The sequence below is a fragment of the Dasypus novemcinctus genome, chromosome 6 (genome assembly GCF_030445035.2).
Source record: "Dasypus novemcinctus isolate mDasNov1 chromosome 6, mDasNov1.1.hap2, whole genome shotgun sequence".
Lineage (NCBI taxonomy): Eukaryota > Metazoa > Chordata > Mammalia > Cingulata > Dasypodidae > Dasypus > Dasypus novemcinctus.
Window position 1 is genome coordinate 14,069,871 of NC_080678.1, and position 70,774 is coordinate 14,140,644.

Below are 70,774 nucleotides of genomic sequence, written 5' to 3' on the forward strand. Positions count from 1 at the left end.
ACCCTCATTTGATAGAGGTAAAAGCTGTAGCCCAAGGCCACAGAGGTGCCCCCTCCCCAGGGCCTCTTAGGCCAAGTTAGGAGTCATATACAAAGTCACACCTGCCTCTCAGTGGGCAGGACAACATTCCTACTTACCACACCATGCCCTTCAGAGGGTCATGGTCCAAGTGCATTCCTTCCTGATCCAACACATGCAAATGACAGAAAGAAGAGAAAGTAGCAAGGTGCCTGCCAGCAGTGGGCATGCTCATCCCATTTGCCTGCCCTTGGGAAGCTTGCAGATGGTAGATGGGGAAGGCAGGGTTCCTGGGGTTAGAATAGCAGAGCCTGGTCTAGTCCTCTGCGTCCCTAGGCCTTTGGACAAGTCTCTCTGAACCCTTCCAGTTCTACAGCCCTGTACTCAAGAATTTAGATAATAACTTGAGTAAATAGCTGTTTCTCAGGGCTGAGAACAGCTTCATACAGATAAAGGTCTGGAAATAGAAGCCACATTTGGAGTTGGTATTGTGCAAAGTACTTTTCAAGTCCCCTTGCTGAACTCTAAGATTGTACTTTGCACTGTTGAAATTCCCAGATGAGAGGGAAAAACTGCAAAGAGGAAGCCAACCTTCTATCCCAAGTAAATGGAACAATGTAGAAGGACACAGTGGTGGAAGCTACTGCTTATCTCATTTAAGGAAGGTAAGTCAGGTTAACTGATCACACAACTAACAAGAGGTAGACCTGGAGTCAGAACTCAGATCTACCTGCTTCCAAAATCCTTTCCCCAGACCCCCAAAATTCTGTCTTCTCCAATGAGCATATTAATAATACTACTGTTTGCCACCATATAGCACTTCAAAATGCTTTTCAAAATGCTTTCACACCTGCTATCTCCAATGAAGCGGACAACACAATCTCCATTTCAGACCCAGACATGAAATAATTCGGGCAAAGTCATCCTGCCCCTAGCGCCAAGGCCAGTAACATTTATCCCTGATCAGGTGATCATGTTGATGGTGGTGGTACGACAAATTCTGGGAGAAGATCCATCTGACCAAAGATTTGTACATTCAATCCCATTGATTCAGGTTCATCAACTCAGGTTTATTTTCTCAATGTAGACAATACCAGGGGACAAGAAATATTTGCAAGACCACTTTTATTTTTCTAATTGTTTCTGTCTGATCATCTATGTTGCTCCATAGGAAACCAAAAGCATGTTAAATCACGTGCTCTAGCTAATCACGATGACATAATAACCTCACAGTTTGATCACCCATCTGTTCCAAACACCACAGTAATGACAGCTAAAATCAAAAAATATTTTAAAAAGACAGAGTTGGGCTCTAAAACAAGATAAATATTTCTGTGGACTTGAATAGCTGATCTTTGAGTATGGAAGTAGGAAGCAGCAGCAGGGAATTTGATTCCTGCTGGGTAAAAACAGGGAGAGGGGGCTTTAAAAAGAGAAAATCAACAACAATAACAAAGGACCAAAATTAAAAAGCTCCACTCAAAATAAGCCTGTAAATTAAAAATTCCGGGGAAGCGGATGTGGCTCAACTGATAGTTAGTCTACCCTATGGAGGGCCCAGGGTTCGGTCCCCAGGGCCTCCTGACCCATGTGGTGAGCTGGCCCATGCACAATGCTGCCATGCACTAGGAGTGCCGTGCCAAGCAGGGGCATCCCCACGAAGGGGAGCCCCACGCACAAGGTGTGAGCCCCGCAAGGAGAGCTGCCCCGTGTGAAAAAAGTGCAGCCTACCTAGGAGTGGCGCCGCACACACGGAGAGCTGACGCAGCAAGATGATGCAATAAAAAAGAAATGGAGATTCCCAGTGCCGCCTGATAATACAAGCGGATGCAGAAGAACACACTTCAAATGGACACAGAGCAGACAATGGGGGGGAAGGGGAGAGAAATACATAAAATAAATCTTCAAAAAAAAAATTCCAAGTCAGCCATTGGAATAAAAATGGAGACATGAATTTACACAAAATGAAACTAATTTCAATAGCTAAGAATATCAAAAACTTTAAATATTTATGTTTAAAATATGCAAGAAGGTAAATGAAGGCATAACTTCATTAAAAACAGTTCAAGAAATTATGTATCGGCTCGGGTTTGAAACAGAAAGCTCCCAAGTCCAGCCAGCCGTCAATAAACCATTTTTCCTTCTCAAAATCAAAAAAAAAAAAGAAATTATGTATCAAAAATAGGCAAATATAAAACAATGAGAGGTAGATATGAAAATCTATGAGAAATCCTAGAAATGAAATATCTTGTTGAAAAGAAAAACTTACTAGATGGAAAAACTTTCTGAAAGAATTAGTAAATTGGAAGAGAGAAACTCATCCGGAATCCAGTGTGAAGAAAAAACAAAATTAAAATACGAAAAGTCAATTAGGGGAAGCGGCTGTGGCTCAATTGATTGGGCTCCTGTCTACCATATGGGAGGCCGTGGGTTTGTGTCCCAGAGCCACCTTGTGAAGGTAAGTTGGCCCACACCCATGGAGAGCTGACAGCCGGCACCCGTGGAGAGCTAACAGGCCATGCCTGCGTAGAGCTGGTGCAGCAAGATGACCCAACAAAGGGAAACAGGCAGACACAGAAGAATGCGCAGCGAATGGACACAGAGAGCAGACAGCAAGCAAGCCACAAGGGGGGGATAAATAAATAATAAATCTTTTTTAAAAATCACTTATGACACACAGAGGAAGAATTATAAAGCTTCAATATTCACTAAGCAGGAATGTGGAAAGAAAATAATGGAGGGACTAGGGAAGCAATATTTGGAAATATAACATTTCTTGAAAATCTTCAAGAATTAGAGATTTGTGTTGTATTTTAAGAATCAAGCAGAGATAAATAATCAGAAATCCATACCTAGACTCATCATAGTGAAATTGCAGAATATAACAAACAAAGCAACAATCATAATAGCATCTGGATCAGAAAAAAAGTTAGATAAACTTCAAAGCAGGAGGTTCTTAACCTTTTCTGTTCCATGGACCCCTCTGCTGGTCAGGTAAAAACCACAGACCGCTTACTAAGTCCATGCTATACTGTGTGCTATTTAATAACACACCAACTTGTCCCCACAAAAATAATGCTGCTTTGAATTTTAATTCAAGCAGATGGACCCCTTGTTCAGAACCCTTGCTTTATAGGGACCACAATGAGACTCATGTACAGATGTTAAAAAAAAAAGTTATAATGAGGGAAAATTAATATTCAACCTATAATTTTCTATGCAGCTAAACTAACTTTCATGAGTGAGGACTAAATAAACACATTATCTGGAACACAAAGACACACTTAGATTCTCATGAAATAAACTAGTGAAGGATATATTATGACAAGAAATGAAGACAAAATGGCAGCATAGAAAGCTTTACAAGTTGCCCTCTCCACTAAAAAAATGAAAGAGCTAGAAAAAAGAGACTAGAACTAACCATGTTGGTAACTCTGGAACCAGAATGGACATTTAAAAGAATTACAGGAGTGCCAGAGGAGGGAAGAAGCTGCCAAGAGTTCAGCTTTTGTAAGTGAAAGCTCAAACCAGGGACCAGCTCCCATTGTTCAGCTCATCAGCAACTGCATAAATAACTGGCTATGGCAACATGGCCTGGATTCCTTACCTGGGGCCAAGGCTGACAGGGAAAACCTCCTCCTCTAAAAGTTGGGGTTGAGGGTCACAGTAAGTCTGGGGGAATACCTGATGGGCCAACATAGAAGCTGACTTCAGTTTCCATCCTCCAGACAACAGCACTTCCACAAACACATAACAAGAGACTTGGAGAGGCAGTGTACTTCATTATTTTTTTCTAGTTTTTTTTTCCCCTTGTTGTGTGTGTGTATGTGTGTGTATGTGTGTGTTCTGTTTTGTCTATTTGTTAGTATTTTTTCTCTCTCTCTTTCTTCCCTTCCTTTTTTCCCCTTTATTCCTTCATTTTTCCTCCTTATTCTTAGTCTGGAAGAACAAAGAGTGGGAGAACTCTGGAAAGACTGACCTCACTTACTACTCAGAATGTGCCATTCTCAACCAAAAAAAAATTACAGAACATACAAGGAAACAGAATGGTATGGCCCAGTTACAGGAACAAAAGAATTACCAAAAAATATTCTAGAGGAAGCCCAGTCTCTGGAACTACTAATCAAAGATCTTAGAGCAACTCGCATAAATAGGATCAATGAAGTAAAGGAAAATATAGACAAGAAACTAAAGGAAATCAGGAAAACAATATTTGAACAAAATAAGAATTTCAATAATGATAGAATTTATTATAGGGAAGAGCAAACTGGAAAATCTGGAACTCAAACATAATTAACAGAAGTGAAAAATTCAATAGAGGGGTTCAAGAGAAGACTGGAGGAGGCAGGCATAAGTAAGGATTAGCAAACTCAAAACAAAACTATTGAAATTGTCCAACTTGAGAAGCAGAAAGAAAAAGGGTTGGAAAAAAATGAAGAGAGCCTGAGGAACCTGTGGGACACCATCAAGTATACCAATATATGCATCACAGGAGTCCCAGAAGGAAAAGAGATAAAGGGCTAGAAAAAATATTTGAGGAAATAATAGCAGAAAACTTCCCAAATCTGATGAAAGATATGAATATACAAATCTAAGATGCTCAATGAATGCCAAGCAAGATGAATCCAAACAGATCAACATTGAGACACATTATTATCGAAATGTCCAATGCCAATGATAGAGATAGAATCTTAAAAACAGCAAGAGCAAAAGGTTTTGGGGATGTACATGATAAGGCTGTCATTTGTGGTGTTAGCTCTATTTGCTGTCACTCAAGCAGAAAAAGGAGCCAGGCTTTTGGCCTCCAAATTACTGCTGATCAGATATGCTGTGGAGGACTGAGACCTGAATTTACAATACAACATCTATAATGCTGGCTCAAGTGCTGCTTTAGATGAGGAATTATCTGATGATTCCTTCCCCCCAGAAGACTTTGGCATCGTCTCTGGAATGCTCAATGTCAAACGGGACAGAATTGCCCCTGCTAGCAGCATCTCCCATACTGTGGTCCTGTACCCTTTCAAGGATGGTTATTTCAACTTTGCCTCAGTAACCTTTACATACCTGGCCCAGGAGGATGGGTCCATTGTGATTGGCTGTACCAGTGCTCCTGGACAAGGAGGAATCTTGTCTCAGTAGGAGTTTGATAGGAGACTCTCACCCCATTTTCTGGATTGAGCCAGCATTTGGGATCATGATCCTTCTCTCCGCCGGCATCCCTCTGTGGTTGTTGTACTCCAGCAAGATGAAATATGACACTCCCAAAACCAACAAGAACTGAGTGGGACTTCTGTGGCCTCCCCTACCAAGAAATATCCAGGTACTTTCCAGACTCCAAAGGGTATCTCAAATGCAACCTCTTCTCCCTTACCCCTTGACCACTTTCTTCTGGATCTTACCCTGCTCTAAACCAGAGTGAAGGAACAGACCAAGGACTCTATGAGAGCCTCCTTGGTTCCATCCTGAAGCCATACAGTGGGCCTTTATAGAAACAGGAATGCCTTTGTCAACAGGCTTGAGCCTAGAGGGGCGTCTGAATCCCCACTGTGCTGCTGGGTATATTGCTGGCAATGTGAACTCTCTCCAGGATCCAGGAGGGGACACTTCAGAGACTGCCTGAAACCACCACTGTCCCACACTTGCCCCTTTAGAAGTGGGTAGAAGATGAAATGAAAGCTGTGAGACTCTTGGAGGCTACCCGGCCCCCCTTTAAGGGAAGCACTTACCAAATGGAATTTTCTAATAAAAACAAATGTCACTCACCCACACATACACAAACAAGAGAGAAGCAATGTGTCATATATAAGGAATCCTTAATAAGATTAACATCTGATTTCTCAATAGAAACCATGGAGGCCAGAAGGTAGTAGAAGGATATATTTAAAGTGCTGAAAGGAAAAAAAACTGTTGCCTAAGAAGTTGTCCTTCAAAACTGAGGGACAAATTACAGTATTTCCAGATAAACAAAAACTGAGGGATTTCATTATTACTAGAACTGCCCTAAAGGAAATGCTAAAGGGAGTACTTGATGTTCAAAACAAAGAAAAAAAAAGGACACTAGATAGTATCTCAGTACTGGATGAAGAAATAAAGATCTCCAGTGTTACATAACAACATGAATAAATATAAAAGCTAGTGTTATTTTATTTTTCATATATAATACTCTCTTTTACTTCTTATAAGGCTTTAACTTCAAATCCATAAGAAAACAAAAGTAAATCTTTGTCATTGAGCACACAATGCATAAAGATGTAATTTGTGAAAAAAATACAAAAGAAAAAAAGATTTAATTTGTGAGAAAAACAACATAAAAAGGAGGGATGGGGGGAAATGGACTTGGCCCAGTGGTTAGGGCGTCCGTCTACCACATGGGAGGTCTGCGGTTCAAACCCCGGGCCTCCTTGACCCGTGTGGAGCTGGCCCATGCGCAGTGCTGATGCGCACAAGGAGTGCCCTGCCACGCAGGGGTGTCCCCCGCGTAGGGGAGCCCCACGCGCAAGGAGTGCGCCCCGTAAGGAGAGCCGCCCAGCGCGAAAGAAAGTGCAGGCTGCCCAGGAATGGCACCACCCATGCTTCCCATGCCGCTGACGACAACAGAAGCGGACAAAGAAACAAGATGCAGCAAAACAGACACAGAGAACAGACAACTGGGGGAGGGGGGGAATTAAATAAATAAATAAATCTTTAAAAAAAAAAAAAAAGGAGGGATGGAGGGATACAGGTACTGTGTATGTGTAGGCTACTAAAGTAAAGTTGGAATCAACATAAACTAAACAGTAATAGATTTAGTATGCTATGTAATCTTCCTGGTACCCATAAAATCTAAACAAAAGGAAAGGATAAGTGATTCAAATTGTTCATTATAAAAGAGCATCTAAACAAAAAAGGAAGGTAGTAATGGAGAAAATGGGGAGAGAAAAAAATATTAGCACAATGGCAGAAGTTAGTCTTGCCTTATCAGTAATTTCCTTAAATATAAATTGATTCAACCCTTCAATCAAAATGCAAAGATTGGCAGAATGGATAAAAAACATGACCCAACTATATGCTATTAACAGGAGACCCATCTTAGATCCACAGATACAAACAAGCTGAAAGTGAAAGGATGAGAAAAAATATTTCATGCCAATAGTAATCAAAAGAGTGTGGGGAGAGGAGCAGGTATAGCTTAGTGGTAGAGCATTAGCTTCCCATGAACAAGGTCTGGGGTTCAATCCCCAGCCCTGGTACCTCCAAAAAAAAAAAAAAAAGAGTGTGGGTGTTACTATATTAATTTACTATCAGACAAAAAAGACTTTAAGTCAAAAATCGTTACGAAAGATAAAGAAACACAATATATATCAATAAAAGGGTTCATTCAACACAGATTTAACAATTATAAACATATATACACCTGAACACCTAACAGCAGAGCACCAAACCATATAAAGCAAACACTGGTAGAAATGAAGAGAGAAATAAACAGTTCTATAATAATAATTAGAGATGTCAATATATCACTTTCAATACTGGATAGGATACTATACAGAAGATTAACAAAGAAATTGAGGATATGAACAATGCTATAAACCGATTAGAACCAACTCACATATATGAACACTCTTCCCAACAGCAGCAAAATACACATTCTTCTCAAGTGCACACAGATCATTCCCTACTATAGACCATATGTTAGGGCACAAGATAAATTTTTTTTAAAATTTTAATATTAAAAAAAAGTAACCTCTCTGAAATGAAGCTGGAAATTCATTTGGTATTCAAAGCCTGGTAAAGACATCATAAGAAAAGAAAATTACAGACCAATTTCCTTTATGAATATAGATGTAAAAGTCCTTAACAAAATACTAGCAAACCACATCTAATGACATACTAAAAAGATGATATACCATGATAAAGAGGGATTCATCCCAGGAATGAAAAGGTAGTTCAACAAACAAAAAACAATCAATGTTAATACACTACATAAACAGAATGAAGGGGGAAAAACAATTATCTCAATAAATCCTGAAAAGTTATTTGACAAAATCCAACATTTTGTCTGTATTAAGAAAAAAGCCAGAAAAGTAGGAAAAGAAGGGAATTTGCTCAATATAATAAAGGCCATTTACTTTTTTTAAAAAACCCACAGCTAACATCATACTCAATAGTGAAAGACTTAAAGCCTTCCCCCTTAAGATTGGGAACAAGAAAAGGATAAAAGCTTTTACCACCACAATTCAATATTGTACTAGAAGTTCTAGCCAAAGCAATTATGTAAGAAAAAGAAATAAAATATATTCAAATTGGAAAGGAAGAAGGAAAACTATCTCTATGTGTAGACAACATGATCCTAAATATAGAAAACCCAAAGGAATCCACAAGAAAACTACTAGACCTAATAAATAAATTCAGCAAAGTGTTAGGTTACAAGAGCAACACAAAAAAAAATAATTGCGTTCCTAAACACCAGCAATGAAGAATCCAAAGAGGAAATTTTTTAAAGTTCAATTTACAATAGCATTTATAAAAATAAAATATCTAGGAATAAATTTAAGGATACAAAAGGCACTGCAAAGCACTGCTGAAATAAATTAAAGAAAACCTAAATAAATGGCAAGACATCCCACATCCATGGATTACAAGAGTTGACATTGTTAATATGACATCACCCAAACCAATATACAAATTCAATGCCATTCCTACTAAAATTCAAGCAGTCTTTTTTGACGACATGAAAAAAACTAATCCTCCAATTTTATGGAACTGCAAGGGGCCCTAAATAGCCAAAACAACTCTGAAAAAGAATAAAAGGGTTAGAGGACTCACACTTCCCAATTTCAAATTATATTACAAAGAAGCAGTAATCAAAACAGTGTAGTACTGGCACAAAGAGACAAGTCAATGGAACAGATTTGAAAATCCAGTAATAGACCCACACCTCTATGGCGAATTGATTTCTGACACACGCAGTGGGGAAAGAATAGTCTCTTCAACAAATGGTACTGGGAAACTGGATATCCACATGCAGAAGAATGAAGCTAGACCTCTACCTCGTATCACATATAAAATTAATCAACTGAGAATGGACCAAGGACCTAAATATAGAGCTAAAACTATAAAATATTTAGAACACAGGGGTAAATCTTCAAGACCTGGAATTTGAAAATGAATTCTTAGATATGATGCCGAAAGCATGAGCAACAAAAGAAGCTACAGATAAATTTGATTTCATAAAAATTTAAAATGTTTGTGCATCAAAAGAAATTATCAAGAAAATAAAAGACAACCTATAGAATGGTAGAAAAAAGTTTCAAATTATATATCAGTAAGGGTCTAATATCTAGTATATATAAAGAACACCCACAACTTAACAATAAAAAGACAAACAACCCAATTAAAAATGGGCAAAGGATTTGAATAGACATTTTTCCAAAGAAGACATACAAATGGCCAATAGACACATAAAAAGAAGACATACAAATGGCCAACGGACACATAAAAAGATGCATTAGCCTTTAGGGAAATGCAAATTAAAACCATCAGATACCACTTCACACCCACAAAAATGACCATTATTTTTAAAACTCAGATAATAACAAGCATTGGAGAGGATGTGGAGGAATTAGAAATCTAGTGCATTGTTGTTGGGAATGTAAAATGGTGCAACCACTGTGGAAAACAATATGGTGGTTCCTCAAAACTTACATAATTACCATTTGACCCTGCAATACCACTTCTAGGTATATACTCAAAGAGAGTGAAAGAGGGGTCACAAATAGATAGGTGTATACCACTGTTTATAGCTGCATTATTCACAAAAGCCAAAAGCTACACAAGCGCCCATCAACAAATGAATAAATAAATGTGGTACACACAGATAATGGAATATTATTCAGCCGTAAGAAAAAAACAAAGTTATGTGATATGCTGCAATATGAAAGAAACTTGAAAACATGCTCAGTGGAATAAGTAAGACACATAAGGACAAAAATTGTATATCACTTAGATTACTAGAAATAGCAAAATCACCAAGACAGAAAACAGATCAGAGGTTACTGGGGGAGGGAAAGAGGGGGGAAAGGACAGTGTTTCTTTTTAAAAATGAAGTCAAAGAAGGACGGGGAGAAGGAAGAAGAGAGGGGGATGGAGGGTAGGGGAGGAGGTGGAGAAGAAACCCAAAGAAAAAAAGGCTCCTGGCAAGAAGATTGATAAAAATATGTTGCTACAAGTAATTAATTGCTAATGTATAAAAAGGAAAATAACAAGCTTTGATTTTTAAAAATTGGACAAAATTTTAAAACTATAAACACAATTACAAGACAGTGGAAGGGAGTATTCATTGAGTAGGGTATATGAGAAACCATTGTTATTGTTGGGAAGAGACATAAATACTGAGTAACCATAGAGTTTAATAGAAAATTGTATAGTTAATTATGAGTGTTAAAATTAGAAAGGTAACTATCAATCTATATTTTTCAAACCAGACATGAGGTAGAAGGAAGGGAGGGAATATAAAAAATATTATCAATCCAACAGAAAGTAGAGGAGAAGGAAAAGAATAGAAAAGCATTGTAAATAACAACACTCAAAGAAAATGGTAGAACCATAGAAATAAACAAATACATCAGTAACCACAAAAATGTAAATTGATTAAATCCACCAATTAAAAGACTGGAATCATTAAATTGCATTTGCATTTTGGTCCATCTATATAATGCTTAAAATTGACATACCTAAACCCACAAGAAAGCTGACACTTATGGAATATAAATATACTTCCCATGCAAATGCTAACCAAAATAAAGCTTACATAGTTACATCACATCAGATAATATTTAAAGCAAAATATATTAATAGGGGATGAAGAGGCATACTTCATAATAATTAAAGAAAAAGGTCCACCTAAAAAATAGAATAAGCATAAACTTGTATATACTCAATAGCATAGCCTCAAAATAGCAGAAACTAACAAATTGATGCATATAGTGGGAGGTCTTAACATATCATAAAATTTAATGTAGATCAAAATTTAATAAAAGCATAACAGATTTGACAAAAAAAAAAAAAAGTAGACAATCTGAAAACAGAAGAATTGAACCCTGCTCCTAACAAACAGAAAATTATTTGCTGATGCACAGGAGTCATCCCTAAAAATAAAGCATGCCACAAAGAAAAACTTAACAATCATAAAAATCTACACACTCTCTCTCGGAGTACACCGCTATTACATTCCAAAGCAACAATAAAAAGGTTGTCCATATGCTTGGAAATCTAAAAACGCACATATTGATAATTAAAGGGTAAAAGAGGGAATTATTAAATATGTGGAAACAAACACCAGTAAGAGTACCTCATATCAAAATTTCTGGGATGTAGTAAAGAAGGTACTTAAAAGCAAATATGGGTATGTACTAAAACTAATGAATATAGTGTTTTCACAGTTCAAAAAAACAAAACACTAATGCCTCCTTCCTCTCAGCCTCAGGCCACTCTGCTGGCTTTTATGCCTATCCCATCCCAGGAAACTATAAGCTTCTTGAAGACAAAGACTGTTTGATTCATCTTTGAATAATAATTAACACTTATTGTACACTGGTGTTTAGTACAACCACTTGATGTCTATTGTATCCTTTAAATGTTACAATAATTCCATGATAGGTGCTATTATTATCTCCACTTAAAGTAGAGGACACGTGGCACAGAAGTTAAATAATGACCCCAAATTTCATAATTAGCAAGTAACGGCACCTGCATTTAAACCTGACAGGTCTGACTACAGAGTCCACCTTCCTGAACCCAGTGCTTATGTTCAAGGTCAGGTCATTCAGAAAGGCTTGATTCAAGAGGTGTTTGAGTGAATGAATGAATGAACCCATCAGGAAAACCAAAAGCGATTAACAGTTCTCTGGTAAGCGGTGAGCTAAACAGCATTAAGGCATCCTGCTGGGTGAGATCAAGGGCATGCATTTGATGGAGTCCTCGTCCAGCTCAAACTTGAACCCCTAGTAAATCCTCACCACTGGTCATAAAAACCCACAAGTCATATGAGAGAGAGAAGGAAAGGGTGAAGGACAGAAACAGACATGGGTTGAAAACGGATTCTTTCACAAATGTGAATTTGTCAGGATTAGTACAAACCCACCTGCACAAATAGTGGAGTCACAAGGAGCATCTCCCTATAAAAAAAAAAACATGTTATGTCCCTAGAGACCAGAGGCCAGAAAGGTTTTAGCACCTTCAGTCACCTCTGAGCACTTGTCCTTAACAACACTAGGAGCGGGAAGCGGACTTGGCCCAGTGGTTAGGGCGTCCGTCTACCACATGGGAGGTCCACGGTTCATACCCCGGGCCTCCTTGACCCATGTGCAGCTGGCCCATGCGCAGTGCTGATGCACGCAAGAAGTGCCCTGCCACGCAAGGGGTGTCCCTGCAGAGGGGAGCCCCACGCGCAAGGAGTGTGCCCCGTAAGGAGAGCCACCCAGCGCGAAAGAAAGTGCAGCCTGCCCAGGAATGGTGCCGCACACACGGAGAGCTGATGCAACAAGATGGCTCAGCAAAAAGAAACACAGATTCCCGGTGCCGCTGATAAGGATAGAAGCGGTCACTGAAGAACACACAGCGAATGGACACAGAGAGCAGGCAACTGGGGGGTGGGGGGGAGAGAAATAAATCTTTAAAAAAAAAAAAAAACAACATTAGGAGCAACAGGCTTTGAAAGATTGAAAGACCTTTTGGGAAAAAAAAAGACTTCCCACTTGATTCTAATTCTCTTACTGTGCCAGTCAAGGCTCCATCAGGAGAGCGGAAACATCATAACGTTACGGAACAAAGGATTTATTATAGGAATCAGAGCTTAGATAGTTGTGGGAGACACTGGGGAGGCGAAGGTTCCAGAAGGAGTACTGGAGGATCAGGGACAGCAGTTGGCCTGAGAAGCCAGCATGTCCCACCACCCACGGGGCCTGCACCGGGAGCTCCAGTAGAGGCGGTGGGGGGCAGCTCCATCCTATGCAGGGCCAGAGGTTCCTGGGATCAGCAGGGTCAGGGGTCGGGAAGAAGGGCTGAAGGCACAGCAGAGAGGGCAAGGGCAGGTGGGACCCATCAGGCAGCTCTTCGACTATGCGTCACCACCAGACAGCGACAAAGCTTCAGGGAATGGCCGCTGCTCTCCTTTGGCCTTCCCAGTCTGGGCCTGCTCCTCTTTTAGCCAATTCTAATCCAGAAGCACACAGGCAAGTGGACTCTGGGAAAGAGAGTTCTCCGCTTCAACAAGCTGACCCAGCACAGTCCACCACTCCTTTAGTTAAATATAGAATATTTAAAGTTATTCACATCTTTGGGGAGATGGTACATTTTAATCATAATTATGTGTTAAATATTTCATGGTATATATCTTTGTCATATAATTAGGAATAAAGAATGTAATCTCAAAAATTGCTAAATAATTCAAATGGCTGAGGATGTGATTAAAGCAATGACTGAAACACAGACAAAAGGTAACTCAGGATCTTCAAACATGGTCTCCCAAGCAACATGTCAAAACCCAGGTGTAAAAAAAAAAAAGTGTTTGTAAGTGGAATTGATCCCAAAGGGAATCTTTTGTATGGCTTTAAATGTGGAAAGAAAACACATACATAGAGAATATATCCAAGTCATGTTACAAGAAAGGCAAGAAATATTTTAGTCCGTTTGTGAACTATAAATCAATATCCACTGTTTTCTGGCCATTGCCAAAGCCAATTCTCATTCATTTTACAAATATCATCTTCCTCTTTTCAAACCCCTTGTGGTTAAGGACTGCATTCTATTACTTCTAAAGGCCCCTACAGCAACCAGTTAAAAGACAATTGGCAAGGGCAAGGTATTTCTTGACAAATTTCAACCTAAAGCCATATTTAGTACATTCCGCTTTTATAAAGCACTATGCTTGGTGCTGGGGGGCAGTGAACCAGGGGGCCCCTGACCTCTCGAGGTTCATAACCCAGTATGAGAGTGCATGGAATTTACTCTAAAATAGAAATAAATGGGACTTTGAGAAGTGCTGAAGTACAAGAAAACACAACTGGGAACTATGGAGAGAGGTGAGATTAACCTGAAGTGGGAAATCTGGAAAGGCTTCTTTCAGAAGGTGAGAGCAAGTCTGGAAGGCTAAGACTTCAAAAGAAGGGCCTTTGTGTGAGAGAGAGAGAGAGAGTGAAAAAGAGAGGAGATAAGCAGGGAGGGGGGAAGAATACAGTTGAAGACAAATTGGGGGACTTGGGATATAAATCAGGCCCGACTTATCAATGGATCAACTTAAATCTTCTCCATTGGCCTCTCCAGTAAAATGACGCCCAAGGCTCCCGTCACTAAATCTTTAAACACAGTAACAATCACGCCTGTCATGCTTTAGAACCTAGGTTTAAAGAACTCACGCCTTTTGACGGAAACTGAAAACTTCTGGATGGGTCAAGCAAATTCTTATACCGTGAACTACATCCACCCTTCCACGCAGTCATTCAAAAATTTCATGTATTCATATATTCAAATGTATATACATATGCTTATTGGGCTAGGCGCTGTAGGGAAAATGAAAATTAAGAGTCTACTGCCTGGGAAGTGGATTTGGCTCAACAGATAGAGCATCTGCCTACCACACGGGAGGTCCAGGGTTCAAACCCAGGGCCTCCTGACCCGTGTGATGAGCTGGCCCATGTGCAGTGCTGATGCACACAAGGAGTGCTGTGCCACGCAGGGGTGTTCCCCGTGTAGGGGAGCCCCAAGTGCAAGGAGTGCACCCCGTAAGGAGAACCACCCAGCACAACAAAAGTGCAGCCTGCCCAGTAATGGAGCCGCACACACGGAGAGATGACGCAACAAAAGAAGACACAGATTCCTGGTGCCGCCGAGAATACAAGCGGACACAGAAGAACACACAGCAAATGGACAGAGAGCGCAGACAATGGGGGGAGGGGGGGAGAAATTTTTTTTTAAAAAGTCTACTGCCTGAATGAACTCGTTACCTGGGAGAGCATCCGAAACTTGGTGTGGATGGATAAATATTTATATAAACACTGGCTGGCTGGACTGATAGGGAGCAGGAAAAGAATACATGCTGCCATCAACCATATTAGCAAAACAAAGTGGTGGAGTGAGTGCTTGGGCTCCAGAGCTACCATGGGAACTGGGTGAATGCTACTGAATCTCTTATGAGTCTGGATCCTCAGCTGTAAAATGGGGTTAATAACAGCACCCTCACTGGTTTGTTGGGAGCAGGTAAACTATGCATGGAAAAAAATGAGCCAGTGTTCTTTTGGATGCATGATAAAGTTTTTAAGAATTCAGCAAGAAGAGGTAAAACGCTTCAATTTTTCTTATTCCCAAACCATCTATTGGCATACTTAAAAAACATAAGTCTATACTTGTAAAAACTGAGAACCTCTGCTTTTGAAAAGCTAAGAACAGCTGGTCAGGCCACATCAGCAAAAGATGGATTCTTAAAAGAGCCATTAAGAGAAAGCTGGGGCCTGGAGTCCCTCACGCACCCCAGGCCACCCAGCTAAGTGGGTCAGGCCTCGGTCTCCTGACACGAAGCCAGTGCAATAACCACAATTCCACATTTTCCCATGAAACCTTTATCAGGGCAGAATTTTGGCTTCAAGAATAAGCTCACCTGTTTTCCCAACATCTTCTCTTAAAAATTACTAGACTTGGAAAATCTATTACACCATCCAAATGGCAACCATCTTACTACATATGTTAATTGTCCAGTGATACCCACCAACATTTATTGTCTTCTGAAACCCCAAGGGTATATTCTGCTAAACCTGAACTGGGCCCAGAAGTGGGGATAACAGCAAGTCCTAAGTGACAGCCTGGCAGAATCCCTCCACAATGCACGTTCTAGTGTTTTCATTTCATTGTGCTCTGAAAAGACCCAATCATTCCCAATCATATGCATGCTAGAGCACAATCAGCAGTTGGGAGTGTGGGCATGAAACAGGTTGATTGAACCATTGCCTGCTGCCCACCACCCCCTAGACCAAGTGGCCCAGTGGAGGAAAGAAAGACTGCTCATTAGCTATAAACGGCCACCAGGTGACCTTCACCAGTGTGCCCTTGTCGCATTCTGCTTGGTGCAGGTGTCTCATCCAAAGGTTAAGAAGCTCTCATGAGGTTTTGGATCACAGAAAGGTCACAACTGTGGCAGGGGAAAACCACTGGTGTGGGGTGTTGGTGATGAGGGGATGTACGGGACAGATGCACCTGGGGCATGCCTCTCAAGCATATGAATATGTTCAAGTGGTCATGGAGCACTGTCTTGGTAGGTGGAGACACACAACTGAAAGAATATTTAATTCCCATCCTGGGGAGTTCTGCTACATTCTCTAATAGAACAGCAAGAATCCCCCAAGTACACGAGTAGTGCCTAGCGAAGGACAGACCATTATGCCAGGCCCTTGATACTGATGATTGTTCTTATGAAATTGAAATTTAGCCTAGTATTATATATTGCCTAAGAGTTACCTCCTGAAAGCCTCCTTGATGCTCAAATGTAGCCTCTCTCTAAGCCAAACTCAGCATATAAACAACTCCCAGGGATATCTCCCCAGGACCAAGGTATTATTACCAAGGACCAACTCAACTGGCAATGCTTTCGGTAAAAGACTGACCCAACTGGAGAAGCATTAAATACAAATGAGTTTTTATGGCTAAGAGATTTCAAAGTGAGTTGGGAGGTCATTCCAGAGGTTACACTTATTGCACATCTCAGCAGGATCTCACTGACAGCCACAGTAAACAGTGCTTCAAACAGCGGGGCTCCTGAGGGCTCTAGAGACATCTAGACACTATAAGCAAGGCAGATGGGCTCAGGAATTTAGCACCCTCTCAGTGGGCCTTAATTTGGAACTTATACTCCTCAGCTCGAGTTGGACTACACATGGCTCTTCTTCCCCTTTCATTTCAAACTTTATTTAGCACTGTACTTGTTAATTAATGTCCCAGAGACTCAAAGCTTTGGTCTGTTCATGTGCCACTTCACCCCGAAATCTAAGGAAAGTTGTTGCAACACCTCCTCTCCAGTTCACTGGCCTCACCCCAGGACAACTAACATGATGATGATGGACAGTGCCCATCCCAAGAAGTGTCTGCAAACTGCAAGTTCTATCCATCTGCCCCATGGGATCTAAGCCTCCTCTCAATCAGAAACAGTGGGCATCACCATCCCCAAAGACTCAAGGTTGGGGAATGAACAATGGACTAAAGACTTATTAATATTCTATTACAGACATTACTACTCTAGCAATGGAACTGATATGAAGGCAGCGGCTGCCAGAGCCTGAAAGGGAAGCGAGAGGGAAGAATAGCTGTAACATAGGGGTACTTTCAGGACATTGGAATTGTCCTGCCTGACACTGCAGTGACAGATACAGGCCATTATACATTTTGTCAAAACCTATAAAACCATGCAGGGCAGGGTATAAACTATATTCCATGGAAGTAGCAATGCTTCAATATGTTCACCAACTTTAACAAATGTACCACGAAGGATGTTGTTAATGTGGGAAAGCGTGGGAGGGGGTAGGGGTGAGGCATACGGGAATCCCGTTTTATATGTAATGGTTCTGTAATCCAGAGGTTCTTAAGGAATCCATGAGCTTGAATTAAAATTCAAAATATTATTTTTGTGGGGACATGTTGGTGCAAGTGTGATGAATTTATTAAATAATATATAGTGTGGACTTAGTAAGGAGTCCATGATTTTCACCTGACTGGCAAAGGGTATGTGGAAAAAGGTGACGAACCCCTGACGTAATCTAAGGCTTCTTTAAAAATAAAAAATAAACATTAAAAAAAAAAAAGAAAGCTCTCATGAGAGACACACATTATTTCTTCCAGCTAGCAGTCAGCAGTGATGGATGAGTCCGTTAGGATGGCCAGGAGGCCATGTTTTCTATAAGGCTGTCAACATTCAATAGGAGGATATGCCTTCAGAAGCTTGTTAGGTCTCAATCTTCTATGTCCAAGGAGCTGGGAAATACCCCTTTCAGCACATTCTGACGCAGGTCTGGGGAGGCTTGTTTCAAATTGATAATTCTTCTGTTTCCTATTCCTGACCTTTACCTATATTCCTAAAGAGCTTTCAATAAAAGCAAGATAACTCTCCCTCTCATAAAAGTAATAATTCCACGCATGAGCATTAAAGGCACAGACTGGCACAGAAGTCACCCTGTCCAACCAGTACATTTCCCTTTTGTCAGGTTCTTCTCGAGTTGCCAAACACAAATAGAAGTACATCTCCCCTTTACTTCCAAATCTAGTCAGGCATTCAAGGCAGCAAGGTTTGTTTTGGTTTTTTTTTGTTTTTTAGGAGGCACTGAGAATTGAACCCAGGACTTCATGAACACAAAGCAGGTGCTCAGGCAGAGCTACACCTGCTCCCCTAGCAAGTTATTAAAAATAACCTCCCCTAATCTTTTTACTTCTCACCCACTCCACTAAGCAGCTCTGATCTGGAGAAACCAGCTTAGATTAAAATGATTGGAATAGATTAGGATGTTGGCAAAACAGCCCTAACCAAGGTCCAAAAGAGGAAACAGAATTCTCTCTTCTGGCTCCTATTTATTTTGGCACCAATATAGGAAAACCTTTTCTGAAATTTTGCCTGGTAATTTTGCAGTGACAACCCAATTTAAATTCAAATTTCAATTTCAATTAGTCCTATCATTTCCCAATGAATCCAAATATTCCAGAACTTTATCCCAAATCACCAGCATGGAATTCTTCGGTAATTCAAACTGTTTCATTGTTTTCGGTTTAAAATTTTCTCATTAGATATGTGCCCCACATATCTCACGTGCCACGTCCGTAACGTGGACGGTACTCAAATGTTTCTAAGCAGAGGTCCTCCTGTTCAATGGACAGATAAAATCGTTTATTAAAAACGTGTTAATATCCATAAAAATTCATTCTTTGAGTGAACTGAATACACCCTCCAGTCTCATTTGCTTTGCTTCTTTTTCTAGGACAAGTCAATTTATCATATATTCTGTTAGTGGAGTCCTAATGAAAGACTTTCTCTTACTCTGATAGCTTTAAATGTGAGTGAAAAGCAAAGCCCTGAGTAATGGTTAACAGCAGAAGCACAGGATTATTTTGAAATGGCATGTCTTACTGTAAAGATAAACAAAGGTCAAGTTCAACATGTATCAGGTTACATGCTTTTAACATAAATAAAGTAGGCAGAAAGCCAAGCTCCCAAGTACCAAACTCTCAATGAACAGTGCCATTCTAGGCTTCTGCTAGTAACTGAGGCCAATGCTCCCGTGATGAACAGCAAATAAGGTCAACGTGTAAGAGACTGTTAATTTACTTGTCCTCCATGGTCTTACTTTAAACCAGGGAGTCACACATGGACAGCTGAGCTTCTCCAGAGTATCACCAGCAATCCAGATGAACAAATAGCCCAGGCAAGAGAGCTGCTTCTATACCCAAATCTTGATGAAGGCCTACACTGCCAGTGTTCCAAGCAACAGTGTTCCTTTAAGCGGTGAATGCTAATCACTGAATGCCAGGTTAAATTGTGAAGTAATGAAAGGATTGATGGATTTTTGTCAGGTAATTCAATAAGGACATATGGGTAAAATAACACCAAAGACAAATCATCTGAACTCTTCAAGAATATGTGGCTGACACTAAGAAAACCCTCAAGAGCCAGTATTTTGAGAAGTATAAAGTGATGCTGTAACAAGGTCAGGAGCCTCGGTACACAGGTTTTAAATTACTGCAAGTCTATAACAGAGTCCTATAAAGGATATGAAAAGTACTTCATTACAACATTGGAAAAGCAAACTTAGATGCTGCTGAGACCAGCAGGTAGAGTTTGTATGGCTTCTTCAGGTTATATTAACTGTGTAAAGTTGGCTAGCGTGGTCAGAGGTTAAAGAATATTTCTAAGGAAATTAGTTAATGAAATAAAACCATTAACAATGAACCCACAATTACTTGTCTGATTCCACACTGCATTGAAACTCTGTAAAGCTAGATTTTTCCCCCCATTTCTCTATTTAAGCCAGGTGATTTGGTAAGTCATACCTCCAATGCTATATTTCAGGAAAGCAAAACAACAAACCAAAACAATTGTTTCATTTGAAGTTCTGAAAGCCAGCTGCCAAATCACACGTTCTATTAAACAGGCAGGCCAACTCACGTCATGTTCTCCCAATTACAGCTCTCTATATAAATCACAATACAGTCTGGTTTTTACCTTCAGGTTTTTTTCCCCATCAGGACACAAAAAGCTTCCTAAGAAAGAAGCCAGTGCCCTCCAACCACCCCAGGACAAGTTCTATGGGTATCCTCTGAAAATGAAAGCACAGTTCCAGCACGCCACTGATCAAGGGAAAAGTGCCTTTGTACTCAATGGTCCAATTGGTATTTTGTGGTCACCGGCCTTGGCAGCTTTCATTTCTCTTCTCGCTAGTTCCAAAGCAACATAGCCAGGTGCCATTTTTTAAAGCAAACTGCTGTAACTAGTCCTAATAGCTTAAATCAGTACTTTCCCAAGTGAGAGATGGGCTACCCAGAGACATTTCAAAGACTGAGGTGGGGAAGTCAAAGGAGAGAAAAACCACAAAACGAGAGCTATTGGTTTGCTTCCCGGATGACAACACAGGTGTTAATATACCTAATCTTATTGGGTACTATTAACACATATTTCTTAGGGGAAAAAGCTTGTTAGATTATGCAGTTTTCATCCTTGAGAGTCCCAGCAAATCAGAGACAACTGCCTTTATTTTGGTAATGGTGGCTGATCTCATAAGAATGGGGAAGTCACACTCAGCTCAACCATGCAGCTATACAGCCTTACTACTTAGTTTTCTTGTTTAGTTTTCTTCTTTATAAACAGTATTGTTCGTAGCTTTGTCCTTTTCCTTCTACCACACTTATAAACCACATGTGATGCTGAATAGGGGGTAACACTCACTGCAGGACAGAAAGGATATACCACTTCTACACAATGTTTCATATTTAACACATATTGCATACAGATACTACATGAACATAAAAGCATAAATAGGTACAACACCTAAACAGGAAATCATAAGGGGATGAGGGAAGGGTACAAATGAGACTTCAACTGTACTGCAAAATTTTATTTCAAAAGTTAGAGAAATAGGGCCAAATATTAACATTTTAAAATTTGAATGGTAGATTTATGGATGTGATCCACTGAACTTTTAAAATAGTTCATAACTTTAAAATAAAACATACTGGCAAATTTAAGAACTAGGAACCCCATAGACATCTGAGAACATTAATTTATGAAAAAGGGAAAAAATCTTAAATAAATCAGCTGGCTAATAATTACAATTTAAAGAAATGGATTGGATATTTTTTGTCCCAGAAGAGCAGGGATTGCTATTTATCAGGGCACACTGAATGTGCCCTGATAAATGTGCCCTGATAAACATTTTATATACCATCCCATGGATCTTAATTCCATAACTTATCTTCATCTTACAAATGAGGAAACAAACAGGATCAGAAATTAAGTTACCTGGCCAGTGATACAATAAATTAAGCATTAGAGCCAGAATTCAAAGCCAAGGTCAAAGTCTGGACTCCCAAGATTCATCCTGTTACATTACACTCTTCAATCTAATAACCTAGCAGATCATGGATGGGGTGGGCGGACTCAAAAAAGATTTCATAGATCCTTTCCTCTTTTACGTACTAACTCGAAGCCTCTTTAATAAGGGTTTTCTGTCCACACTGCTTTTCCTGGTATCCAGATTACCAGAGCTCCTACACTAACCAGTTGCATGACCTTAGACAAGAATGATCACCAAACTTACCTGCCCTTTTCACTAATGAGTGTTGTGAGAACCAACGGTTGGCCAAGTGCTTAAAAATGAAGCCTCGTCATACTGATACAAGCATTTGTTCCTCTGCTATAATTATCTATATACTTCTCTGCTACCAGCTACTTCCTAGTTCCGACTAGAAACCCAGTGAGGGCAGGAACCTCATTTATCCTACTCACCGCTGGAGTCCCAGGTATTGGATATTTGTTCAAATAATCAAATACTAGGTGGCCAATAAACATATTCCAAGACAGCTGGAAAATTTTTCATACTATATATTAAGTGCCTGGAGCAAGACATTTAGTGTAAATCAAGTTTTCTAAGATTATATATACTAACTCGCCCCACACCAGTGTTGCTCATGAGCACTTGAGTCCTAAGTAAGTGCCTGAGACTCTGACTCTGAAACCATCTAATAGAGCCTACATGAGAAGCAGCTCTCCTACAAACTGTCTCTAGCCACTCTGAGCACCAGCCCGTATGCTTAGAGGTACAAATCGGAAGTCGCTCTTCCCTGTGCACAGCATGAACTCCCATGACCAGATTCCTCTTATCCACAGCCATAAGGACTTACATCGAGCTTTAAATGCTTTAGGGGTGACCTGCCACCTGTTACTTCAAAATATACCTAGGATGCCACCTCCCCTCCTCCCCAAAGCAAATGCCATGCAGGACATGTAGCCTGTACTGTAAGTCATGCCAACCCAAATAAAATCTCCAAGTCTTTCCTCCCAGGTATTTTCATATGATATGGTTAACATAAGCTTTTATTTACAGAAAATAAGCAGAGAAAACTGAGGGATGGATACATACCAAAACATTAAGCAGTATCTCCTATTGTAGGATTATGATAATGGAATTAAACTTTTACATGATATTATCTATTTCTACAATGAACATACACTACTCCTAGAATAAATTTATTAAAAGTATACTGAATGAATTAACGAAGCCAAAGCTCACGTCTAGTGCACTGGACACTGAGTGACTATAATCCAAAACACTACAAATTATTCCGAAAAAGGGACCATCTGTATACCTTTGTCATTCAGCAATATCAAAAGGGCCCAATAGGGTCTACACTTGATCAGCATAGTAGGGAAGGTTAAAATGCCAGGCAGTATGAGGAATGGGTAAGTACATGTAAGCAGGTGCTTCAAACAAGATTTGAGAAAGGGCAGACTCATTTATGAGCAGGAACAAGAATGGACAGATATATGGGAAAGGAATTTAGAGTCGGACTTGCACAAGGATTTAAGTTAAAACTTGAAAGACCAATTCAGAAAGAGGTAAAGTCTCAGTAGACTATGAGATTTGAGAAGCAGCATGTGAGTATGAGAGCAACAGTGAAGCAAACGGCCTGACTCAGCGTAAAAGGTACAATGTTGAGGGTGAGGGTGTGACAGAATAAAGGTTCAGAGTCAAAGAAATTTGGGAAAAACTAGATTACATAAAGTTTCAAGGACTTCTTCACTGCCGGAGTTCTCCAAGCTTTTAGGAGGCTACCGTCCATCTTTTTTGACCACAGAATTCCCAGCGAAGGGCAGCCCCACCCCATTCTTCAGAGAGCACCTTTCCAGTCAGTCAGCCCCTTCCTGGCGATCTGAAAGCTTTAGAAGAAGTGTATCTTCTTAGAAAGTACTGAAAGGCTATTATGAGCAATGGGAAGATTCCAAATACAGCATGATAAAAAAAGTTAAGTTTAAAACAATAATAGTTTTGCATGGTATTGAGCAGTTTTTTTACATTACAGGTGGCAATGTATTTGTTGTGAAATCAGGTCAACAGGCCACAACCAGCATCTCTTTGAAAAAAAAAAAAAAAAGATAAAACATCAAAACATCAGGTGTATCACATGAAAGAAGGGCAAGCTGTGTTTCTAAAACTTCTTAGTTATATGTACTATGTATTCTGGACTGTGATTCAAAATGTATTTCATATTATGGGTCGTAGTCAAAAGGTTTCAAAGTCACTGCTCCAGAAGATGGAGGGCTTGGGGCAGCGACTGGAGGCTGCTGCACTCACCCAGCAAGGCAGAGGCGACCCTTCAAGGTCATGGGATGGTAGGAGAAGAAAGAAAAGGAAAGAAAGATAAATAGAAGAAACAGTGAAAAATAAAAGGAAATTTGGATAAGTAAGACCAATGAAATACCAAGGTAACTACAGATATAACCTGGGGACCAGAAGCTACAATCACAAACCGGTAAGTGGTTGAAGGAGAGTTGATTAAGTGGCACTTGGGGAGAGGGGAGACCAAGTTTAAGTTGAGACACATTTGGATTCAAGAGACAACAGGACAACCAAATGGAACTACAAAAAAAGTACTCCTACACCTCAACCTTGAAACAAAGTTCACAATGGTGCTTTAAAACTTGATGACCTTTTATACTACATTAATTCTTAGTTACACCATGTTTTAAATGGATGCTTTGTCCTCAACCAAGTGGTTATGAATTTTAAAAGCATATAACCACACTAAAGAACCAATAAATCTATTAGTCCCCTGGTATTACATTATTTACCATCCCAAGGGTTTTGCTTTCATTTGGCATTTGATGGGTAAGTACAAAAGGGCCCTTCATCTGACTGTGAGTACAGGATGATTTCATGAGCACAGAGTTGTGGGAACTACATGTGCTCTACTACACTGGCACTAGCAGAGCATCATGCCAAAGGACACCTGCCAGGTGCCACGGTCTACATTCATCCTGAGTGAAGTTGCACAGTTGGCTCAAGAGTCCTGCTGGTCCAGCAAGGGAGTATGAGGGAAATGGCAGAACTCCAACAGATCACTTTACCCAGGACAAAATCCCCAATGCACATCAGAGTGGCCATAATTAAACAAAGCAGTGTGGATCTAAAGGTAAAATTTCATCCCCAACATGCCTTTGGTAAAGGAAATTTTGCTTTACAGAAGTGTTTTTAAGTAGTAAATTACATTAATTGCCATCATTTAAAAACATCCAAAATTTAAGGGTTCTGAATCTCTGATTTATTAGACAGCACAGAAAAAATGGGTTTAGAATATGTTACAAAAAGAGCTCAAGCTGCTCATAAACAGCAACTAGGCTTGCTGGGGGTGGCGGGGACACACAATTCTTCAGACTACTGCACAAGAACAGACTCCTGATCCTAAACAAAAAAAGGATTAAATGGTACACTGACCAGTGTCTTGTAAGACAGAAAACAGAGAAAACCACATCCTAAAGAACGTGTCCACAATGACTGTGACGCATCCCTTAGGGGCTAAGCATGTAGGAAGTAAACAAAGCTTTCCATAGAGAACCAATTTCACGAGATGATTAGGTGGACCTGCAAGGAAGAAAATACATTTAAAAGATGGGTACAAACTTATACTAAGTTTTCACTGAAATACTTAAAAAAATAAAAATAAGACATTCTGTGTATCAAAATAATTTTTTAAAAATACATCATGGAAAAAATCAATTTCAGTTAAGGTCCAAGTCCTTTTTAGAAACATGAAATTACAAAATAATATAAATTAAGAAGTGTTTAACAACAAAAATGCTATTCAAAACTATCCAGAATAGGCCAAGCTAAGTTTGTACTCTGCTTCAGGGCATTAAGTTGAAATGAATCTCATTCTCACTATAATTTTTTTCTTTTTAACCTTAATCACCAACGGCTGGGACAACTGAAATGGACATAAGAACTATATAAATGTCAGAGAAATATGTAAACCTCATTAATGTTTCCAAAAATTCATTTAGAGATAGAAACAGGTCCAAATAGATGCCTGTCTAAATGTCCTGCAATTACGTTACAATTATTTTCCAAATACACAGATAGGCTCTGTCTTTTCTCAGCTCATTACTGACTCAAACAATCTGCCCTTCTGGGATCAATTGTTTGCTAATAAATAATTGTTTACAGTCACAAAATGATGTTAGGAGGTTTTCTTATTAGTTTTCCTTCTGCACCCTAATAAGATTGAAAACTAGCTGATTCCCAAGAGTCTAACCTTAACCTCGCTTTGTTTAACAGCCCAGGAAATGATGAACCATCTGCTTCAGAAAATAATGGACAGCCAAGAGGAAATATTGTTTAATTGTAGATTAACCTCCTCGTGAGGCAGTCTAAAGCAGCTTTAGAATTAGCAACTAAAACCGGCAAAAAAATAAAAGGTTCAAGAACCTTTTCCTCTATCATTTAAGATCCAAAAAGAAAAAAGGGATTTTTATTACCTATATTTATTTCAAAACATTTATTTTCACAATGGAAGCAAAACCACCAAGGTCAAACCAATTCTCAAAAGTGCAGTCACTGCCCTCCAATTTTGTTTGCCCAAATACCTTTAAAGCAGCACATCATTAAACCATCTCATGCACTTAAGAATGGTCATTTAAAAAAAAAAAATTAGTAAAAACCTCTTTTCCATTATTTTCAGGTTCTTATAAGATTAAAGTTAGTATTTTTCCCTGGTTTCTTTGTTAATAGTAATAAATCCACCAGTGGGGAGTACGAATTGTTTTATTATCATCAACATGGCACTTAAGTAAATCAAATCTTGTCAAGTACATGATGACCTACAAGTTCAAAAGAAAAAAAGAACAGTATGAGATAAAAATGGCTGGCCAGGACAAGAGATACAAAAATGATTGATTAAATGCAAACAGAGTCCTTTATCCAACAGGCTTTACATGCTAAGTCTCTTCTAAAGTCAAACCTCTAAAGTATCTAATACCGAATATTTAATAATCTGCCACCTCTCAGGTACAATCTGCACTCTCAGGGGCAAAACAAATTTTCCAAGGGTACCATACCAATTTTAATTCAAAAAAGTATTGGAATCCTCAAAATATGCTGTTATTCCATAAATATTTCCTCCAATGGCTGGGAAGAAAAGGACAGAGAGTAGGACAAAGCACTGGAGGCAGGTATTTTACAGTTAAACATGCCCAAGTATTGGCTTTCCAAGAAGCCTGGTGGAGGTAATTAAGTCAAAAGCTTTGCCCTGATGGTACCAAAAAATGTAAATGGTTCCTCTCAGTCAACAGTGGGAGCCACAGACATCTGGAAACATTTCAAAACTAAGGAAATTTGCTATTCCAGACAAGGCCATATTACTCTAGTTTTCCAATAAAACCTGAAGGTCATTCACTTTGTGTAAATATTAAAGAAATAACCTCTGTGGAAAGATTTTTGGCAGTTCAAATTCTTAAATATCTTAAATAGATTTTACTAAAATAAATTATTCTTGAATTCCTCAACTTAATTTTGAAGCAATGAGCTAGTAATAACTCCAGAGATTCAAATAATAGTGCCTATTCAAGAAGAATGAGAGTTTGACATTCTTCTCTACAAAACAACTAGGCACAATTTTATCCATCAGACGTCTATCAACCTACGGATATTGAAAGCTTGGGAGAACAAGATAAAATCAACTCCAACCCTACAGTCAGCTGTAATATCGAGCAGGCATCAACACTGCTATTCATGAATTTAGAAAAATTAATAAATCCTGGGTTGAATGCAAGAAAAGGCTCAAATACAGGTGAAGCATACTCACTTGGGTTTTGTTTCTGCATCTGTCACTTGGCGAATGAAGATACCATCTTCAGGATGTTCAGTGTCATCCATTTCATACATATATGATGATGCTATTGCAAGTGTAGTCCCATCATTGCTAAAGGCAAGTGAGGCAATGCTAGTGGGATACCGATGGAACTGGCACAGCCGCTTTTTGTTAAATGGATCCCAAATATTTACAAACCCATCAGAACCACCTACAAAAAGTAATTTCAAACTAGTTAAAACTATTGTTAATACCAGACACAGAAATAACCATTATCTTAACAGTTAATTTTTAAGGCCACAGGAGTTACATTTCCCAAGGAGCACTGTACCAGATATTTTTTTCCAAAATACAACAAAAAGCAAGCACAAATGTTTTTTTAAAATCTAAGTATAGTCACCCATAAGTAAATATCCTTGTTCTTAGAAAATACACAAGGAAGTATTCAAAGAGCATGATATACACTACCTACTCTCAAATGTTCAGAAGAAAGAAAAATAGGAATTATTTTTGCAACTGTCCTGGAGGTCTGAAGTTATTTCAAAATAAAGTTTTAAAAAGAATTCTGCCTGAGTTTAAATGTTTAGTGTTCTAGTTAAAGCAAAATGATGCTATCTTAATAATTAGATATGGGCTAACATGCCATACTTTACCTGTGGCAAATGTATTGTGGATGTTGTGAAAGGAAATAGCATTGACTGGGTAAATCTGCTCAATGTTATTTTCCTTTAGTCTGTGACACTTGAAAGCATACTTCTTCTTCTGTACCTCAGGGCTCGGGTCCAAGTATTCAACTGCCACCCTGCCTTCAATAGAGCTTAATACGTAACCCTAGCAAGAGGGAACCAGAAAGACAAAAACAATAAATTCAGCTTCTACAAACAAGACACTAATTCCCAAATTCAACCCACACTAAAGAGGAGGATTATTTCAGAAATGAAAATATATAGCCAAGTTTTAACAAAGTGTTAAGCTGTTCTAATGTAGTCATGACCATTCCAAGAGCTTAAGCATATGACTGATACCTGTTTCCAAAAAAAACAACTAAGCCTATCACCATTGTTTTCTTCACTGTACCAATGCCTTGTACAATGCAACCAATAATTTCTAGTTATTTTGTCAAACTTAAACAAGAATTTTAAAGGGTCTCAGTATCATGTTTGTTGTCCTGTCCAAAGGGAACTCAAATCTGCTGTTTTCTAAGTTAAAATATTTTCTTCTTCGCTCTGTGCCTCTTCACCTCTAACAACTCTTAAGAATTATATTTCCTTTATTAGGGCTGTCAATAATTCAAATCTACTGGGAAGCAAACCTTACAATCTCGGTCATACTGCCTCTTGCATTTAACTACAGGGAGTTGATTTTATAATAAATGATAGACTTGAATATTAAATACCATCGTATTATGTTTTTAAATTTTGTTCAATGTTAAAGTTTTCCAAATTATGAAAAAATAAATAAACGCTTGAGATTTTCTGGAATGTTCAAATGTGGCTTACAATTTCCAACCTTTCCCTACCTTTTCTTGAAAGAAAAATACATTAAAGAAAGTATAAGATAAGGTAAATGTGGTATCTATTTTTTGTATCTTTTTTTTAATCTTTCAAGGCATGGAAGATGTATTGCTGAAAACCTGCTTAAGGAGGGAAAAAAAATCAGTAAAACACCACTTTTAGTTAAGTTTCTGTCCTAAATTGAAAACTTAATACTACAGAAAAATCTCAGGAGGCATAAAGACATATAAGAATACTATTTATGAATGCAAACTTATTTTAATCATGTATTCAAATATCTTACGTCTCACAAAGCCGCAATACCTTATCTTAAAGGGAAACATACAATTTCCTGAAAAAAAGAACTGTTGATCGTCATTTGAGGTACTGGCCTTTCAAGATAGAAGGACCAGGAGAATAAATGACACAAATTATGTCCAATTATCTCATTGCTTCAAGCTCCACAACCACTAAAGGACAGAGAAAGGATTCCCATGGCATCTACTGTTTTCAATAACTTATTCTCTTACAAAATTCCTATTGCAGCTGACCACATCAACTTCCCTTAGATGGTCAAGGATTGGGGAAGGGGAGAGCTGAGGGGCTCACTAATAGCAGCCTAATCCATTTAGCAATGGTGTTGGAAGGTAGCCCATGCTTTTTATCAAGAGTTGCAGTCATTATACGAGGGACATTACCTCCCTAACCTCAATGGCATTCTTTCTGGGGGAAAGACTTCTATTATTATTAGATCTACAAAGAGGGAGGAAAAAGAGAGAACAGCAAAATCCACAAGTCCAAATTTCCATATTTAAATCAGAATTCACTGTTTTGTAAATGGAAACATCTGCAAAATTCTCTTCCATTCTCACATACATCCCCGACCAGGAATCAACAAGGAATCAGAAAACCCCTATTCAAGTCACTGGACAATAATGAGCAAATTACCTAACTTAATCTGAACATCAAGTCACCTTCAAAATGGAGCTAACACACTGCCTCTTAACACAAGACTGTCAAAATATTAAATGAAAATACATCTAACTCATTACTCAAAAATTAAATGAAGCTTTAAAAGGCAGTGACCAAATCATTAGTACATACGACCATACTGTTTTCAAATTCCAGAAAGGGAAAAGAATGGGTCAGCACCTGCTTGTTCGGGAAGGCTCGTATGCAGCGGGTCTGGTACTTGAGGCTGGACTCCCGGCGCTGCTGCACATAGCCCATGTTCCGTAAGTCCCAGACCAACACTCTGCGGCCCGCCGTCCCCACGATCAGCCGGTCTCCAGACACCGAGAGAGTGTACACCTTTCCAGAGAGAACAACACTTGCTAAAAAACCATTTACTTGCCTGAAAATGACATTCTGCCCCACTCATAAAATCATAAAACAATAAAAAAGTTAGGTGACTAGGTTCCTAAAGGCAGGTACAAATTTTAGGTATTCAAACAAAGTAATTAGCAAAACCCAGCAAACCCTAGGTGCTCTTAATACTTCACCAAGTATCATGTGATATAATTATAATTCACCCTACACAGGCATTTTTGAAGACTAAATCTCTTCATTACTAAAAAAAATTTTCCAGCCTTCCTGTATCATTTAGAGACAATATAAGGATGACAAAAGTACTGCAAAAGGAGACAATTCTTAAAAAGTTTTCACAAAAACCTTTCAAGGGGCTTCAGGCTTTTCATAAAACAATTATTTTCCGTTTTTTTTTTTTTTTCGGAGGTCCTGGGGCTGGGCACTGAACCTAGAACCTCGTATGTTAGAAGCCAGCACTCAAGTTTTTTAATGACCACCTTTTGGAAGGAGATTTCATTTTGGAATTCCTTAAATATTTTGACTTTTCCCAGCCATCACAACAAATAAATAGGTATTTCCAGGCTAAGTGAAGGAACCATCATTAATTAGCTGCTTATTTGCTTTTGGTGGCATTACAAACCCAAAATTAAAAGACAAGGCAGTGGCCTGGCATATCACAAGGCAAATTCTTGTACCCTGACTTCATACTAACCACTAAAGACAGAAATTTATATTTAAGAAAAATTTTATAAGTCTTTCCTCTCCTTCGAAAGCATATATTTTTCTTTTCCCTTCTATTCCCATTTCCTCAATATTAAAACCAATTTCCACAAAAACAACGACTCACGGAATTTCCTGACAGCAAACACTTAGTTTATTTTTGAATATGTTATTTGGAGACTACAGAGTTAGCAAATTCATGAAAATGGTGATAAAAAAAATATTTTCCTGATCATATTATATCTTTTTCTTCAGTGTAGACTTCAGATATATAACTGTACTGATAATAACTTTCAAATAATAAGTAGCTCAAATTTAATCTGATCTAATATTTTTTAAACATGAAGCACTGCTGTAAAAAACGTAAACAGGCTCACGATTTGGTAAAAACTTCTCTTTAATATTCAGTAATTAAACCATATGGTAAGAAACCACGAGTACAGCAACTATGTACCACAAGTGGAGGGAACCAAGTTAGATATAACAATGCAAAGACCCAACAGTCTCTACAATCTAGCCTTAAAATTCAACAACTAATTTGACCAAGTAAAAAACAAGGAATTAAACGTTCAAAACAGTAATTAAGTAGCAGATTTAAATATAGGAGAAATTTAAGATTTGCGATAGTTTATTCAGAAAACAAAATGTTTGCAGAAAAATGGAAATTAATCTCCGAGGTGTGAAGTATCAAACTTACAAAACATAGGATCCAGAAACGGATGGATTTATAATGGTACAATCATATCAGGATTTTATCTTAAATCTTTACTACACAGGTGACACACAAGCTTCTAAGACTGCTTTCTATCACCACTGATCATAAATCAAGCGAAACCACTATCATGTTACTGACTAGGTATATACATTTATCAAAGAAAGTATTAAAAAAAAGTGACATAATGAACCTTGCTGAACCAATAAGCAGCTTGATTCAGTGTAGCTGTCCATTATATGATATTCTGTCAGCAATTTATCACAGCTCTTAACATGTTACATACAACCATAAATCAAAACTAGAAACAATGCAATTATTTTATTCTGAACAAAGGTCTTGCCAAGAGTAGATTCGACTGTGATGTGACAAAAATAATAGCTCTTTGGATGTGCTACAGTGTATAATGATGGCCAAGAGGAACTGAGTAGTATATTTACACTGAGGAAATAGACTCAAGTGAAGGATTCCTTTGAACTGCTAAAACAATCCATCTTTAAAATTAACTACCACCTGATAAAGGCTGGTGAGGCTACATCAAGAATGTTCAATTACACTTTCATGGTAAAGATCAAAAGGTTAGAGAAATATACAAAGTTTCAGCTTTAAGAACCTTCATTCATTAGAGCCTTCAAACTACATCTGTCAGGATTAACAAAATAAAAAAGTAAAAGCCATGAACATGGAACACCTTTCTCACTAAACCTGAGAAGATAAAACATTTCACTCTACTAACAGTCATCTCTAATGAAACCTCAGGTCATAAATGAAAATGAGTGAATGCTCTATCCCATTTTCTGGTTTGGTAATATCAAACCCAATTTAGGTCAAATGAAAATCTTTGCTCAATGATACTCTGAAAAAGCAGCAAGCTGCTTCTCAGTCCCTAGATGTACCACAGTAACAGCATGTAAAAACAGGTTATTTAAGTCTAGCACTCTCCACTAAAAGTTAACAACTGCCAGAAAAAATTGACGAAAACCCCAAAGTTAATTTTCCTTTACGTTAAAATATTTCTATATGGTTATAAAAAGACTCATCGACTCTTAACCTCTAAATTCAACACCAAATTCATCAAACATGCATCAAATCAAATCATCCCAAGGACCTTAATTTTTGTTATTAACATAAAGTGCCTACCTTTTCCGGCTGAGAGAAGGTTCCAGCATTACAAGGAGTTCTGGGATCCCACAATTTAACTGTCTGATCCCAGCTTCCAGTAACCATCACATTCACTTCTGGACAGTATTCAACGCATCTGATAGGGGCATCATGGGTTCCAACAAGATTTTCTATAGGAATATAAGCAAAAAAAGGCAACACCTAGCTTTACTACCTCTACTAAACAAAGATCCCTCAAATAAACGAGAAAAGGAAGCAGTCATTCAACAGTGATGAATCAGCTGCAACAAACTCCACAGAAATATCCACATATGGAAAATTTCTGCAGGACTGCAAGAAATCCATCCATACCTGTCTCTTTACCTTATGGCACAGTTTGATACACTGTCATGACACCTACCAAAGGTTGCCTTGAATTTCAGACTACAGTGAAATGGTGATAAGTCTGTTACTTTCCCCACTTGATTCCAAATACCTTAAAATCAGGAACCATGTTTAACTCTATATGAGATTGTATGTAGCGCAGTCTGGTACACAGCAGGTACTCAAGGAATACGTGTTGAATGAACAAATGAATGAGGAATATTGGGCTTCTGGATCTTAACGAAGACCTGTCTTAAGCATTAAAAGCCAATGCTTATAAGAAATGTTACAGAATTATCTGAAAGCATGGAATAAGGAAAGCAGGAAGGTTTATGATGACAATTATTTCACTTGATTTTTATGGTGGGTCAAACTTCCAATACATAATTCTTTCCTTTCAATTTCAACTCTTCAAATTATCTCATTCATTCGCTCAACATTACTGTCTACCATGTGCCACAATCTGTGCCATACGTACATGGTTGAAGGCTTCAAGCAAGAAAGTTATCTGCTTAAAAGACACAATTTAAATAAGAAAACTGGATAGCAAGACTTGACAAAGATCTTCTGAGACTAACCAGCCATTCCTTAAATTATGGTCTCTAATATCTAAAATATGCATTTGTTTTTCAGTGGTTTTTCCCCCCAAGTTTCCAAATAAAGAGGACTTAAACCTATAAATGCTACCATGTAGAGTAAGCTGCTAGCAAACAAAACTCAAACATCTACAGGTATAAATTATAAGATAAAATGACTTCCTCCAAAAGCTTCTTTTTTAACCAATTTTATTGATACATATTAATAAAGCATACAGTTCACCCAAAGTGTACAATCTGTAGTATTTGGTATAATCACAGAGTTGTGCACACCAAAAGCTTCTTGAGTCAATACCCTTTTTGACAAAATATTGTACCCCTTCCTCCATCCATCCTCTCATTGTCCAACTCATCCTCTATCTAGTCTTATCCCTGTGCTCTGCAATCTCCTTTAAGAACTTCTTTGTCTAAAATATACACATACCAAAAAAATAAAAATAAAAATAAATGGCTTAGCTAGAGAACTCCGTGCATTTGAGTTCCATTCCAATCTCTGACCCCAAGCCACAAGAAAATCTGGATCACAGTGTTTCTTTCTTATCTCAGACTCTACGAAACTAATTAACTAAAACATGTCATCTTGTTATTCATTCAATAAATGCAATTGAAACACACTTTACTGCTAAATTATTATATGAACAGGATTCATACAGTACTAAGACAGGGGTGGCTAGTTTATAATGTTAAAGAAATTTTTTTTAAATCTGTCTTTCTCTGGTTTAAAATAAATTATCTTTTGAAAAAGAGAACTCTCAAACATCGGCACTGTCCTACAAGAACAGACCACAACGGGATCCAGTTGACTTCTAAGGATAAGATACAGGTCAAATATTTGAGTGTTACTTGATGTAAAACTTGGGACAGAGATCACAAAGAAATTTATTGCAAAATATATAGATATGTATGTGTATATGTGTGTGCATGTCTGTAAGTGTGCGTGAGACCAGTACCTTAAGGTTATTATTTAACAAAAAAGTTCTAAATTCAAGCCACTTCTGTGTCTAAGCAATTTAGAAATGACTCTCCCTAAATAAATACTTAACACTCTAGAAACCACACAAGTTAAAAAATAAACTAGTAAAAATATGGCCATATTACCTTGATCAGTGTTCAAATCATGCATTTTCAACTGATGATCTAATCCCCCACTCCAGGCATGTGTCGGATCCTACAAAATAAAGTTACAGATAATTACTATTCATTGTAAACAAGCAAAAGAAAGCCACATGAAAAGTAAGGTGTTCCTCACAAAACTACATCAGCAAATTGAGGGCCAGTACACTTTGTTCACTACACTGGGTAAGAGTTAAAGAGCATTCTTTCTAAATCTTACAAACAAATTTTACTGTTTCTAGGGAAAATTTCAAATAAAACTGCCAGATGTCCAGTAAGTTTGTAAGGTTGCTCCATTAGACTCAACTTGAAAGGGAGTCTCCAATACTTGCGTCTCCCCATCTGGCCCAAGGTAGGTGCTCCGGAAGAGCTAAGCAGCTGTCCCTCTAATTCCACCGACTTAGAAGCCTTAACCCAAAACTGTAAGAGGGAGATTATTAACATGGGACATGATAATGTAGAAAGAGAGCAAGAGGGAAAACTGAGGACACTTACGTAGAATGCGCAGTCCAGAACGGCACCGGTGTGCTGGTACTTGAGCCGCATGGAGTTGGCCGGCACATCGTAGAGGCGCACGGACGTGTCCCAGGAGGACACCAGCAGGAACTGGGAGGTGTTGGGACTGAACTTCACCGAGGAGATGCCATCCTCGGGCGGCTGATTCAGCTTGAACTCGTTAGAGCCAGTCATCTACAGAGCAAGTGGTCAGAGTCTCCGAGGGGCCGGGGCCAGGGCCGGCTGACCGCGGGGGGCGCGGGGGCGGCCCCGCGGCAGGGACCAGAGACCAGCGGCGACGGGGTATCCGCGCCTGCGCACACCCTGCGCGCGCGCCACGGTCGAGACTCGCCTACCCCCACCCGCGCAGTCCCTCTCCCGCGCCCCAGCAGGCCCACCCGCCCCGCCGCGCACCTCCCTCCAGCCCCCATTACCCCTCCCTACTGCGGGCTCCCGCACCCCGGTCCTTCTCCGGGTCCGACGCACGGGCGCTCCTCAAACAATGAGGGAAGAGCGATGGAAACGCAAAGGGATCCTCAGCGGACGGTTCCGCCCACTCAGGACCCGGGAGTCCCCGGAAAGTCCACTCCGGCGCCCTGTCGCCTCGCCCCGCTACCTTGGGCTGCCCTCGGAATCAACGTCTCCGCTGGTTACCGCAGCTCCGCGCCGCCTTCTTGCTTCCTTCCGCGCACTCGCGCGCGGGACGTAGGGGGCGGAGAGGAAACTCCAGCGTATGCTTCCTATTGGCTAATTTCAAACACAAACGTCTCGTTCTAGGCAGCCGATTGGTCTGCTCAGCTGCCAGGCATCGGTCAACCCAGTCATCCTGTTCCGGCTCAAAGGCAAGCGCGGCTTTTCCGATCACATGCCCTATTCACTGTCTGTGGAAACTGCAACTCCCAGCAAGCATCGCGCCAAGGCCGCGCTCACTCCCTTTCCTGCCTTTTTGCGGAACGCTGGGAGATGTAGTTTCGTTGAGGCCTACGCCCTGCTTGTCCTCTCACTAGTGGGTGAGAAAGATACACTTTCCACCGCTACCTGCGGTGTTCTCGTCATTTCAGTTGAGCCTTCAGGCACAAGAATTCCATTTGGTCAATATTCCTTTAGGTTTAATTATCCTTTTCCCAGGAGATGCAAACGCCCATGAAGTTAACCAAAAATTGGAGTGAAGGAAATATTTGTTGCCATCAACTGGATTCTTTTGCCCCGATTTTTCTGGAGTTTCCATCTATGAACCAGTGTCTCACATTTCCCATTAAGTTCGACTGACCTCACAGAAACTCATCCTTATTTATAGTATGCCTAATCTCTCCATTTCACCTTTCCGCACACATTTATTTATTGAGTATTCTCTGCGCCAGGCCTCCTGGCAGAGGCTTTGAGCGAAACGCCTTTAATCAGACCAGTCCTTGCTCTCAAGGAGCTCTCTGTTCAAAAGAGTGGGCAGACTAGAAAATAATTAATATGCAACATGTTAAGGTTCAAACCCCTTCTTTTAAAGATGTGTATAGGTTAAGTCCTAAAATGGTAACTACAAGGCCCTCCTGCCCACTCCACCCATGCCACTCTCCAGAATTACAGGCTTAGTTTGCTCCATTTTCTGTTTCCGGAATCCTCCAGGAATACAAGGATCAAAGACATTGCTTCCATAATGAGAAATGATTTGTTCTCCATGGAAGAGAAGCAATACTTAATTTATTACTAGAATGCCCTGACTCAGTTACTCTTGAATGAAAAAGCTTCACTGAATAGTTTCAATTTAATACATGCTATAACCTCTTCTTCACTGCCTTTTGTTAAGAAAAAAATTTCTATTTTAGTATTTGATTTTGTCTGAAGAGGGAGGAAATTGTTTGGTTTAAAGTGTTTAACTTACAAGGTACACTAATAGGATGAAAGTGCTGTTGATCTTTATGTATTCACACAACTTGAATCAGGTGCACTTCTTTTTATGATTCTGAACACATACAACCTTCTGTCCATTGCTTTGATAATATGACTGCTGAAAAGACAGATTCTTGCCTCCCTCCCCACCAGTCCTAATACTTGGTTCTATCTCTTCTCTTTCACAAGTGAATGTCTAAGTAGGAATAAAAAACTATGATGCCTTGCTTCCATTCTAACTTTGGCTAAGTAATTTCATCTCCTGATTTAGTTGGTTCCCTCTCCCAGTTGTTTATTTAATTCTATTAGTGTTTTGAGATTCTGAACATGAATTACTCACTAATAAAATCTAAGTGTATTTCATTATGCAGCGTGTGTATGCATCATGCCCTCTGGGCATGGAGTTGCAGCCAGACTCCATCTGAGTTTGAAGAAACGTTAATCTTTTAAATCTAGTTTAGAGACCGAAAGAAGGCTGGTGATTTTTGCTGATTATTCAAATGAATTGATAATCTTGAGATAGAAAATCTGGCAACAAGGGAGTCTTGAACATTTTAAATCTAAATGCAAAGTCTATTTTTTGTTGTGCTGATATTGACAATTACCTGTAAGAGAGAGGAATTCCTAGAACCTAATTATACCATTGGGTCATCTTTGACTGCTAATTTCTGGGCTAGTAAAAAAAGGGAATCAGATTTATACTCTATGACAAACTGGGACAGGGTCATTCCCTAAAATCTTAAGGGAAAAACCACTCTGCTGTTAAGTGCCTTGGCTGGCAGTGGCTAGAGGAAACCACTTCTTGTCAAGAGAGGAAGACTAAGGAGGATAGAGTGGCTCAATGCTGTTAAAACCATCATCTCTCATTTAAAAAAAATATAATCTTTTGAAATGCAGACAAAAATGGTATAGGTGGAAAATTCATATACAAGCAGTTCCCTGGGAACAATTCGGTAATTTTGTGTAGACTTCAAATAGCCATGTAGGAGGAAAAGAAGAATTTCTTAGGAGTTTGACTATAAAGTGACTCATCTGGAAAGAACTTCAGTGAAATAAAATGTGTCCCCCAATAAAATCAGAAGAAAACAGATCCAATGTCTTCACTTTCTCTCTCCTACTATATTTAGCATAGTATTCAGCATATACTAGGGCTCAATAAATATTTAATTGAACTAAGCTGAAATGAAATAAATGAAATTGAACTGAACAGTATTGGCAGATATGCTCTTGGGTAACATCCTTCTGACGTCACCTTGGAATAGACTGATTATTATGAAATTTAATGTAAGAAGGAAAAAAAGATCTCAAAAATGAACAAACATCTAATCCCTTTAGCTAGGCATTTTAGACGCAATACTCAGGGTCACATAAAGTTATTTAGACAGACACTTTCACAAAATGCAGAGAAATTCGACGCCTCTGCTCAAAAAGGCAAGTTTATCCAGCAAACGCTTCCCTCCTAGACGCCAAGACGGGGAGTGGGCGTTCTGTACTCCCGGCCCCTCGGCCTCCTCCAAATTCAAGCTGCTTCTTTCAACGTTTCGTAAGGTACAGGTGGCTGCTTTCTAACAGGCGCGAGAGTCGGCGATTTGCATGATACTGTCCCGGCCGCTCGCTCCCAGCCCCCGCGCGGCAGCAGGCGTCGGGACTCGGGAATCCGTGGGGTCGCGGTGGCGCCACACGGTTCCATTCAGCGCAAGCGCCCGCACGCTGGCCGGTAAGCCGGCCACTTAACCGCGCACGAATCAAGTGCAAACGACAACCAAAAAAGAAAGAGGAGGTGCCTTGGCCGCCCGCGCCTTCTTTGCGCGGTCTCAGGCCTGGGATCCCTCTTCCACCGAAGCGCGGTCTTTCAACTCCGTTTCCGCGTAGCGTGCGGCGGGCAGCTGGGCCACTAGCGCGGGGACTGTGCGCGGCAGCAAGGAGGTTGTCGTGCGTGACTCCGGGACGAGCAAGACGGGCACTTTCCCGGGTCCCAGCCGCGCTACCTGACCTGTCTCTGCGCCCTCGGAGAGGAAGCGCGCAGCACAGGTTGAGCCACGTCTTCTCCTGGAGCGGCCAAGCTCAAGGCCATCGCAGTGCTGGGAATCTCAGCGCTGGGATGCTGCTGCTCCGCCCTGGCCGGCTCAATCCAAGGAGGCAGCCGCTTCCCACAGCGAAACCCGCCTCCCCGCCTTGACCCGTCTGGAGGCGGGCGCCAGAGCTGGATTCCGGCCGGGATCCGCCCCAGCCAGCGCCAGGACTATCAACTCCACCAGGGGTAGGTGTGCTCCGCTAGCCACGTGCAGCCTCGGCGGCGCCAGGGTCCTGACCTTTAACCTCTGGCCCTAACCCCACCCTCCACGTGGGAAGATCCCGACCTTCCTAGAGTGAAAAGCCCTGCAAACCCTTCCACGGAAGAGCAAGGAAACCTGCGCGTTCGCACGCCTGTCAATCAATCCCACCAAAATTAGCAACGATGTTTAAAACGTTTTATTTTTTTCCTTCTCCTTAAAAATATTTACAGGTCTGAAATCTCCTCTTTCGTCCCTAGCCATCCTCGGGATGAGGCAAACGAAAAAGACGATTAGATAATTGTTCAAAGCCCCCCCGAGGGCCTGGCCTGGCCAAGCTTGTATATATACAGGTGTATATATGGAGGTGGGGGATCTGGTTCTGTTGGTAGTTGTTTTTTGTTTTGTTTTTTTCTGATTTTTGTCTACCAGCCAGAGCCGATCTGACCAAAACTCCCCTTCCCACCACCACCCGAGAAGAACCGTCCACCATGGTTTTCCATGCGCCTTGGTCTGGTGTAGGTAGAAAACAGGCGACCTGGCTTTGAAAAATGCCGATAAATACCGAAATAACCAAAACAAAAAGTAGGACAGAGGCCATAAATAGGAAATAATGAATACACATGGTGTATTTCTTAATATTTCTGGAACCACGCCGCTCTGCTCCGGAGCCCTGGGCCCGGGCCGGCCCGCGCCAAGCTGCGGGCGGCGCGGGCGGGCGGCTCAGTAGTCGAGCTTGTTGTAGAGGTTGTAGAGAGGTAAGGCCGAGAGGTTGCTGCCGGGGTAGTAGAGCGGCGCGGGGAAGGCGAGCGAGCGCGGCACGGGCACGCGGAGCAGCGAGCTGTCCCGGAACACCAGCGGCATGCCCACCAGAGTCTGCGCCGACGCGTGCGCCATGTTGGCCGCCTCCAGCTCGGCCGAGAGCTGCCGCTTCCACTTGTTGCGGCGGTTCTGGAACCAAGTCTTGACCTGGGTCTCGGTGAGCTGCAGGCTGGAGGCGAGGCAGGCGCGCTCCGAGCTGCTCAGGTAGCGCTTCATGTCGAAGGTGGACTCGAGCTGGTACACCTGGCTGCGCGAGAAGACCGTGCGCGTCTTCTTCTTGGCGGCGCCCGCCTGCCGCTCGGCGCCGCCGTCCCGCGGCCGCTCGGGCCCCGGCGAGGGCGAGCCGGCGGGCAAGAGCCTCTCTTTCTCTTCCTTAAAGTCCGGGTGCGAAGGGGAGAGGAAAGGCGTGCGCTCCGAGCCCGCCGGCCCCGCGCCCCCGCTGCCCTTGGGGGTACCTAGGGGGCGAGAACAGAGAGGATGGCCATGAAGACGGCGGCGCCCCAGAGGACCCCTCCCCCGCCCCCCTGTTTCTCGCCCGGGCCAGGGCGCGGGCAGGCGCTGCAGACTTGGTCCCATCTTACCAACCCCCTCCGGTTCTCCATCTCGCTGGCACCCAGCGCCCAGCACCCCGGGCTTTAAAAAGCTGGAGGAGAGGGACCCAACCGCTCTGGGTCTGGGGTGCGGGGCTATGGATTCCGTGCTCCCCGCTGAGTGAAATGACAGGTGGCAACAGGGGAGGAGGCCGAGGGGGACATTAGCATCATTTAAAAGGATGATTTTTGCCTTGTAATAACTGGGCTGGAAGAGTTCCCCGAGCTTTACAGGGTGGCATCATTTCACAGGCCGTTTGTTCGGAAATCACGCTAAGGACTAAACGCGGGGCTCTCCTTGGTCAACTGTTGTAAAGAGGAACCATCTCGGAAACGCACCATTGTCAATCATCCTGGAGTGCTTATCATTCTGAGGAGAGAGAGACCCAGACAGCGGGCGAGCGAGCCACAGCGAGAGCGCGAGGCAGAAGCAGAGAGAGAGAACCCGGGCGAAAGAAGCAATAAAAAGGGTGCAGAAAGATACTGCGGTAGAGACCGACGGATTCAGAGAAGGAAAAACGCTGCTCGGACCCGACTCGTATCTAATGTGCAAAGCGGATCCCGAGGGCAGAGCGGTGTGTGCGGCCCGCAGGGTGCCCAGCCCGCCGTGGTCCACTCTCCCTCCATCCTTCCAAGGTGTCCCCCCACTTTCCGTCCCCCCGCCCCGCCCCCCCCCCGCGCCAGCCGGCCAAGACGGCCGCGCAGGGTGCGTGTTCCTCGTCTCCTCCTCAGCCACGGGTGAGTGGGCACAGCAGAGGAGGCACAGGGCGCCGGCTCCCCTCCCTCGGCCCCGGACCCCCGGCAAGGCGCACAGCCGCCCTCGCCTCCGCTCGCTGGCCGCGGGGCGGGCGATCCTTACCCAGGCAAGGAAAGGGGATGGGGGGGTGGTGCTTGGGGCCCGGCTCCTTGGGGCCGTGCGGGTCCGGGCAGAAGCAGGCGGGCGCCTTCCAGCCGTCGTCCGGCTCCTCCTCCTCCGAGGACACGGACAGGCTGCGCTTCCTGGCCGGCCAGCCGGCGGGCTCCCGCGGCGCCTCCGAGGGGCCCCCGCCCAGGATGGACTGGATGGTGAAGCTGGAGACGCCGCCGGCCGCCGGACACCCCTTGCCCGCATCTTCCTTGCTGCCCATCCTGGGTTCATAAGAAATCGGAGGAAACCAAGAACTCCCTTTAGAGACGATCGGGGTGGAAGGTGGTGCAGGCAGGCAGGCAGGCGGGGGGGAGGGGCGGGGGAGGGGAAGGGACGGGGAGGGGGGCGGCGAGGCTGGCGAGCCGTCGCCTCCGCGCGGCGACACGCGGGCGCGGGAAGGCTGCGCGGGGAAGCCTGCCCTCCCGGCTCTGGGTGCGCCCGCCCAGCCCCAGCGCGAGTGCGGGGTCCCAGCCCGCGGGCTGGCCGGGCGTCGGGCGGCGCGCAGGCGGCGCGGCCTCATTTGCATAGAGGTTACCCCGACGCGGCCAATCGCAGCGCGGTCGAGGAGCCCCCGGAAATTTTCAAAAAGCCCGGGCCGGGCACGCTGTGCCTATGCGCCCCGGAGCGAGCCGAGGGCCCGGCAGCCATCGGCTGGATCCACCCCAGGGACAGCCGGAGGCCGAAGGCAGCGTGGATTCCGGTCCGGTGACTCCGACCCCTCGGATCTCCTCTCGAGGGACAGGGCCAGCTAGGGGCTCCGCGCCGCAGCGGCCGGACGCCTCCCGTAGGCTCGGGCTCCTCGCGTCCTCTGGGGGCTCAGACAGGCTGCTTCACCATCCTGTCCCAGACACCCCTCTACCCTGATCCAGATCGACAGAGGTTGCCCCCGGCCCCCTGCGCTCCGCCTCGAGGGTTAGGAGCATGCTCCTGGATGCTGACCCTAGGGTCCCAAGCGCAGCCGCGGGCCCTGGGAGCAGATGACCCCTGTCATTGGCCTCCTGTCGCCCCCATCCTCCTCACAGGCCCGACGGGGCTGGATAGTCCTTGAGGCTGGGGCGGGGGGAAGCCACCACCATTTACATGCTGCGTGATCTTGGAAAAGTCCAGTTCAGACCAGAGCCCTCATGTGTTAAATGAACTTATCATTTAGCTTCTCTTCCCCTCTCCCGTTTTTTAGGACCACCTTAGATAAGGATGCAAAAACTCCTAAAAGCCCTAGGAGTACATAGTAGGCACTCCAGAAACCATGGTCGAAGAGCCCACAGCCTGCTCTCCCCTCCCCTCCCCTCCCCTCCCCTCCCCTCCCCTCCCCTCCCCTCCCCTCCCCTCCCCTCCCCTCCCCTCCCCAGGTGAATTTCGTTTTTTCAGTAACTTTTGGAGGTTTCAGAATTGTTGCAGAACCTGGACAATTTTGTTCCCGGGAACGGCAAGAGAAGGAGACGGGAAGCAGGACATGGTGTTAGAAGTGGACAGTGTCAGCTGGAATACTGGCTGGCTCATTCTTGAGCAAGATATGTCAACTTTCTGAGCGGCAGGTTCCTGGTTCCTAAAATTGGTGAAAGTGCCCAGCGTGGACCAGCCATTGGGAGAAGCTCACACAGGGGTCCATCCCGCACCCGCACTTCCCCACTCACAGCCCTGGCTCTCACCGCTTGGGGTCCCAGCTCAGCTGTTACAGGGTCTACAGTCAGTCGATCAACCGTGGGCAAATGGTTTGGGGCCAGAGTAGCCCAAGTGTGGTGGAATCCGAGGGCGGCCAGGCCCCAGAGCGCCCAGGCAACTCCTCTCTGGGTCTGCGGCCCCTGGACGGCATGGTAAAGCGATCCTGGGAACCCTGTCCCTAAGGTGGCCCCCAAGTGCAGCCAAGGATAAGGAGGAACGCTCAGATCAGTCCCCACAAATGTTCGGACGCGGCACCATGACGGTGCAGTTCCTTCCTCGCCCGCGCTGCGCCGGGGTTATTGAGGAAAGCGCTTATAATATCCCTCGCCGCGGTGCTTTACCGACGGCGGCCCTACGCGTGGCAGAGCCTCTCCCTACTTAACTCCTCCAAGGGCTCGTTAATGGGCTAATTGACTAGGAGAGGACGGCGCAGCCGGGGCAGGGGCCGGCGCGGGGCGGGGGCCACGGGGCGGGCGCCGCGGCCCGGGCGGCCGGCTAGCGGCAGGTGCCGGCCTCCATCACCGCATTAACCTCTTCAGGGCTCGGCGGCGGGGTCGAGACACATTACAAATGGTCAGCTTTAATCATGGTGTCAGCTCATTAACCCGGAAGGACCCGGCGCGGAAATACAATTTGCGCGTCCTGCTCGCATCGGCCGCAAAGCAGGCTCGCGGGCCCAGCCTCCGCGGGTCCCGCGCGCTCTCGCGCCGTTGGGGAGTGCCTGGGAGGGTCCAGGAAAGAAAGGTCGCGCATCCTCCTGGGCCTATCCCAGGTCCCCCGAGCTGAGGCCACCTCCGGCGGCGGAAAGCGGGACAGGGAGTTGGCTGAACCTTCCTGAGCTAAATACTTGAGGCATCCATCGTTCTTCCCTTTACTCCTCGCGGCAAGCCTGTGCCGCAGACCTTTCCGTCCCGAGGGACCGGCGGGGAAACTGAAGTTCAGGAAAAATACCTATTGAGTGGCCCAGAGAGAGGAAGCGGCATAGACGCTGGAGGCTGGTCGATGGCTAACGCCACGCCCCTTGGGGAGAGAGGTCGCGACAGGCGTTGGCGGCAAGTTTGGAGAATGTCTGGGAGACAGAGGCAACCCCGCTGGCTCCGACAGCGGGGGCGGGTGCTTGGGTGGGGTCAAGGGCTCACTGGGTGGGCCTCCGCCAGGGCTTGGAACCGTCTAAGGCGGCGGCTGGGCTCTGGGGTGAGCTTCGGGGAGCCGCGGCGAGGGACTGGGGGCGGGCCCGCGGGGCCTGGCTTGGGGACTCTAAACTGGAAGCCGTGCAGCCTAGAGACCCCTTTTCCACCTCCCGCCATCCCTCCAACAAGGCTAGTTTGGAAAATCCAAAGGAACCATCTGGCCTTGAACTCCGCGGGTTCGCACCGCCCCCTCCAGAATCGTGGGTCTACACCGCGGTGCGCGCAGCAGTCGAGTCGCGCGCAGCCTTCACCGCCACCACACCCCGCTCACCTGCAGACGCACACACATCAACCCACAGGCACACTTGCGTAAACGCTCAGGCAGTGACACACATTCACTCAGCAAACGTTCACGGAGCTTCGACGAGTGTGCGCGTCACACACACTCCACACTGAGCCAGGGGCGCGATGGGGCTGGGCTCAGGCAGAGGCAGGGAGACCGCGGCGCGGTCCCCGCACACTCCTGGCTCTGCAGCCCGGCACACGCCCCTCAGCTCCTCTTGGTTGCCTTCGGCTTTTCTCGGCTGGTCCCGCGGGACCAGGCACCGACACCAGTCACATTACAGGACCCCCGGGAGGGCCGAAACACGACCCTCCCCGCCACCTCGCAAGAAGAAGGAGAGACCCCTTTCGGGGATGCTCCGTGCTTCACGCAGAGCAGAGGCCCAGACGCCCTCTCCTGGGCCCAGCGCTGCTGCAGCTCACACTCCCAGAAACCCTCAGCTCTGGGGACACCCCACCCGGGGACACCCCACCCCACTCGTGGTCTACCTGCCATCAAGTGTGGCAGCCCTTAAATTCAATGACCCCCCCAATGATCCCCCCCCAATCCTTGGCTAGCACCGCCCCGCTCAGTTTACTCGCCCCTTCCCTGGAGGATTGCCCCTCCGCTCCTTTGGGAACCCCTCTTTTCTTCCCTCCTAGAATTTAGACACAATCGGGTCCCAAGGAATGATAAACTTCCCAAGACTGAAAGAACGCTTAAAGTTTAGGTCCCGAGATTATCCCGCTGCTCAATATTAAAGCGGCCCAGAGCAAACTTGCCGAGGAGCCTAATAAAAATTGATCCTCTCTGCTCTGCGGCAGTTGCGAAATAGGCTGGCTGAGCGGGGTAATAGTGGAAGAAGGCTCTCTCCGAAATGACAGATGAAGTCATAAACAAGTTTGATCTTGGAATCAAGCTTCGATAAATATTAAACACAGTCTCCCCTCACCCCGCCTTTACGCAAGTGGATTATGATATATGGCGCGTCCAAACTTTAAAATAAGGAAATACCAGAGAAAATGATCTCAATAAATTTTCTAAGTATAAACGTTGATTATGTTTCGATTTTCATTCAAGGGCCTCTGCTGTTCGTTCTTTGGTGCAAATGACATCTTGCAATAGGCTTTTGGGGAAAAGGGCTCCCTATTTGAAAAAGGGAGCCCCAGAGGTGTACAATTTATGTAATCTGCGGCTGGAAAATGAATTGTGTAATTTATTGGAAAACAGAAAGTCATGAAGATTGGATCAGCATAGCAGAGTCCCGACACCGCCCCCCGCCCCCACATCCATCAAGTTCCAATTAACAGCCTAAGCAGAGAGCTTTAATGGGTTTCCAATCTAGTGGCCTGATAGACTCATCAATTCCTCTGGGAGAAATTAAGAAAATCGACCGCCCCTTGGCGACGCAGTGTCATTCCTTTCTGCAACTATATGTCAAATTAAAAACACAATTAAAATTTAAACTGTTTCAATCAAAGGGTGCCCTGCAACCTATGTTTCACTTAATAGAACTTTGATGAAAATCTGATGCGTGCACTCCATCACCAAGGGGGGTGAGGGCAGCAAAGGAGCTCATGAGAGAGAAGGGGGATTCTTTATATTTCTTTAAGACATTAGCTCTCCGTTGAGGCACACCAGGTGACTCGCTGCTCCCGCTGAAGTGATGGGTGCAACGTGCTCTACTCTCTCCCCAGCCCTTCCCCAGCTCCTTTTCCTCTCCATCCACTGGTCAGTCTTGCCCTGGAGACACATCTGCCTGTCGCCATAGCCAAGGAAGGGACCCAGGCCAGTACTACCAGTGTGGCCACTGGGGAAATCTCTGAGGAGACACACCGCAGCCCTCAGCTTGCCTCGCGGCTCGGACACTTCAACTCTCGAATGAGATTCTACAGGGTCGTGGAGGCAGAAAAGTGGTGAGAAATCCCTGGAGGCTAAAAGGGCCCCAGTGAGAACCAGTGCAGCGGTTGCACCACTCTTTGGGACCCAGTTCTACCTCAGTCGCCGCTCCCCACCCTGCCCGCTTCCAGTCACTTGCCCAGATGCTGCTTGCCTAGGCAGTGCAGCCCCGATTCCAGCCTCTGTCCCAGACACCCGGCAGAACTCCAAAGTACAGCCGGCTTAGTTATCTCCACCGCCCTTTTCTTTCTTGGTTCAACTACCCTCCCGCCCCCCAACCCCCACCCCGCAGCAGTACTGTGTGCAGGTCAAAAGGTCAACACCACTCCGCACTGTACACCCAGGCAGGCACATGTACACACATACACAGGCGTGCACATTTCCAGACGCGTTTGCTGATGCTAAGACGCAGGAGATCACTGGCACCCGAAAAGCATGGAGGGCCTGCAGGCGGGGCAGGAGGCAAGCAGCTAGTGGGTCGGAAGCGGAGAGGAGGAGCTGCGCCGAGTGCCCCGGCGCCGGCACGTGTTCTTGCCAAGGCCGCGATGTCCCTCGGACCTGCGGAGTTGCGCTTTGTGGGGCGTGGGGGAAGGGATTTCTATGGGTTCCTGCACCCTGATCCTGCCGGGAGTGGCGCAGTAGCGGATCTCGTCCGTGCTTTGCCGGATCTAAGTTTGGACCGCTAACTCTGAGCGATGTCCCCTCCTCCATCGCGGCCGGGTCACTGAGCCGCGGGGCGTGGCGGGGACTGGCGGGGCAAGGTGGTGCCTCTGAGGCAGCAGGGACGCGCCCCAGGAAGGCTTCCGGTCCCTCAGGGAATCGCAAAGGAAGTGCGGGAACCGGCGCCGACGTGCGCCAGCGAGAGCGCAGAGCCGTGGTTCTGGCGGCCCAGCAAGGCGAGCGCGCGCCAAAGCGCCGGAAGGCCGCAGGCCGTGTAGCCCTTCGGAACCCCGCTGCTCCACCTCCCACCCCTGCTGCCCAGGCCTTGGCTAGCCCTGCTTGCGCCCGCCACCGACCTTCTCGCCTCCTCCTTCTCCTTCCAGCTCTACCTTCAGCCTCTCCGGCAAGGAGCGAGGCGCCCTCTGGGTTCTCCCGCCTGGCCTGCGGTTCCGGCACGCCTGGAGCCTGCCGAGGGCGCGTCCCGGGTCAGAATGAGCGCCCAGTGGCGGGGGGCAGTTTATGTCTGAATGCCCACTGTTTGCTGTACACACACCCGCTCTATTTACTACCAAATAAAAGAAATACATCTGTGTTGCCAACAGAAACAGCTCGTCGGTCGGCTCTGCGGTCTCATAGGGCCCAGAAGCGCTGGGAGCCGCAGAGCTTGGCAACTTGGGGCCATCTCCAGTGAGGTGTTGGCCTGTAGGAGTATAGGGGTCATGGTGGGGTGGCGGCAGGCTCAGCTAGTTCGTCCCAGGTGGCTTGTGAAGTGGAAGTGTGAGTGTGGAAGAGGTGGGAGCACGTTCCCTGCTCAACCCTTTCCACAAGATTCTTCCCAGCCTGCTCTGGCCTGAGGCAGGGGGTGGCAGAGAGAAAGGGCTGCCTGGGGTGACCTCGCAGGAGGCATGCGACAGATGTGGGGGGGCTGCTAGGAGCTCATGGAGGCAGTGTCTGTAAGGGGGTCTAACCACAATGTGGGTGTGTGTGCATGTGTGGTGTTTATTTCAAGCGTGAGCGTGTTGCATTTTGTTTGCATGGGTGTCTTGGTGATGCAGAAAGCTTTTAGCCAGGAAGCCGATTAAATTGACATTTATTTGAAGATTAACTGGGCTGGGAATCTGCAAAGGATCTGAAGTTAGAGTGGGAGGAGAGGAGGCTAGGTTCCCGGATCTGAAGGCAAATGTGCAAGAATAAAATCGGGGGTGTTGGTGAAGTGTGCCATAGTGCATACCGGTTGTCCCGGGGTCCCACGAAGGAGGATCTGGGAAGAAGTGCGGGAAGGCACCCTCAACTCCCCCCAAAATAGTCTCTTTCTGGCGAATGGTTCCTGCAGCTCCCGGCAATCCTTGCGGAGGCAGCGGGGAGTGCGGGGGTTCTGGTGCTTTGAGAGGGTGACCCCAGCCAGCTCTCCGGGGTATGGCAGTCTCTTCAAGCTCTCCATTGGCCTCTTCTGCCACAAAGGCCTTGGAAGGACCTGAAGTCTAGCCTAGGCTGCTTCGTGCAGGGCGGCATTCTGGCTCCACCAAGCCGCACCCCGGCTCAACTACTTCTCTTGCTCTGAGAGAAAGAGCTGGATTCCCACCCGACAGGAGAGAAGCAGACGTTTCCGCAGAGCTGGCTTCTTGGCTCACACAGCTGCGGGTCTTCTGGACCTGTTCGTGCAATCTCTGCTCCCTCCACCCCCACCCCTCGGCCAATGGCGATGCTCTGGGAAGGCCAGGGCAGCTGGGCTCCCCAGGAGGAGTGACAGGGAGGCCGCAGGGAGCCGTGCAAAGGAGAAACGTGCTTGTGGAGAACCAGTTATTTCTCGACTTTGTAAAGACCGGGTCGGTCAAGAACCGTTTTCTAGAATCCAAACACAAATAAAGAAGTCTTTTCTTGGCGTTTGATAACATCGTGTTCTGGCTGTAAAATCTAAGGATGTGTTTGCGATTGCAACATTATTTTTAATGAGCTGTTATTGGCCTGTCCCATAGTTAGTATTGCCAACAGTAAAAGGCATCGGTATGTTTGCAGGTAACACAAGGAACAACATATTTTGACCCTGAATTTCTATTTATTTTTCATTTATGACACATGTCCACGTTTTTATTCCAAACCAGGGGGAAATAAAGGGAGTTCTATCTATCTTCACTGGAGGCCAGGCTAAAATTTTGCCATAAATACTTAGGCCGGTTTATTTGGAGGGCAGTTTCTCATCAACAGAAAACGATACTCGAAGTTTCAGGCAGAAGAGAATCAGTTGTGTCGTTTGAGTTTGAGAAACCTAGCAAAGTGCTGGGAGAGGGGCAGGGAGAGTTTGCAGGCACTGCCCAGCCCACCCGCCATGCGCGCGGACCAGCCCGGATCTTCTCTGCCTCCGAGGTCTCCATCTCGCCCTTGCGCTCCCCAGCTTCAAATATTCCCTGCCCGGTGCTGGGCGAGCAGAGCCCCCAGCTCCAAGGTCGGCGACCATGCCGGGTTTGCGAGGGGTGCCCAAGAACCTGCTTCTGCCGCGGGCACACGCTTCTAGGTGCTCCCGGCGCGCCGCGCCCCGCAGACAGCCCAGCAGGAGCGCGATCGCCCGGCGCCCGGCAGCGTGTGGGACCCTGGCTGGATCCGGGGCGCAGAGAGTCCATCCTCGGTCCTGGAAGTGTTGGGCGCTTCTGGACATAGAAGGGGCGCCTGGCATGGCTGCAGCAAGGACCTCTCAGTTGCCTCTGCTGCGATCGGGTCCCCTGTTTCCTGGCACTTGGCACTTCAGGTTCGAGTCCGGAAACCTCAGTGGCCTAAGGTCTGCGGAGGCCTCCCCAAGGTTGCCTTCCCGCTTCCCGACGTCTAGCAGCCAGTCTTTGCGATCGGCCTCCTAACTCAGCTTAACTCAAAGCTCACCCCTCCCTGCCCCCACCCTGGAGGCAATCGGAGACCACCACGCAGCTAGCCCGCTGACAAGTGCCTAGAGATGCCCTACCCAGAAGCTCTGGGCTCTTGAGGGACATGTGGCCTGGGAACGCAACGCAAGGTTGCAGCCCCGCGCTGGGAAATAAAATACCAGCCCGCCTCTCTCTCCCGGCTGGCGGCGGTCGCTTCGCTCAATTTCGCAAACGAGATAAGCCTAGGTCCTCGCCCCTTCCGACCCGCATTCCTCCCGGCTCGCTGGGCGTTTCAAACCCGGGAAGATCCTGGGGAGAAAGCGCCCTCGGTCGCGAACAAAAGCCGCCTCTGTCTCCGCCTCCGCCTGGTTTACCGGAGCTCGCGTTCTGGACGGCCGCGGCGAGCGCGGAGGCGGCCGAGAGCCAGACGCAGAGATGAGTTTCCGAGCCATCTGCTCTGGAAAAAATCGTCCCAAGTTATACACTCTGACAACAAAAAGGCTTCGCTTTTCTTTTCTTTTTTTTAATTAATTCAATTTCACGACAACATTCAATGTAACAATATTTTGTGGTTTTTTTCTTTTTCTTAAAAAGGGGCCGAACTGGGGCAGAGGTCGGGGAGGGGAGGGGAAACAAACTATCGCAGAACAACAGGTGTAGCCGACAGAAAGAAACCAGACTGGGAGGCAGAGCGAGAAGCCCTGCTGAGTGGAGGGTGAACTTTACAAGAAATCTGTACATTTATCAAATAAGTTAAAATTCTCCTAAATTGATTGTCCTTCACTTAAAGCGCTCCAGTATGCCTAACTTCCTCCTTCGAGCATTGCTACCTATCCTTGTTTCCTTCCTTCCCCCTTGCCCCCTGCTTAACTTTCTCTTCCTACACGAATGACTGCGGTTATACAGTGAAAACGTCTACTTCCCTCGGTGGAGGAAGAAGCTGGACGCTCGGGAAATTTTGTACAGTATTGCACAAGTCAAAAGTACAACATTTACTGCAGGAAAAAAAAAGGTAGGGGGAGAGGCTAACAGATACCTTTTCTTTTTTTAATATTGAAGTCGCTCTCTAAAGAGGGAACAAAATAATAATAGTAATACTAATAATAATTTACAGACCAGGGAAACTCCCAAAATAAAATACTAATAAAAAGATACTAATAAAAAACTGGGCCAAATGTGGAGCTATTTCAATAATCAGAATTCTGATTTGGGGCTGTCTTGTCTTTTCCCTTTTAAACACTGAATTAGAGAAATCATCGGTCACAAAGAGGGGAAGCTAAAGAAGTCAATCACAAGAGACCTCTCCCAGTACGAAAAGCCGCTTGAGTCAGGGTTCTTAAAGGAGGCCTGTTCAGATTCTGAAAATTAGGGAAGCAAATTGTTTGGGAGCGGGAACCACACCCAGAAGTCCAGAAATTAAAAAACACTACAATATGAATTCTTTCTCTCTCTCGGGACTTCTGAAAAGAGTACAATAGAAAAATGAATAAAATAGAGAGATTCAGGGTTTTTTGCACTTTTTTTTTCTCCTATAAAAATAAAACCAAAAAGCCACAGCTCAGTGCAAATTGGGGGAGAGGGAAAGGAACTGAACATTTTACAAAAGCTTGCAGCCGAAATATTTGACTAGGGAATTGTGTTTTCTTCCTCCTTTCTCTTAATATAAACCAAAGCCAAAAGTAAGAGGGAAAGCGCCTCAAATCCATTAAGGGGTGAATTGCACAGAAATGCATTGCAAATACTTACAAAATGCTACTGATTGGGGGAGGGGAGGCCGGGGCCGCGCGCCGAAGCCCGGGGTTCCAGGAGACTGCTGACCCTCGGCGCCCTCCGCCAGCCCGGCCCGGCCCAGTCTCCTCCTGGGTCCGGAAAGGGGGTCGGTTGCTCCCTCCCCTCCCCTCTCGGGCCTCAGACTGGCCGCAGCAGGGGCACGGATGAGACCACCGGGTGCGAGTAGTAGACGGGGTGAGGGAAGGTGAGCAGCGGCTGGCTGACCGGCACCGGCGCCCCCGCGGCCGCGGCCGCCGCGCCCTCGGCCGCCGAGTTCTCGTGGTAGAGGATGGGCACCCGCACGATGCGCTGCGCCGCGGCGTGGCTCAGGTTGGCGGCCTCCAGCTCCGCCGCCAGCTGCCTCTTCCACTTGTTGCGGCGGTTCTGGAACCAGATCTTGACCTGCGTCTCGGTGAGGTGCAGCGACGCGGCCAGCCCCGCGCGCTCCGAGCTGCTCAGGTAGCGCTTCATGTCGAAGGTGGACTCGAGTTGGAAGACCTGGCTGCGCGAGAAGACCGTGCGCGTCTTCTTCTTGCGGCACGCCGGCTTCTTCTCGGGGCTCTCGGCGCCCTTCTTCCAGTCCTCGGCGCCCGGCGTCGCCGTGGCCGCCGGTCCCACCGCCGCCCCGGCCGCGCCCGGCCCCGCCTCGCCCTCCTTCTTGCTCTCCTCCGAGTCGCTCTCCTCCAAAATGATCTCGTCCGGGCTCTTGGAGTCCAGCTCCTTGTGGTCGCGGTCGGCCTTGAGCAGCGGCTCTGGGGAGTCGCGGTCGGTGCCCGAGGCGGGGGAGGAGTCTCGCAGGAGCGCCTTCTCGGCTGCTGGGAGAGACAGACAGACGGATGCACACACACGCACAAGAACATAGTCTTCAGCGAGGCCCGGCGCCTGGGGACCGCAGGCTCAACCTGTGCGGGCCTGCGGGAACTGGGCCTCGGGCCTCCGCCTTCCCCACCGAGCCGGAGCGGGAGCGCCGCGTCCTGGGACCACCCCCTTCCTCCCGAGGATAAGGGAGAGAGACCCGATCGTGACAGCGCGGCCGCTTCTTCCTTTCTCTCGGCCCTTCTGCCAGGGGCCCGCGGAGAGACCTGCCCCTGGGCCCGGCCCACGCGGGTCACCCCTCCTTGCAGGCCTGTACCATCCCCGGCTGCCTGCGGTCTCCCCACTCGAGTCCGAGGCCACTTTTCCCAGGAAGCGCTGTGCGCCCCGGCCTCCAGCCCCACTTTTTTTCTCCCCAAGTGGGATTGGGTCCCCAGGCAGCGCAACCGAGAAGGCGGCCAGGGGCCGGAGGAAGTTGGTCAACCAGCGGGTAGGAGGGCGCGGGGGTCCCAGGGCTGCTGAAGGAGGCGGCGCGGGGCGGGGGCGGGGCGGGCGCGTCGGGAGGGGTACAACGAAAGTTCAAAGAGAGGTCGGTACCTTCGGGTCGCGGGAGGTGGCCGCTGGCGGGGGTCAGGGTGTAGGGGTACCACCAGGCCGGGGAGCGCTCCAGGTAGTGCGCGGGCAGGGCAAACCTCTGCGCCGGGATCTCAAAGCGGGGGAAAGCCAGGTCGCCCACCTGCGAGAGCGCGAAGCCCGCGGCGCCCTCCAGGGCCCCCTTGGCCGCGGCTGCAGCGGCCGCGGCGGCGGCGGCGGCGGCGGCAGAGGCCGGCGCGAAGAGCGTCCGTGGGGGCGGCTGCGGCTTGGGGAGCGGCCGGTGGTGGTCTCCGTTGAGCAGGTTCTTGATGGAGAACGGGGACTCCTTGGGCGCGGGAGGTGGGGGCGGCGGCGGCGGCGGCGGCGGCTGCACGCTGGCCGTGCCGGGGGCGTCCGGCCCGGGCTCCGGCATGGTCCCCTCTCCTCCGAGGGAGCGGGACGGGCGGGCAGCGGGCGAGCGGGCGGCCGGCCGGAAATCAGACCATACACGGAACTCAACTACGGGGCGCAAAGTCGGGGGCCGCCCCGGGCGCAAATCCAGCGGCGGGAGGGCGGGGTGAGGACCCGGCCGGGGAGGGCTGGCATGGGGGAGGGGTCCGGAGGGGCGGGGAGCGGCCCGGCAGCCGCTCCGGGAGCGCGAGGCGGCTCGGCGGCGGCTGCAGCTCCCGGGGAGGAGGCGGCAGGAGCAGTCCCCGGCTTGGGGCTGCGTCAATCCGGCGCCGGATGCTAATGATGAAATCAAAATGTCATCCAAGTTAAATGCGGGGAGTATACGGCGATTGGGCGCGTACAATGGCAAATGGGATTAGGCAGGCGAAGGCGCAGCCGAGCCCCGGCCCCGCAGCCGCCTCCACCACCGCCCCCTCCTCGCCTTCCTCGGATTTTGGCGCTTTGGCTTCGGGCTATAAAAGCCTGCCTGTTATTGGCTTTATATAGTCCAATTAGGCAGCAAATGAGGACAAGCCTATTAGCACAAAAGGATATCGGCTCCCGTAAGAGGTACTCGGAGCGCTCCGGCGAGCGCAGGAGGCGAGCGAGACGCGGAGCCGGCGGCGCCCCCCGGCCGGAGCGCACTGACAGCCGCGGCGCCCGGAGCCCGCGCCTCTCTCTCCCCCCTGCCGCTCGGGGACCCGCTTCCCGCCGCCGGGCCTGCGGGAGAGGGGGAGGGGCGGCCCCGGGTCACTTCGGGGTTATCCGCGCTCTCAGCTGCCGCTCCCCCGCCCCCAGGGGCCTGGCAGGGGCCCGTGGTCCCCGCGCGGCTGGAGAGTCACGCAGCGCAGGCGCCCGCGGCAGGGCGCGACCTCCGGTCCGCGGCGAACTCGGGACGGTCCTACTCTCTGGGGTCTGGCGGTCTCAGCATTTCCCCCCAAAGCCTGCTACGCAGGGCGCGGCCACGAAGAGGGGGATTTAGGTCCCCCACCCACCGTCTAGCGGGTAGGCAGGGAATCCTTGCGCTGCGTCCGCGGGCTCAGGAGTCGGCGCGGTTTGCCTTTGGCCGGGGAAAACGGAAGAGTGAGCCTTTCCGCCAGGATCAGGAGTGGGTGTGCGTCTCCGCGCCCCCTCGTGTGCGCGCGGAACGGGCCAACGCCCGCGCGTCACTCAGAAGGGCCTCTGGGGCGGCCACCTTCGCGCACCGACGGCCGCGACCGCAGTGCTACCCTAGACTCGGGCAGCAAGTGCCCACAGCTTGGGAGCCAGCTCCGCGCCCGCGGCCCCGAAGGGAAGCGCTTTTTCCCGGGAAGTCTTTCCGACCGGCTTCTGGAGCTGCTTCACGATTTCAGAGGGGCCCAGCGAACCGAAAGGCTCAGCGGCGCACCCTCCAACGCCGTGGCCGGGGCGGCGGCTCCCGCAGCACTTCCTGACCGCCGCCAAGTCCTGAGAGAACCCAAGCTGGGGCTCTGGGAGAGAGCGGGGCCGAGGGTCACTCGCCTCCATGAGCTTTCAAAGCAGCTCCCGGGTCGCACGAGAAGCAGGCCATTTAGCACGCCACATTTCAGCATGAAATAAACCAGAATTGCTTGGGGGGGGTCCCTTCCCGAAAGAGACAGCTCCCGGGTCAGAAAAAAGGTGACCTCCTGGCCACCAGCCCTCTCTCCGCCTCTGGTGAAGGCCCGGCCCACCCCAGGTCTTTGTGTGGCCCCTGCACGTCCCCATCGCCTGCTTTTTCGTGGGGTCCAGCCCTCGCCTCTTTCGAGGCCTCCCCGCACTAGCAGACGCGACCGCTTTGGGTGCCCAATGGACAAGCGAGTATTCGTTTTCTGTTCGCGTCCAGAGACTTCGCGCCCTCCCCCACCTAGTCTCGCTGTATGAATACAAGGCTTCTTTCTGCAAACGTTCCTCTACAGTAGTGAACCCTATTTTGCGCTGGGAACCCGAAAACACTGTAAATGGCGCTTCCATGAACAAGTTGTTGTTGTTACTCCCTTGAGCTTGTCCAGGGCTTTGCTGGATTGCACAACGCTGCACCATCCAAACACTGAGTAGGAACGAATCACAGCCCTGAGACCCCAGCAGGGTGGGGCCCACACTCGGATGTTATGGGCGGAAACAGGCTCCCAGAGAGGAGGAGATCGGGTCAAGGTCACCAGCCAGTGTGGGACACTCCGAGGTTATTTTCTCTCCAAACGCAGAAAAAGCTCGATGCGTGTAGGTCTGCGGGTTGGGTGGGCAGGGCCTGTCCCTCAGGCCACGCGGCAGAGAGGCCCCGCGTGCGTACGTTCCTACTGTGGAGCTCTCCCGCACCGGGCGGAGGAGCGCAAACTTGGCCAGAGTTCTGACGCACCAAAGTCACCTTTAAACTGAGACAAGCAGATTAGCTTTTCCTCTCCGCGGGAAAAGAAGTCCCAGGCAGAAGTCACCAGAAAGGCTGAGGGTTCTGGGCGAGGGGTGATGGCGACGCGGGGACTAGACCTAGCAAGGGAAGGGGCTGGGCCGGCCCGGGGAAGGTCCGGGGCAGGTGCCCGCACCCTGCGAGGCGGTTTCCCGAGTCTCTCTCTCTTGCGGTCCCACCGTTTCTCCGCCGCGTCTCCCCTCCCAGGGCGCGCGCTGGGGTGTGTGTGTGCGCGCGCGCGTTTTGATAAGAAGAGGGGTTTCTCGGGTGTCAGCGCCCCTCTCTCATTCCCGAGTTGCCCGAGTTTCGGGATGCAGGGCTTGAACAGCCGCTGGCACCGAGCAGAACCTTCCTTCCCTTCCGCCGCCCGGGGCGCGGGCAGGGCTCCTCATATTCGCCCCCGGCGAGGGGTGTCGCAGGAGCGCAGGTTTCTGCGGACTGGCTCCGGGGCTTCCATTCAAAGCCAGGCAAACAGCGCCCTCTATGGGACTTCCTCTAAACGAACCCGGGAACCGGTGAGAGAATCCGCAGTCCAGGTGCGAAGTCTCGAAAGCCACCGCGGTTTCACCCTTCCACGCCACCGCTAAAACAAAACAAGACAAAACGAAAGCATTCTATCACTGGATTCCGAAGCAGCACAGGGTGAAATCGCGTGCAGATCTCTGCTGATTCTTACCTGGCCGCCGTCGAAAATGGTCTCACCTGTCTCCTCCTCCATCCCGCTTTCCCTGTTTTAGGGCCCATTCCATGTTCCCCTTTGTAAATTGTCCCCCTTGTGCGGGTCTTGGCTGCAGATGTGAGCTCCTGCAAGGGGGGCCCTGAATTATTCATCCTTTCCCCAGGACACAGCTCGCAATCTGCCAGTAACACGTGGCGGTTAATGCGTAAGTGGGTGAGCGACGGAGTGAATGAATGAATTCCCAGTTCCCATTGCAGAGGATTGGTGCAAATGATGCGGGTCCTTCAGATAGCCTGATCATACCTCAAAAGCAATTTTTTAAAAAGTTTAATGGAAACCTGAAGTCTTTAGATAGCATATTTCACAAAACCTAAGGAGCCTGTCTGGCAGGGTTGCTGTAACAAAGCACTGGACTAGCTGGCTTAAACCACAGAAATTTATTATCTCACTGTTCTGGAGATTAGAAGCCCAAAACCAAGGTGTCGGCGAGGCCATTTTTCCTCTTAAGGAGGGAAAGTCCATTCCACGCCTCTTCCCTGGCTTCTGGAGGTGGTCAGCCACCCACGGTGTTGCTTGGCTTATGCTGGCATAATTCAACCTTCGTCTCCGCCGCATGGCCCTTTCTCTCTCTGTCTCTCTAGTAACTGTCCAGATTTCCTCTGCTCACCAGGGCACGGCTCATATTGGATGTGGGCACACCCTAATCCAATCTGGCCTCTCCTTAACTAATCACGGCTTCGAAGACCCTGTTTCCACATAGGAGCACGTTTACAAGATGGGGGTTAGGACCTGACCATGTCTTTTTTGGGGACATAGTTCAGTCCATAACAGAGCCCCAGGGCAAGGACCCCTGGAGACGCCCTCCACAGGCTGATCCAAGGCAGACAGGCTGTGCTGGGCAGGGTGTCTGCCCGCTCCCAGGAGCCTGGAGAATGCCAGGGACTAGAATGCCTGACTTTTGTACCAAAGAGTGAGGCCTGGCAGACAGGCGCTTAGAACGACACCCTCACCCTGCCCCCCCACATGATAGGCACACACACGTATGTGCAAACCTACAAGTCAGTTGTAGGTAGTGTGCTCCCAGTTGGAGGGACCATTTCCATGGTCTTCCAGACTTTAGGAGGCCATCCTCTACTGTCAAGGAGCACGCTAGCTCTGCCACACACACCCTTCCCTTCAGCTTCTTTGAAAGGTCTTTCTTCCCAAATCACCTATCTTTCACATGTAGTTATTTGCAGATTGCTTTTTATCTTCAGAATTCTTGTTAGGGGAAAAGAAATGCAGGTGTTTGCATTTTGCTCCATCAATTCTTGTTGTTTGGAAGTGCCACAGTTTTGGTGGTTGTTGCTTCGGCTGGTAGTTCGGTGTCATCTTTGGCTGGACACTGAATTTCTCTGAGCCCCATTCCCTTATCTCAAAAACCACAAGTGTATCAAAATGACCCCATTGTGAAAGCAAAGCAGGGCAGGCCTCATGTTTTGGAAGAAGATTCTGCACGCGGAAAAGGCCTTACAAGGGGCCCTGTCTCCATTCTTTCTCCTCTCCCCAGTCTTGCCTCTGAGAACCACTGTGCTCTCCACACCTCCACTCAGAGGGAGGCGGCTGCCCCTGGAGTCCTCAAGGTCCCACTGGGGACAAGGTCACTCTTCTTTGGTGTTTCTTGCAAAGCCAAATCAGGCTGGGATTTCCTAAACAACTATTGCTAAATACTAAGATCCCTTCAGTTTCCTCAACAAATGTTCCTTGAGCACCTACCTCATGTGTGCCAGGCGCTAGTCTAGCCCTGGCAGGGCTTCCATTCTAGGGGAGAAGGCAAGGAGACTAGAAAGGGTGTTCAGGATGAGAAGTGTTACAGGAAAAGCTTAAAAGGAAGCAGAAATGCCTGGTGGAAGAGGGTGTTGTAGCATTAAGTCAGGTGGTCCGGGGGAGCTGCTTGAAGATGGGGTGGGAGGAGTTAGGAAGAGAGCTCCAGGCAGAAGGAAGGAGCCTGAGCAAAGGGCTAAGGCGGAAGGGGCCTGGCGTGTTCAAGGAGCTGCAAGGAGGCGAGTGTGCCAGCACAGCTTCATCAAGGGGAGTGGAGAGGGCGAGGTGGGAGGAGCTGGGGGGGGACCACACGCGGCTCTGTAGGCCATGGTAGGAATTTTGTCTTCATTCTCAGTGAAATGGGAAACCACCATAGGTTGTTTTTTTTAATCACCTGTTTTTTGGAGGAAAATTTACTACACATATAAAATGCACACAGTCTAAGGGTACAGTCTGATGATTTTTGACAAATGTATACATCTGAGTAATTACCATCCTACTAGAGATAGAACATTTCCACCAACATTTGCAGGCTGTGCCCACAAAACCTACCCCAAGCAATCATTAATTTGATTTTCTCATTAGAGCTTAGTTTTGCTAGCTTAGAAGATGGTGTAAAGAGCATCTTTCTGAGCCTAGCTTCTTTGACTCAATATATCTGTGCAAATAACCTGTGTGGATGTGCATAGCATTACCCAGCAGGGTTTTTAGCAGAAGACTGGCACAATCTGATTTATATTTAAAACTCACTTTTAGATTCATCAAGTTCCAAGAGTTTAGGACTCATGTCCAAAAAAAAAAATCCACTTCCCCAAAATGGTAAACAAAATTTTGTGTATCCTTACAATGGAATATTATTTGGCAATAAAAAGAGTGCGGTTCTGAGGCATGCTACAACATGGATAGACCTTGAAAATACTGTGCTCAGTGAAAGAAGCCAGGTACAAAGGACCACGTATGATATGATTCCATTTATATGACAGGTCCAGAATAGGGAAATCTGTTGAGACAGAAAGTAGATCAGTGGTTGCCTAGGATTGGGTGGATTGAGGGGAAATGGGCAGTGACTGCTGATGGGTGTGGGGTTTCTTTTGGGGGTGATGAAAATGTTCTAAAATTGATTGTGGTCCAACTCGATGATACACTAAAAACTACGCAATCATACACTTCAAATGGGTGAATTATATAGGTTGTGAATTACATCTTAATAAACTTATTTTTTAAATATATACCAATTTTTTTTTCTTTAAAGATTTATTTTTATTTTTATTTATTTCTCTCCTCTCCACCCCCACCCCCACTTGTCTGCTCTCTGTGTCCATTTGCTGTGTGTTCTTCTGTGACCGCTTCTATCTTTCTCAGTGGCACTGGGAGTCTGTGTTTCTTTTTGTTGCGTCATCTTGTTGTGCCAGCTCTCCGTGTGCGGCACTATTCCTGGGCAGGCTGCACTTTCTTTCGCGCTGGGCGGCTCTCCTTACGGGGTGCACTCCTTGCACATGGGGCTCCCCTACACGGGGGACACCCCAGCATGGCACGGCACTCCTTGCGTGCATCAGCACTGTGTGTGGGCCAGTTCATCACGTGGGTCAGAAAGCCCGGGGTTTGAACCCTGGACCTCCCATGTGGTAGGTGGACACTATCCATTGAGCCAAATCTGCTTCCCTGACTCTGGTCTTGAGAGCCCTGTGGAACTGGTTCATTGATTCCTCTGGGGCTCCCCCACCCCTTCCCATTGAATTCCTATTTCTGCTGTGGCTGGTCAGAGAGCGAGGGACACAAAGACAATTGGCTCAGCCACCTTTGAAGCACTCAGGTGAGAACCTCCCTCTCCACACCACAGGGGGCGGCCCTCAGTGGGGTCATGTCAGCCACCTCCAAGCTGGGCCCCTTGATAGCAAAGCCCATCCCTACGGCCCATTCAGAGCCACTCTCTTCCAGCTCCAGTGTCCTGGGACTCTGTGCTCCTTGCCTGCGGTGACTGAGGAATGACTGATTCTCCCTGAACCATCACGTCTCACCTGCTGCATGAACAACCAGGACAGCGCATGAAGACTTTCAGGTGAGGAGCAGCTTCAGCTTCCTCCATCCAGATCATAGGCCAATGGCTGAGCAGCCCAGCCCTAAAGGTTCTTTCATTCTTTCCCTAATTTAGCAGTCTTGTCTGGACAGACATTGTGCCAAGAATAAACCAGTCTCAGCTCCTGTCCTTGGGGTGCTCTCTGCCTGGAGAGGGAGACTGAGAAGGGAGTGAAAAAAGGGCAATGCAAAGTGCTCCTAGCACAAGCAGGCAGAAATTAAGTTAGGATCAGAGAAGGAAACTAACAGTCTGGTGGACTGCATCGTGTGGAAGGTGGAAGCTTCCTGGAAAAGGTAATTAACTGATGAATGTGTTATCAGGTAGAGAAGGGAGAGGACAAAGAGGCAGAGGAAACAGACTGGGTATGGCTATAGGGGTTGGGAAATGGCCCTGTGGAGGGGGGGTACACAGAAGGCTGGAGAGGGAGGTTGGGGTCTGGCCAAAGAGGCTGTTTCCCAAGTGTGGGACGTTCACCTCCTGCTTCAAAGTCAAAAAGACTCTGTCACACCCACCAAATCATATCATGGGGGAGGGGAGCATGGGCTCAGGAATTGGCAATTTTTGCTAGCTGAGGTGGGCAGATTCTAGCCTGGTGCCCAATGATTGCCGTCTCCTGGTATTCACATCCTTGTGCAATCTCTTCACCTTGAGAATGGGTTGGACCTAGTGACTTGATTCAAATCAACAGAATGTGTGAAAATTGATGGGATATCACTTTCATGGTTGGATTAAAAAAGATAGGGACTTCTAGCTTGCTAGGCAGATCTCTCTATTGCCTTCCTGACTTGTATGCTGTGATGAACTAAGGGTAGTCCCAGGCCAAGAGCAGTGAGAACAGTCACAAGATACCAAATGTTTCCAACAATTTCACAACAATACTTTGTGAGCTTGGAAGCGGGTCTTTCCTTGGTCGAGCCTTCAGATGAGACTGCTGCCCTGGCTAATGCCCTTGGTGGCAGCCTTGTACTAGACCATGAGGCCAAGGTCCCAACCCAGCCACACCAGGCTCCTGATCCATTGCAGTTGAACACAGTGGGAGCTCTATTAGTTTCCTAGAGTTGCCACAATAAATTCCCACAAACTTATGCTCTCAGGGTTCTGGAGGCCAAAAGACTGAAATCAAGATGCTGTCAGGCAGCCTCTGTGTTACTCAAATGTGGCCACTCTCGAAGCCAAATTCAGCATGTAAATGCAATGCCTTCCCCCCAGCGTGGGACATGACACCCGGGGATGAGCCTCCCTGGCACTGAGGGATCACTACCAAATTCCAGCTGATGATGCAACTAGAAAATGACCTTGAATTAAAGGTTCAACGCAGACCAGCAGAATATCCCTGTCTACATATAATAACAGGAGTTTAAAATGCTGTTTGACCTAATGTAAGGGGGAAATGGAAAGGAGAAATGAGTTTATATGGCTATGAGTCTCTAAAAAAGAGTCTGGAGGTTGTCAGAAGGATTGCCCTTATGCACACCTGAGCAGAGTCTCAGAGACGGATAAAGTAGATACAACCCCAGGGATTGGTTCTTTTGAGGGCCAAAGAGACCCACGGGTTCTATGGTCATGGCAGATGGGGTTCACTGCCATGTCAGTTGGCCCTTCTTTGGAGCTGGTATTTCTGCGTGATGGAGCTGGACTCAGATGGGATCTCTTTTCACAAGACTTTCATGCTACTTTACCAGAATTATAGTTGGTGCTGGGGTTTAAGATATATCTAGGGGATTTGAATCTCTGAACTGACAATATGATAGCCAGGCCCTGAGCCTCAACAGACTTCAGCTCCTACACTCTGATTTATTGGACTTACCCCACTCAGCTAACATGGAATTGAAGAATGTCAACCACCACACCATGGAGCCTAGAGTGCCTACAACTGAAAGCAGGAGGATTGCATCCAGTATCCATGTGGAATCTAAGACCCCTCTTGACATAGATGTGGAATGGACACAACCAAGCCAAGGTCCACAGGAAGGAGGAATACAGTAAGGATTAGAGTGGACTTAATGATATTCTATTCATGAACTATTGTGGTTAATAATCGAGAAAATGTGGCATTGGTGTGGAAAAAGCGACCATGGTGGCTGCTAGGTGCAGGGAATGGGAGGAAGAGATGAGATGTGGAGGCATTTTCAGGACTTGGAGTTGTCCTGGGTGGTGCTGCAGGGACAATTGCTGGACATTGTATGTCCTCCCATGGCCCGCTGGGTGGAACGTGGGAGAGTGTGGGCTATGGTGTGGACCATAGGCCATGGGGTGCAGCGATGCCCAGAGATGTACTCACCAGATGCAATGGATGTGTCATGATGATGGGGGAGAGTGTTACTGTGGGGGGAGTGGTGGGGTGGGGGTGAATGGGGACCTCATATTTTTTTAATGTAATATATTTTTAAAAATGAATAAAATAAAATAAAATAAAAAAAATAAATGCTGTCAGGGCCAAACTCCCTTTGAAGCCTTCAGAGAAGAATCCTTCCTTGCCTATTCCAGCTTCTGGTGGCTCCAGGCATTTCTTGGCTTGTGGCTGCATCACTTTAATCTCTGCCTCGTTCTTCTCACCTCCTCTTCTGTGTGTGTGTCTTCTCAGCTTTTGTTGCTCATAAGGACACTTGTCATTGGATTTAGGGCCCACCTGGCTAATTCAGGATGCTCTCACCTCGAGATCCGTAACTTAATTCCATCTGCAAAGACTCTTTTTTCAACCAAGGTCACATTCCCAGGTTCTGGGGGTTAGGATGGGGACCTACAGTTTTTAAGGCCATCATTCCACTCCCTACAGGAACCATGGAAGGATTTTCAAAATGGAGCCAGAGGGTCCTAACTAATTTAGGTTCAGAAAGATTATTTGAATGAGATGAAGGATTTGTCAGAAAAGCGAGGGACAGGAGGCTTGGGAGGCAGATTAAGAGGTGGTTCCCAAGGACCTAAGCTACCAGGGATTTTTCACAAAGTGATGTACCCATGTAACCAGCACCCAGCTCAAGAAACAGAATATTCCAGAATCCTAGAAGGCTCCCTTGAGCCCCCTTCCAGGCAGCACCCTCCCAGTAAGGATAACCACTATTCTGACCATAGATCAGTTTAGCCTCTGTGACTTTATATAGATGGAATCGTAGAGTTCACACTCTTTGTACCTGTCTTCTTTTGATGTTGCTGCGATAACATTAGTCTGTTCTTTTTCATGGCTGCTTAGTATTGTGCTAGGTGGAAACAACAAAATTTATCTATTCATCTTGCTGTTGATAGACTTTGGAGTAGTTTCCAGTTTGGGGCAATTATATATATATAGCTGATGTCAGTAGCTCTTCTGGTGAATATAGGTGTATGTGTTTCTGTTGGGTAATTCCAGGAGTAGAATTCTGAGCCATAGACATCTGTATGTTCTTGTCTACTCATAGAGCAAAAGCTGGATGACAGAACATCTCAAGATACATGAAGCTAGGACTCAAGGTGGTCCCACGGAAGCTCCTGGGCTCACACACGGCCTTTTATGAATTTTTTTTGAGGTACCAGCCTGGGGATTGACCCCAGGACCTCGTATATGGGAAGCTAACACTCAACCACTGAGTCACATCGGCTTTCCTCACACACGCCTTTTTAATTTATTTTTTATTTCTCTCCCCTCACCCCAAGCCCCATTGTCTGCTCTCTGTGTCCATTCACTGTATGTTCTTCTGTGTCCACCTGCATTCTTGTCTGCAGCGGCACCGGGAATCTGTCTCTTTTTGCTGTGTCATTTTGCTGTGTCAGCTCTCTGTGTGGGCAGGCTGTGCTTTTTTTTCTTTCACGTGGGGTGGCTCTCCTTGAGGGGCACACTCCTTGCGCATGGGGTTCCCCTAAGTGGGAGACACCCCTGCATGGCACAGCACTCCTTGTGCACATCAGCACTGCATATGGGCCAGCTCACCACACAGGCCAGGAGGCCCTGGGTTTGAACCCTGGACCTCCTATGTGGTAGGCAGATGCTCTATCAGTTGAGCCAAATCCACTTCCCTACACACACCTTTTGAAGAGCACTTTCTCACCCACCCTCCTATGTCATCCTCATGACTCTGTGATCAGGGATGTTTAGTAAAATATATTATATTCAGACAAAAATAAAACAAAACCAAAATATAAGTTTTGGGAAAGTCTAGCACTTTGCCCTTCTCTTCCTCATTCAGTCAGTCAAGTCTTTATCCTCCCTGACCACTTGGCTTAAATCTGTTTATTAGAAATGAATTCCAGGCCCTTAGCCACTGAGGGCCCAGCTGGACAGATGCGAGGCCTCAGCCAGGGCTCAGAGTTCTGAGGCATCAAGAAAGAAAATGCTCTCCTTGTTGTAGGATGTAAACGACTTGACAGGGAATGAGGAATTTAGTTGGGGAAAGGGAGTGACACAGAACATGAGTGAGAATCAGACAGTTTGAGCGCTCAACTCTGCTACTTCCTGGCTGTGTGGATTTTGGCAAGCTGGTTGCCTCTCTTACACCTTGATCTTCTCTGATTCTGCTCTTGGGGTTGTGTTGAGATGAAGTCGAGGATGAGGAAGCTTTAGCAATGGCGCCTGGCTCATAGTATCTGCTCAGGAAATGGCAGCTGACAGAAGGCTGGGTGTGGACAGAGAGCAGGAGGGAGGGGTCAGGGGACATGCTTGAAGCTTGGATTTGAGTCAGTTGTGGCGGTCACTGGCTGGCTGTGTGGCTGGGCTCTCTAGAATGCAATTGTCTGTATTTCCTTGGCCGTAAAGTGAAGAGTGGCACTGGGTAGACCCAGCTTGAGAGTCTGTGATTTTCTCCTGCCCTTTTCTCACCTCCCTGGAAATCTCCTATAGATTTGATAGAATTGAAAGAATAGATAATTCTCAAGCTCACAATTCTTAAAAGATTTTCAAGGAGGCTGGTATCTCAGGGATGCTAGCCACAAGGAAGTCTTGCCCCAAATTTCTTCCTAAATGGATGGCCCAAAGTTAGCTCCAGCCCTGCAGATTTCTTCCTGAGAGACAAAAACATTTATAAAACTGTGAAGGGATTATTATGATTGATTATATTCTGAAATGTGCAGGATTGCATGACCAGTGTGGTTTGCATGCTGGCATGCCCTGCCACGTTTTCATTCTGGAACATGGAGTTTCTAGAGTGCTGAAAAATTCAATTCAATTTGGAAAACATGTACTGAACCCTGGCCATGTGTCAAACTGCATATAAGGGGTCACAAAGATGATCCAGGTATGGTCTCTGCCCCGTGGACCTTCTTGTCTATAGCAGGAGACCGGCAGGGGCCATAAACAGCTATACAGACAAGGCAGAACAGGATAAGTGCTATTACGGAGACGCACAGAAAGGGCCAGGTGAGCTCTGAGGAGGTGGAGATGAATTCTAAGGGAAAGGGGCAGCTGACTTGGAAAATCTACCAGGTGGGAAATGGTGGCATTTAAAGAAGGGTTTTGAGGGAAGCGGACTTGGCCCAGTGGTTAGGGCGTCCGTCTACCACATGGGAGGTCCGTGGTTCAAACCCCGGGGCTCCTTGACCTGTGTGGAGCTGGCCCATGCACAGTGCTGATGCGTGCAAGGAGTGCCCTGCCACGCAGGGGTGTTCCTGCATGGGGGAGCCCCACATGCAAGGAGTGCACCCGGTAAGGAGAGCCACCCAGCGCGGAAGAAAGTGCAGCCTGCCCAAGAATGGTGCCACCCATACAGAGAGCTGAAACAGCAAGATGATGCAACAAAAAGAAACACAGATTCCTGTGCCGCTGATAAGGATAGATGCGGTCACAGAAGAACGTATAGCAAATAGACACAGAGAGCAGACAACTGGGGGGAGGGAGGGGAAAGAGAGAGAAATAAATAAAAAATAATAATAAATCTTTAAAAAATAAATAAATAAAGCAGGGTTTTGAGATGGAGAAGATTTCAACAAGCATGGATGGGAGTGGGGGGAGAGGATACTCCAGGTAGAGGGGACAGTGGGTTCAAAGGTGGAGTTGACATGGTGTGTGTGTGTGTGTGTGTGTATGTGAAGAAGCGGGTGGTGGGAATGGGAGATAAGCTGGAAAGACAGGTTGGGGCTAAGTCATGAGGAATCCTGGGGAGCTGAGACATTCTTTTGGCAAGAGGGAGCCAGAGAAGGCATTGGAACAAGGGTACTGCCCTTGTTCTAATTGGGATCTGAATGAGGCTGGATTGGAACAGGGAGAGTCCGGTGGACAGGAGACCAGGAAAGAGGGTAGGGCTACCTTTTAGGGGAGAGACGGTGAGGGTCTGAACCAGGAAGATGGCCATGGGATTGGAGAGAAGGAATGAATGTGAGAGACATTGAGAAGGTGCAGCCATGGGACTTGGTAGTGAATTAAACATGGAAATCACGGAGAGGGAGTAGGAGGGAAGAGTTGAAGGTGCCTGAGGTGGCAATATCCAGGATTATGCTCATAAATAACCAAAATTCCATGATTCTAAGCCAGTGTCATTCATAAGAGAGACCATCAAATTAACAACAGACTTCTAGGGAAAAGAAGAAGCAAGGAATCATACAATAAATGTCCACAATCATTGTAGCTCACATCCCAGTTTCAGAAATATAAATATATGAACATATATATATATATACACACCTAAGAGTTGAGGAAGTACAGTAATTGATTTGGGAAACAAAAGAGGAAAACCTAGTTTGAGGATGTGGTAGAATAGGTTGTTAAAAACAAGTGCCTCCTCCATGGGAGGATTGTCCCTCTTACCAGGGTCATCCTTGGATCCTTGGCTTGTTCTTGTTTTGTTCTCATAGTGGGTGAGTTTTCTCTAGGTTTGGCTTCTGATTTGTTCAGACCAATGGGCTGTTAGCAGACATGTGGCAAACAGAGGCTTGAAATATATTATATAATGGGCCGGCCCTTTCATGCCTTTGTGATGAGTTTCCCGGGGGGTAGCTGCTGCCTCTGTAGCTTGGGCCCCAGACTAAACCAATGTGGAACAGACCTGAACCCAACCCACAGAGAGCAGCTAAACCCAATGGGATACTCAGTTTGAAGCAGACTCCCTCAATCAAATGGAGTCGAGATTAGCCGACTCGCAGACACGTTAGTGATGACAAAGGGTTGTTATTTTAAGCCACAGAGTTTGGGATGGTTTGTTATGCAGCAAGAGCTGATTGCTATAGAGCCATAATGAATTTAGGTTTAGATATGTTGAGTGGAGATTACCTGTCAGAATAAGAGGGAATAAGACAGAGCAAACGATGACATACCCAGACCTATTCCTAATTGACATCTGTCTTTGGTCCAAGGGCTGCCCTGGAGGTCATAAACTCCCAGGCATTTCCAGTTCTTTGTTCATTTAGGCAACATGACTCCAGCATCCCAAAGGCAGTTGTACAAAGAGTCACAGGTCTCTGAAGCAGGGCTGGGGTGGGGGTGTGTAGGAACCAGGGGGTCTGGACGAGCACCTGCACCGTCTTGTTCAGTGGTGGAAGCAGGACCTCAGACTACTGGGGTTTAAATTCCAGATTCCAGTTCCCGGTGTTCCAGGCTCCCTCATCCTTTAACTGTCCTGCTCCAGCAAGACAGGTGTGTGCCGACACAGATCGGATCCCGATGTGCTTGTCCTCCGAGACAGCCTGGCTCCTCCCACGTTGGGGGCAAAATTAAAACAAGGGAGGCCACCCCCATTCTGAGAACAAAAGGAGGCTCTCCCCTCAGTCTGTTCCTTGCCTTTGGAAATTTGTGGCAACTGTTTCAGTTTAAACATATGACAATTAAATCGTTAAGAGTTCCGATGCCGAATTAATTACCCGGTAGAAAAGGGATCAATTGTGTAAATATATCATTTATGTAATGAGTCCTGGCTGTGATTTAGATGTCCAGATTGTTTTTCCTTCCAGCTTCTGTCCTGAAAACAAGTCTAGCCTTTGGGCCAGTGCCAAGCAAACAGCCTCTATTAGGGCCGAATCCCAGGCGTGAAGTGGCCCAAATAGACAGGTGGGGGCAGGTGATACAGGGGGCTGAGATTGTGTGAAAATTGGAGCAATTTGCCAAAATGAGACAAGTTCTTCCTATTATTCTTCATGTCTCTACAGAAAATGACTCTTCAGAAACGGGGAGTAGAAGTTAAACATCCCCTTAAATGACACTTTAGGGGAAGTCCAATTCACCCCCTCCTCGAAGTCCACTGAGGTGGCCTTTCCTTCAAAAGGAGTCACCATTGGGTGCCAGGAGGTGGCACAAGCCCCCAAACATTTTACCTCCTTGGGCTTGTGCGACCTGCCCATCTAGGGGGCGGCTTGCCTGTCCATCCCACACAGCCAAGCAGCAAATTCGCTTCAGAGCTGCCTCCAGCCAAGACATTTGGAGGGCTCCTCTGGGGGAGAAGCAATCATTGTTTTTTTTTTTTTTTTATTTCACTCTTTTACTGGGCTTGCACAATGTGTTAGTGCTGGGGCCCTTTGCTCCCCTAACGCCCCAGGCGGAGAGGATCCTCCACTCCCACTGGGTTTATTGGTCTCTCATGGCATGAACACACAGACCACTGCCGTCCCCAAGGGGTCTCCCTCACAGAGGGGAGCCTTGGGAGACGAGGAAGTGCCCCGGGCCATCTGTCTCCTAGGATACCCTGGACAATGTTCGTGGAATGCATCAAGGCATCAGAAGGTCTCCCGGCCTGAGGGGGCGTGCAGTGGAGAGAGGGGCTTCTATGAACAGCCTTCTCAGCCAGGCACCCCACCACCCTGGCGGCCCCCAGGGAGCCCTGCGTGCCCTTATTCCTGAGATTCAAGCCCATTCGTCCCCAGCTTCTTTGGGATGATTTTGTGCCCTTAGAAACCAGGTGACCTCAGTTCCAGCCCTGGCTCTGCTGGCAGCCTTGGGGCGGGGGGTAGGGGCAGGTAGGGAAGTCACCTCTGCCTTTCTAGGCCTCTGCCTTTCTAGGCCTCCGTTTCCTGATCTGAATACAACCACTAATTAGTGATCCGCATCAACCCAGCTCCTTGGTACGTCCAAGGCCCCCATCCTGGGGAAAAAGGGTTTGAAGCTCATGCTCTGTTTTGTGGGTGAAGCCTGGAATGCGAATGATCCAAGAAGCCTTGGCCTTGGGAAAAATGAGATTGGAGGGGGTAAGTATGTATCAAATGCTATTGTCAGGAATTCATGGCTTAATTGATGTTTTATTGCTCCCACTGACACGTGTGATCGAAATGAAATTGCATCTACAGGGAAGGAAGTGAAATTTATTTCTGCTTGTATCTTAATGGGGGGAATAAAGCATCAATTAAACAATGAAGAGGACATATATTTGATGTATGACCTGAAGAAGGACTATTACTCACTAAAATGTTATTTTACAATTTACAGCAATGGAGCACCTGGCAATCAGGGGGAGAGGCACAGTTCATACAGTTTCCATTATTTAAAAATAGCAAAAATATATCAGTATTAAATAATACAAGAAAACTTTGCTTTTAATAGCATAGTAAAAGAATTGTGCCAGTGAATGGTCTACTGAGTTACCTGGCTAAGGAACAACTGGTATGGGGCAGAGGAAAGGCAGATGTAGAAAGAGAAAGAATATGGGAAGCAGACTTGATCCAGTGGTTAGGGCATCCGTCTACCACATGGGAGGTCCGTGGTTCAAACCCCGGGCCTCCTTGACCCGTGTGGAGCTGGCCATGCGCAGTGCTGATGCGCGCAAGGAGTGCTGTGCCACGCAGGGGTGTCCCCCATGTAGGGGAGCCCCACGCGCAAGGAGCGCACCCCATAAGGAGAGCCGCCCAGTGCGAAAGAAAGTGCAACCTGCCCAGGAATGGTGCTGCACACACGGAGAGCTGATACAACAAGATGACGCAGCAAAAAGATTCCTGTGCCCCCGACAACAACAGAAGCAGACAAGGAAGAACACATAGCAAATGGACACAGAGAGCAGACAACGGGGGGGTTGGGGGGGAA

General features: G+C 46.5%; 3 protein-coding genes and 1 pseudogene across 8 annotated transcripts; 1 reads left to right on the forward strand and 3 right to left on the reverse strand.

Moving 5' to 3' along the window:
• Nucleotides 1-4,746: 4,746 nt before the first annotated feature.
• LOC101439410 (translocon-associated protein subunit beta pseudogene) lies at nt 4,747-5,299 on the forward strand (annotated as a pseudogene).
• A 15,820-nt stretch (nt 5,300-21,119) lies between these two features.
• On the reverse strand, nt 21,120-36,020 carry BUB3 (BUB3 mitotic checkpoint protein). Of its 6 annotated transcripts, none has more exons than XM_058298177.2 (8): nt 35,763-36,020; nt 35,304-35,498; nt 34,794-34,863; nt 32,755-32,906; nt 30,027-30,185; nt 28,035-28,212; nt 27,376-27,592; nt 21,120-25,157 (listed from the first exon to the last, which is right to left on the reverse strand). In XM_058298177.2, the coding sequence occupies exons 2-8, from the start codon at nt 35,496-35,498 to the stop codon at nt 25,148-25,150; spliced, it is 981 nt and encodes a 326-aa protein (XP_058154160.1). In that variant the 5' UTR covers nt 35,763-36,020; the 3' UTR covers nt 21,120-25,147. The 6 variants fall into 6 exon arrangements, with proteins under 6 accessions (XP_058154160.1, XP_004474647.1, XP_004474644.1 ...); XM_004474590.5 differs by having other exon boundaries at nt 35,920-36,017; XM_004474587.5 differs by having other exon boundaries at nt 21,120-26,392; nt 35,920-36,017.
• A 3,654-nt stretch (nt 36,021-39,674) lies between these two features.
• Nucleotides 39,675-41,999, reverse strand: HMX2 (H6 family homeobox 2). Its single transcript, XM_004474591.3, has 2 exons — nt 41,732-41,999; nt 39,675-40,737 (listed from the first exon to the last, which is right to left on the reverse strand). The coding sequence occupies exons 1-2, from the start codon at nt 41,997-41,999 to the stop codon at nt 40,184-40,186; spliced, it is 822 nt and encodes a 273-aa protein (XP_004474648.1). The 3' UTR covers nt 39,675-40,183.
• A 9,411-nt stretch (nt 42,000-51,410) lies between these two features.
• HMX3 (H6 family homeobox 3) lies at nt 51,411-53,893 on the reverse strand. The gene is made up of 2 exons (XM_004474592.3): nt 53,485-53,893; nt 51,411-52,889 (listed from the first exon to the last, which is right to left on the reverse strand). The coding sequence occupies exons 1-2, from the start codon at nt 53,891-53,893 to the stop codon at nt 52,213-52,215; spliced, it is 1,086 nt and encodes a 361-aa protein (XP_004474649.2). The 3' UTR covers nt 51,411-52,212.
• Nucleotides 53,894-70,774: the final 16,881 nt, after the last annotated feature.

Excerpts from the sequence above, each read along its gene's own strand:
- BUB3 (XM_004474587.5), bottom strand. The coding sequence starts at position 35,498 with ATGACTGGCTCTAACGAGTTCAAGCTGAATCAGCCGCCCGAGGATGGC. Across the intron at positions 34,864-35,303 it reads TTCTGGACTGCGCATTCTAC|GATCCGACACATGCCTGGAG; the intron begins GTAAGTGTCCTC and ends TTTATTTTGTAG. Across the intron at positions 27,593-28,034 it reads CCACAATACATTTGCCACAG|GTGGTTCTGATGGGTTTGTA; the intron begins GTAAAGTATGGC and ends TACTTTTTGTAG.
- HMX2 (XM_004474591.3), bottom strand. The coding sequence starts at position 41,999 with ATGGGCAGCAAGGAAGATGCGGGCAAGGGGTGTCCGGCGGCCGGCGGC. Across the intron at positions 40,738-41,731 it reads CATCCCCTTTCCTTGCCTGG|GTACCCCCAAGGGCAGCGGG; the intron begins GTAAGGATCGCC and ends CTCGCCCCCTAG.
- HMX3 (XM_004474592.3), bottom strand. The coding sequence starts at position 53,893 with ATGCCGGAGCCCGGGCCGGACGCCCCCGGCACGGCCAGCGTGCAGCCG. Across the intron at positions 52,890-53,484 it reads CCACCTCCCGCGACCCGAAG|CAGCCGAGAAGGCGCTCCTG; the intron begins GTACCGACCTCT and ends TGTCTCTCCCAG.